This window comes from Macrobrachium nipponense, chromosome 4 (genome assembly GCF_015104395.2).
Source record: "Macrobrachium nipponense isolate FS-2020 chromosome 4, ASM1510439v2, whole genome shotgun sequence".
NCBI classification, from domain to species: domain Eukaryota; kingdom Metazoa; phylum Arthropoda; class Malacostraca; order Decapoda; family Palaemonidae; genus Macrobrachium; species Macrobrachium nipponense.
Genome location: NC_061100.1, coordinates 48,176,022 through 48,240,076, shown reverse-complemented (window position 1 = coordinate 48,240,076; position 64,055 = coordinate 48,176,022). Strand labels below are relative to the sequence as shown.

General features: G+C 37.2%; 2 protein-coding genes across 4 annotated transcripts; one reads left to right on the top strand and one right to left on the bottom strand.

Annotated features, from left to right (window-relative positions):
- Positions 1-16,128: 16,128 nt before the first annotated feature.
- LOC135211354 (putative nuclease HARBI1) lies at positions 16,129-16,680 on the bottom strand. The gene has a single exon (XM_064244668.1). The coding sequence runs from the start codon at positions 16,678-16,680 to the stop codon at positions 16,129-16,131; it is 552 nt and encodes a 183-aa protein (XP_064100738.1).
- A 6,894-nt stretch (positions 16,681-23,574) lies between these two features.
- LOC135210915 (large ribosomal subunit protein eL13-like) lies at positions 23,575-34,148 on the top strand. Of its 3 annotated transcripts, none has more exons than XM_064243870.1 (6): positions 23,575-23,721; positions 32,814-33,011; positions 33,235-33,286; positions 33,403-33,576; positions 33,752-33,883; positions 34,033-34,148. In XM_064243870.1, the coding sequence occupies exons 2-6, from the start codon at positions 32,821-32,823 to the stop codon at positions 34,123-34,125; spliced, it is 642 nt and encodes a 213-aa protein (XP_064099940.1). In that variant the 5' UTR covers positions 23,575-23,721; positions 32,814-32,820; the 3' UTR covers positions 34,126-34,148. The 3 variants fall into 3 exon arrangements, with proteins under 3 accessions (XP_064099940.1, XP_064099942.1, XP_064099941.1); XM_064243872.1 differs by having other exon boundaries at positions 23,649-23,715; XM_064243871.1 differs by having other exon boundaries at positions 23,689-23,771.
- The last annotated feature ends 29,907 nt before the right edge of the window (positions 34,149-64,055 follow it).

Below are 64,055 nucleotides of genomic sequence, written 5' to 3'. Positions count from 1 at the left end.
TAAGCTGGAAACTGGTACCGGACACACACACACACACACAGGGGTGATTATATTGAGACTCCGTGATACTCATATTGGATATAAGGCGCACCAGGTCTCCGCTCCTTTCTCGGTATTCATAACAGGAAGTTCATGGTCAGTTCACGTGAGCGGTTTAATGAATCTTGAGTCTACTTTTCCTAGTATGCATTTAGCGTCCGCCTTCAGTGAGAGGGACATGGCTTTCACGCAGGTAAGCAGCGTCGTTCTTTTCTAAAAACAGCAACGAAAGTGACGTGAGTCACAGGCGCAGTTCCAGAATAAAGTGTTAGATTACTCTCTGGAAGAAAACGATTCCTACAGTAGACCATACTGCCTCCTGGAACGAAACCTACATTTGGAAAGAAATGACTGACCAATTTTCAAAGCAGTCGTTGTAGATGATTGATAGGACTAGGCCCCCGTGGGGTGGTGGTACCGTCAGTGCACCTCATTCGGTGTAATGTAGGCATTACTTAAGGTTCTTTGCAGCGTCCCTTCGGCCCCTAGCTGCAACTACTTTCACTCCTTTTACTGTACCTCCATTCTTATTCTTTCTTCAATCTTACTGTCCACCCTCGCCTAACAATTGTTTCATAGTGCAACTGCTTTGAGGTTTTCTTCCTGTTACACCTTTGTAACCTTTTACTGTCAATTTCCGTTTCGGCGCTGAATGACCTTACGTGTCTCAGTGCTTGTCATAATTCTAAAAATCTATATAAATCAAATCAAAGATAGGACTAGGCGAGCAATGCGGGGAGGTCATTTTATATCAATTAAGGAATAATTTCTTAACGGCATAGAAAAAAAAACTTGCATGACAAAGTTACAGGTCCCAAATCCATGGCAAAGTTACAGGACCACCATCACATTATCAGGTTGTAATGGGAAAAATATTACTTTAATTATTAGTGATTTATTTAGGAATTGATTCATCATCCTCCTCTAATATCTTTACACTGCTATTGTAAGTGATTGGAACTGTGAAATGTTTTAGTTTTTGTTGTGAACACGAGTGCGTGGCAGTGTAGCCAGTCCCTTGTTTTGTTAATCTTTCGCTCTGAGTATGGGAGCGCTGCCCTGAATCTTTCGTCTGCATTTGGTAACACTAGCAACACATGTAAGAATCACGAATGCTCTCGAGTGTGAGGACGTCAATCGGTCCACCCTTTCATTTTGGCTATTTTACTAAATTATTAATACAAATGATTATCTACCCCTTGCAAGGTAAGCTTTTAAAGTGGTAATATTACCGTTAGTTCATTAGTTAGAACAGATCACTATCCTGGAAGAACAGTAGCAGACGAGAAATTCAAGTGCAGAGTTTCCTGCCCAGTCAAACATGTTGCTATGCCTTAACGAGGAAAATTTTCATTGTCGTGAAAGATACTTCACGTTCATTAGTTGTCATGAAGTTTTGCTGTGTTAGTTTGAGTTGTAACTTAGCGTTTGACAGGGTTGAAAACATTAAAAAAGCAGTTATAAGTGTTTTGTTTGTATAAAAGTTTTTGCAAATACCAGTGCCAAAGGGTACCACAACATGGCCATCCTGCAGGGCAATCTTGGGTCTACCCTACTTCTTCTCATTGGAAGATTCCACTGCCGATCATGATCTTAGACTAGGCTATACAGTAATTTAAGAAGGCCTACCCTAGACTATCCTGTTAAAAGGCACCTTAGCCTAATTTTACCTCATTTTGGTTTTAAGTTTTTCTCAGAAACCTTTCAGGTAGCCTTACCCATTGACGTATATTGTGTACAAATATTTACTACTGTGTGGAGTAGGGTATCAAGTGATTTACACCTTATTGTAAATTAATTGATTCCAGGGTTGCTCCACGTTTGATACTTATCCTATTATGAAGGAAAAGCAATTCCCATAATCTGTAATTGATATATTTTTTTGAAGTCTCTCAATATAAAGAGTTATTTTTGTCGTAGTTTTAAACTACACACTTGTATTGATTTCTGGAAATAAAAAATTAAATAAAATGAATATTTCCAGGGATCTAATCTAGTCCAGGAATCTAGTCCAGGGATCTAGTCCAGGAGTTCTGAAGACTAGGTAATTAATCAAGTCCAGGAGACTAGGCCTGGGAGAAATTTGGCATGATGTAATGAGTAATAAAGAAACAAGCTGAATACCAGGAATTTTCTTCAATACCCCTAAAATGGAAATCAGCACTTCAACTGCCTCCCAGTGGGAAGACATCACCTGGCCTCATCAGTAGTAAGACCCATACACACAAGGAATATCATGTAATAGCAGGTAGGACAGGCCTACCCTATTTTCCAGGCAGCGTAAACGTTAGTCTTCATACCCACCGTGTCAACTATGACACAGTACTATTCTCCGACCTGTGTCTCCAGGCAAGAAGGCTGACAAAAGTGTATATGTATACAAATAGTATTCTTATTCTCGTATCTTAATGTCATGGTGAGGGAAAATCCGCCCGCGACATTTGGTGGCAGCTGTGTTGGATCTGTAGCCCAGTGCTATTGATCCAGCCCCACTGTGCCTATATAGTATGTAGGTCACTTATAATGTTTTGTCGTATTGTATGCATTTCTTTATACAATATTGTTGATTTTTGTCTGATTAAGGTCATGACTTATTTACATGCATATTCATTATTTCTATAGTGACAGATTGTATGGTATTGTCTCTTAATGTAGTGTGCATTTTATTATTTGATCATATACAAGTGTTTGAAGTATTGTAACAATGACGACTGGTAATGATGAATCATATATTGATCTAATTCAGTTAGAGCAAGAAACACAACAAACATTACAGACAGGTAAGAGCTTCACTCAATCCTACCAGGACGTTTGGTCTCAAGTGGGAGATTTAACAAATCAAATCAAGGACTTGGACCAGAAGTTGGTTGAAATACAGGGGACAATACAACACTTAACACCCAAACATAATAACACTCAACCATCCATAATGTCTACACCACATATGTCTCACATTTCAAGTACTGAACAAAGGAATGATGTAAAACATTTTGTACAAGAATTCACATAGTGCCCTGGTTGGGAATGCGATTGTGGTCTTATGGGTCTTGTCTTCTAGGAAATTGTCAGAGTTTTGCTCTTGTAGTACTGGTTTGGTACATCTTAGAGGATAGAGTACACCACTTTCCAAACCCCTTTGAGATTCAAGTTTAGAGTCTTTTCTAGCCAATAGCTCTGGTGCGTTTGATAATCATTAGGACGCCTCCCTAGGGGATCATGGGCCTTTTTCCGGGGGTCATGGAGGATCCAAGATTTTGAGGACATTTCTAATCATATTTAAGGATTTTTGTTAGTCAAAATACATGATTAAATCAGTTCTTGTTAATATTCATTAACAAGCATTTTTGTTTGCTGTTATTGTTTCTTCTGCTGTGATTAATCTTTCATGTAATATTCAAAATGTATCTACGCCATTTACGGGTGATGGGTGGCACCTAAACGCATTAAAAGACAGAACGCATTGGATAAACAGACAAAAACCACTATCAAATGACCAACCAGCAGGCTGTATATATTAATCGGACCAAAAGTGCCCTACAAGAGCTTGGCAGTAGAAAAGTGAAAGTAAAGGAAACAGGAGAGTAATTGGTCAAGACTGTGAGGAAGTTAAAAGTATTTATTGATGGACATGTGAATAGGAGTTTTAATATTGAATGTAGGGAAAATAGCCAGTATCACATAGATTATTCGACTGGGTTGCGTCCTGCATCCTTAGGAGTCCATCACTTTTCTTACTATGTTCGCCGTTTCTAGGATCACAGTCTTCTGCATGAGTCCTGGAGCTACTTCAGCCTCTAGTTTTTCCAGATTCCTTCTCAGGGATCTTAGGATCGTGCCTAGTGTTCCTATGATTATGGGTACAATTTCCACTGGCGTATCCCATATCCTTCTTATTTCTGTTTTTAGGTCTAGATACTTATCCATTTTTTCCCTTTCTTTCTCTTCAACTCTGGTGTCCCATGGTACTGCGACGTCAATGAGTGATACTTTCTTCTTGATTTTGTCAATCAACGTCACGTCTGGTCTATTTGCACGTATCACCCTATCTCTTCTTCTTCTTCTTCTTCTTCTTCTTCTTCTTCTTATTATTATTATTATTATTATTATTATTTATTATTATTTTATTATATTATTATTATTATTATTATTAATTATTATTATTAACCCTGTTCAAATGGAACAAGCCCACCACAACGGCCATTGACTTGAAATGAGCTTCGAAAGAATATTTAGATGTTCATTAGAAAGAATTAAGAAAAAGTAAAGGGAACGACAGAAAGTAGAAATCCCACTTATTAAAAAAGAGAAAAAAATAAATTACCAAATTAATACATTAGATAAAAATGAAAGTAAATAATTAAACTTCAAGGAAAATCGTACTAGGGTAGTAATGCACTGCATCCTCGCTTGAACTTCTGATGTTCCAGTTGCAAAACATCCTCTGGGAGGCTGTGCCACAGTCCAGCGGTGTGAGGAATACTGGATCTCCGGAACTGAGAAGTTCGACAGCGACGCACATCAACAGAACATTGGTGCTGATTTCCAGCAAATCTGGTTGCTTTCGGCAGGGCAGAAGAAGAAGATCGAGTATGAGCTGTGAATGGGAAAGATTTCAGTTAAAATACAACTTATGACACATTGACAAACGAGACCATCTGTGGATGGTCCCAGTCATAACAGCTTTTATTAGGAGACCGAAACCTACCACCAAAACTACTCTATCTAAAAAGAGATAAATCTCTGGAAGAAACAGACATCCATATCGGAGAGCAGTATCTTTCTATAATGGGCGTTATGTCGGTCGGTCCGTCTGTCATTCAATCACGTCTAAACGGCTGGTCCGATGGGCTTGAAACTTGGCAGGGTTATAGTGGGGACCCATGTATAATGTATTATATACACATGTACAATGTATATATATATATACACATACACACACATATATATATATATGTGTGTGTGTGTGTATCTATTTTCAATTCCGCCAGAAGCAAGTCAGCATGACAGGCTCCTTTTTCTAAAGACTTCCTCACGATCTCTATTTCTTTTTCTTATCCCTCCTCGAGTGCATTAAAATAGCCAAGTAAATACAGAGGCTACTGCACCGACAAGCATTCTGCTGACAACTGAGGTCTGGACAGGAAACATTATTTGCAAACTGTTTGCAAACAATGTTTCCTGTTGTGGAAAGGCTATAACAGGTTCCTGCTATGCCTTCTTCACAATCGTGACTGTCTTATGACCTCCGTAATCTTCTTATCTCATCATTTTTGTATCTCTCAAGTAGCAATATTCCCATAATCCACCTCAGCATTCTCATGTCTGTTCTCCCAAACTTGACCTCCTCTTTCCTTCTGAGCGCGCATGTTTCCGCTCCATACATTAACACTGATCCACTGCAAGAACACGAAGTTTATAAAATAAGTGCCTATATAGTGATAGACTAAATCAAAAGCAGCACTAAAATAAATTTTGATTATTCCGAACTCAAAACCCTTGTCACGTTCTCTTGCAAATGGTATGTCAAGTCTAAAAGAGCATCGCAGGTACTACCTAGCTGCTTCCTACTCGTGTATGCATATTGACTTTCAGCAAACAATTCTTTAGATTCCACATACTTATATAGAAGGATGAAAATAAGTTTTTCCATTTCAAGTGTGACGTAGTTTTTTAAGGATAAATCCGCAAACCTGTAGAATGGCTAAAATAATTATCTTGCAGAAGAACAAAAGAGTTTGTTCTGATTTCATGACTGACTCTGCAGTCAATTGCGTGTTGTGCTCGAAGGTGACTAGGGAAGATATTTCCTGTAATATAATAAAGACTTTCAGGTCTATTCTCTGAAGTTATCACTCAGACGGACCAACATCTTTGGATATTGAGACGGACCTGGAAAACCCCAGAAATACCTCGAGAATCCATGGCGGTCTTTAAGGTCAAGTGATGAGCAATACATTGAGGGACTAGTTTTACTTACTTCACAGTTTGAACAAACAATTAATGGGTAATTACGTAAAATGTACTGATGAGATTCAGGAGACATGGGACTCTGCATGAAAGATAGCGGAGCCTTTTTTTGTTTGCTGAGACGCAGATCGTTCCGTCTGCAGGGAGTTTCTTTTCGAGGAACCTCGACATCAATGCACTTCATTATAAAAAACAAGTTTTTTTCTGATGGCTTATATATATAAGCTCTCTCTCTCTCTCTCTCTCTCTCTCTCTCTCTCTCTCTCTCTCTCTCTCATTAGGAAAAAGAATGCCAAAAAAAAGCATGCAAACTGTGTAAGGTTTGGTATAGCATAGTCAATCCACAAAAACCTAATCAGAAAATGTGCTGCATGCAACATTCCGACCCATCCACAGTGTGCTGAGGTAATACAAGATTTGAGAAAAGATACAAAATTTTTAATTTTTTGTTCAACATGTCTATCATGGATAGACAATGTTATTAAATCAAGATTGAATGTACAAATAGATGAGGATGAAGAAGAAAGAGGAAGAGGAAGACGAAGAAGAAAAAGAAGAAGAGGAAAACGGAAGAGAAGTAACAAAATGAAATGACAGAAAAAAACAAAAAAAATAAGGAAAAACAAAGAACAAGATAAAAGTATGGATGCAGAGATACTCATTGATACTACATATGAGGCAATAAAGCAGCATACCTACGAAGAAATAATTACGATATGACAACAGAAAAGTAAATCCCGAAGAGGCTCTACCCAGATCTATACAATGACGGGAAGGGGGAGGAAAATATAGACAAGAAGACAAAATCTGCAACCTTTTGAAAAGAGGGAATTGCAGATTTGGAGAAAGATGTTACTACAAACATCCTAAGATATGTCAAAACTATGAAATATATGGTAAATGTGCATACTTAGATGGATATGGGGATGATTGCAGAGATCTGCATCCAAAAATATGTAAAAACCTAAAAGAAGGAAAAGGATGTAAGTTTCGACAAAAAATGCAAATATATGCACCCTGTAGCCATGAATCATAATCAAATAAATAACCAACCAAGTAATAAAATCCAAAATAAGAAAGAAACAAATAAAGAGAGAATCAAAGAATATCAGGTAAAAGAGAAAAGCAAACCACCAATGAGATATGGCAGAGGTGTCAGCAAAAAATTTCAAAGCATCAGCTCCGAAATTCTACTCAAGAGATAATAACTGTATTTATTATGCAAGAGGATATTGCAGAAACGGAGGAAAATTGCAGATTCAGACACAAATGAATAATTATGATGAAGGAAGATCAAATATTATGGAAAAGTTGGATTTTTTAATGTCAGAATTTCTGGAAATGAAAAAAGAACAACATACCAGAACAGGAAAGAGACATGGGAAAATCCTTATTACTACCAGTATTAAATGAAGGAGAAAACACGCAAACCATCATAGTGATGAATGCGCAGGGTTTAGTTACGAGTAACTCAAAAAGAAAAATAGAGTACTTAGAAGAACTAACCCAAAATGAAAAGAAAATAGATATAATGAATATAAGTGAAACCTGGTATTCCCAAGAGACTGGGAATGATGATCAAATAAAGGGTTCCAAACTTATAGATCAGATAGAAAAAATAGGAATCAAGGGGAACCGCAATATATGGGAAAGACAAAAAACAAGGAAAAAATATATGAGAAATATAGTAACTCAGAATGTGAACTAATAGCGGTAGAATTTGAATCTGAAAAATTGATGAACATAGTAATATATAGACCTCCTAATACTAAAGAGTTTGACTTAATAATTGAAAAAATTGGATGATATATGTAGAAATCACAAGGACTGGACTATTCTCCTATCTGGTGACTTCACTTTCCTTTCGTAGAATGGAAAGAACGAATAGGAGATTGTGGTTGTACTTATACATATAAAAAAAGAGAGTAATAGTAGTGCAGAAGATAAGAGGCAATTTGAAAAGCTATTAGATATGCTACTAGAATACACAACATTCAACAAATAAATCACCTGCCAACAAAAAGAAAGGAAAATACTTTAGACTAGTATTTGTGAACGAGATGAATTATGTTAAAGAAATAATAGTTTATAATGCGAATATTTCAGACCATAATGTCATAGAATTAACAGTTCATTCCCAAAAGCAAGTGAAAATAGAGATAAGCAAGAAATGAAAAAGTGGGAAGGATATGGAAAATTACAACTTCTACAGTAAAAATAAAAAGGTAAAACGGTCCAGAAATTAATGAAGAATTAAACAAAGATTGGGATAACATTTTCGTAAGTGATGACATAAGGGTAAATACGGAGATATTATATAAAATATTGGAGAAAATAGTGGAAAAAATATATACCGAAGAAGAAAAGTAAACATCATTCATGCATACCAAGAGACAGAAGGATCTTGTTCCAGAAAATCAGAAAGTGGAAAAAAGGTCTTGCAAAAGAAAAAAATGCATGGAAAGTTATAGAACTAAAAAGTAAGATAGAAAATGCAGAACAAAAGATTATACAATCAAAAGAAAATGAAAAACGGGACTTGGAAGAAAAAACCCTATTAAATATCAAGCAAACCCCAAGCTATTATACTCATATGCGAAGAAGATGAATAAAAGAAGAATAGAAATAGGCCCTCTGAGAATTGAAGGGAGATTAACGAATGAAAAAAAGGAAATTTGCAACATACTGGCAGAACGATATAAGAGAGAATTCACCCCTAGAATAGATAATGAAGATAATGATATAGAAGTAAGGGATGAAAATAGTGAATATTTAGCTGACATAGATATTAATGAAGCTGATATTGTGCAGGCTATTAATGAAATTAAAAATGGAGCTGCTGCAGGGCCTGATGGAATTCCTGCTATTTTGTTAAAGAAAGTAGTTCATTCTATCGCAAAGCCACTTGCAATATTATTAAGACAAAGTGTAGATACAGGCAAGATTTATGAGGAGCACAAATTAGCATATATTACCCCTACTTTCAAAAGTGGATCAAGACTAGAGGCAAGTAATATAGGCCTGTGAGTCTAACATCACATATTATGAAAGTGTATGAAAGGGTAATGAAGAAAAATATTATGAAACATTTAATAAAAAATAATTTGTTTAATAAAGGACACATGGGTTTCGTACCCGGAAAAAGTACACAAACCCAACTGTTAGTCCACCGTGAGAACATATTCAAAAATATGAAAAGCGGAAAATGAAACAGATGTGGTTTATTTAGACTTTGCAAAAGCTTTTGATAAAGTAGACCATAAAATATTAGCGAAGAAAATTAGAAAACACAATATCGTGGATAAAGTAGGAAGATGGTTAAAAGAATTTTTACACAACAGAAAACAGATAGTTATTGCAAACGACGAGAAATCGGATGAAGTCAAGGTAATATCCGGTGTGCCGCAAGGTACGGTGTTAGCTGCAATACTGTTTGTTATTATGATTGAAGACATAGACAATAATGTGAAGGATTCGGTAGTGAGTAGTTTCGCAGATGACACAAGAATAAGTAGAGAAATTACTTGTGATGAAGATAGGAACGCTCTACAAAGAGACCTTAACAAAGTATATGATTGGGCAGAGGTAAATAGGATGGTATTTAACTCTGATAAATTTGAATCAATAAATTATGGAGACAGAGAAGAAAGCTATATGCATATAAGGGACCTAATAATGAGACAATCACAAATAAGGAAGCAGTTAAAGACCTTGGTGTGATGATGAATAGGAACATGTTATGCAATGATCAATAGCAACTCTGTTGGCAAAATGTAAAGCAAAAAATGGGAATGTTGTTACGGCACTTCAAAACAAGAAAAGCTGAACACATGATTATGCTTTATAAAACATATGTTCGTAGTCCACTTGAATATGCAATATGATATGGTACCCACACTATCAAAAGGATATTGCACAAATAGAGAGTGTACAAAGGTCCTTTACAGCTAGAATAGAAGAAGTTAAGGACCTAGACTACTGGGAAAGACTACAATTCTTAAAATTATATAGTCTAGAAAGGAGAAGAGAACGCTACATGATAATTCAGGCATGGAAACAGATAGAAGGAATAGCAGAAAATATCATGGAACTAAAAATATCAGAAAGAGCAAGAGAGGTAGATTAATAGTGCCCAAAACTATACCAGGAAAATAAGGAAAGCACACAGGACATTAATCCACTACGCACCAGCATCGATAATGCAGCGTCTATTCAATGCGTTGCCAGCTCATCTGAGGAATATATCAGGAGTGAGCGTAGATGTGTTTAAGAATAAGCTCGACAAATATCTAAACTGCATCCCAGACCATCCAAGAGGATTGGAAGATGCAAAATATACCGGAAGATGTACTAGCAACTCTCTGGTAGACATTAGAGGTGCCTCACACTGAGGGACCTGGGGCAACCCGAACAAGATGTAAGGTCTGTAAGGTAAGGTCTCTCTCTCTCTCTCTCTCTCTCATGAAACGATTTTCCATGAAGCAAAAGAAACGCGGCGAAATATTTCAGTGTTGCTACACATCATCATAGTCATGGAATACGAAATTGCTTTAAACATTTAGAGTTCGTGTCCCTGTTCGGGCGGCATTTACTGAATTTTGAGAAAATATTTAAAAAACTGGAGTAATAATTTCAATTAAGGTTTCAATCAAAGTTATAAATAAAATGATTGTCTCCTGGGCTCGCTTACCTTTAGTCCATTGGATCTCGTGGCACCCTTATTGGGCAGTGAATTCCTATTATTATTATTATTATTATTATTATTATTATTATTATTATTATTATTATTATTATTATTATACTGAGAATTAAAAACCAGTAGTGCAGTGACTCTACACCTTTTTATGACCACGCCCCCTCTAAGAGTTGGTGCTTCCTTTCACGGGCCCCTCGCATCTATGAATAAAATGCCCTCCCAGATTTAAAGGAAAATGAAAAAAGAGAAGAGGTTTCGAGGATAGGAAGGGAGGTCAATCATTACAAAACATGGGAAGCCCAATGAGCCTAACTAGAGTAGTAGACTCTAGGAAACTAACGTTACAAGGCAATACTTTTGGATTTTTTCATAAACTTCTGAATATTAGTTCCTCGCTCTTGTTAAGAGAATAACGAATATAATTGGAGTTTTGTTTTTTATTTTTCCCTAGGGCTCGCGCCTCCCCTGGAAATTGCTGATGCCCCCATAGCTGGATCGCGCCGCCCCCCAGGTTAAGAACCACTGCACTAGTGTTAAGAATATATATGTACTACAGAGTTCAAAATGATAAAGAGAGACTTTCAGATAGGTATCGCGAATCAGTCCTACTGAAGTTCCAGTGGTTTTCAACCTTTTTCACTCCATTCCCCCTTCATGAATTAACAACAGTCATTTGGCTCCCCTTCATTTTTCTCCCAAATCCCACCCCGCCTAAAAGGTAAAAAAAAAAAAAAATTAAATAAAATGTTGATGAAGAGAAAACCCTTGATTTATTACGAAGTTTACAGTCATAATTATCTTATACTTGATAAATTTCTGTGTTATGCTTAACTTACATCACTAGACTACAAAAGACTAGCGGACAATAGCAAATTTGAATTTGGTTGTTAAAAAGTTCAATTTAACCTCTGCATGTTTTTTCACACATCAGTGGTTACAAATTGCATCACTGTCCTGGCAAAGAAAATTTTCTTTGCCAGGACAATGATGCAAGTTTTATTTTTTTTTCTATTCAGATACCTAACATCATTTAGAAATGTATAATTTGCATCAGCCCACCATGGCCCCCCTAAATTCTTGCCATGGCCCCCAGGTTGAGAACGGTAAAGACTGCACCGCAGGAAACTGGTACAAAGCGGATTCTTCAAAGAGCGTTGGCCAGGTAACCCTTCTCCGTGTCGGTGTTTTCCTGTTGGTGAGTAGGAGGCTGCAACGACGAAGAAGTCACACGGGTGAGATTCCAGCTCAGCAGACTCCATCGGTGCCTTGACTTTCAGGTGTAGCAACATAGGTCATCTGGGATAAAAGAGAAGCGGGGGCAGCATCACGGGTCTCGCAATCACCAGAAACATGAATCAAAGTCGTCGACAAAGAGGGGTCCCCGTGGCGGGGTAGCGCCGTCATTGCACCTAAATCGGTGCAATGTAGGCATTATTTAAAGTTATTGGCAGCGTCCCGTCGGCCCCTAGCTGCAACTACTTTCATTCCTTTTACTGTACCTCCGTTCATATTCTCTTTCTTCCATCTTACTGGCCACCCTCTCCTAACATTGTTTCATAGTGCAACTACTAGGTTTTCTTCCTGTAACACCTCTCTAACCTTTTACTGTCAATTTCCGTTTCAGCGCTGTATGGCCTTACTTGCCCCAGTGTTTGGCATAATACCAAAAATCTATATAAATGAAAGAGATAAATAAGAGACAAAGAGGCCCATTGTTAACGAATGAACAAAATGATCCTCATGAGTGAAGGTTTTGTTTCCTTCAAAGGCACACCCATTTCTTTTTGTAGCCATTTCCACTAAGCGACAAACACCAACATCTCCACTCTTAGATAATTATGACCGAGGCACCATTCCAATTGATTTCGTGACCTAGAACGAACTAATGGGAGACAAGGCCTTTCCTTATGCGTTGCTGGAGTTCGTGGCCCCTACGATGTTCAGAAAGTCTTCCATCCAAGCTCCGCCCACACTCTCCCAAGTATTGTTAAGGGCATTTGGCACACGGGGGGATTTCGTAATCACCAGCTGTTTTCCTATTATTACTTTTCTTTCTTTTTATCTATCTCCGTCTTCCTATTCGATTGGATAGTTTTTATAGTGTGAAGATCCGGGTTGCACATGCTTCCTTAAGAGTCCATCATTTTTTTTCACTATGTGCGCTCTTTCTCGAAGCACACCCTTCTGCATGAGTCCTGGAGCTACTTCGGCATCTAGTTTTTTCCGGTTCCTTTTCTGGGATCTTGGGATGTTGCCTAGTCTCCTTATGATTATGAGCACAATTTCCACTGGCATCCCATATCCTTCTTATTTCTGTTTTCAGGTCTTGATACTTGTCAGTTTTTCTCTATCTTTCTCTGATACTTGTCAGTTTTTTCCTCTTGTTTGTTATTATTATTATTACACACTAACCTATTTCTGATTGTATTTTTAAAACTAAAAGCAATTTGAATATCCTCTTGATAACTATTTGCGAGATAACAGGTATTTTCTAATTTCGAATTATAAACAATACGTCCTATATTTCTATCATATTAGGATGAGCTGTTGCATTCGTACCGTGATATACGGAGTATTCTGAGAGTCTCTCTTTATCATTTTTAACTTTGTACGTACTCGTAAATATTTTTAATACTACTGTCGCTTTTCATTCTCGATATCATAGCCTCGTTACAAGGATTTATTGGTTCACTATTATTATTATTATTATTATTATTATTATTATTATTATTATTATTATTATTGATCTTGACCAGCTCAGAGAGTGGGGCGGTTTTCAGGGTAAAATATGTGCTGAAATGTGGTGTAAAATGGTTAAAATCATCAGAGTTATAAGGGATTTATAGGAAAGCAACTTTATCATCTATTTGCCTCTGAGACTTTCAAATCTCGCTGTGCCACGATTTATTGTGCGCGAGCACAAGACTCGCACCTCACTGGGCGTTCACAGTTTGATGATCCTTTCTTAGCGTAAATAAGACAAGTACGTCAGTGCTGTACGATTTTGTACGATTATTTTTTTGTGCTATACTTCAGGATGTTGGTAGTCCTGCCGGTTGCATCAAATGGTGAAGTCAACCACGCAAAAGATCCCGAAAGGATGCTCGTTAGCTCACAAATTCGTAGTATTAACTAAACCACTGCTTAAGTTTCATTTATAACCCAGGTGACGTAAAATCGCGATGATCACTGGTTGCTTGAAGAAATCTTCGTGGTCGTCACATTTCTCCCAAAAAACAAGCCATCCTGATACCCACGAGTTCCTGTACCTTCAACATTTGCGCAAAAAATTGGTCATCCTTTAACCCCTATCTTACATTTCATTGTCTGGCGCAGAGATTATATTTTCAGCGATTTTGGAATCATTTTCCAGTAAGGAACACCATGAATATCTTACAAAATGTTATTCATACCGTAGTGTCACCTTCCATATGCAAGTAGATAGAAGCTGATCTTCAGATTTCATATAAAACGTATTTTCAGAAATTTTATGTCTATCTCTTACTCGGGGAGTAAGCCTACAAACTGCTTTGTTGTTGTTCTCGTTAGGGGGTTTAGGAAAGGTCTATGGAAGAGCCTAAAAATGTCTAAAAAGGTGTTTCGTATTGAGTTTAAGATGCAGAAATTTTAGTTAATCTGTGTCCTTTTTATTTGATCCTTGTTGTTAGTTTGAGTAGCACCAAGTATGAGTATTAATTACAAGGGCCACTTCACCTTAAGTTAGGAATATCATGTTTACAACTTATGTGTGAGGGGAAAATCTTGCACGTGTCCCGAGTATGCTGGCGATCGCATCACGCCTTGTTTCTTTCATTTCTTATGTAATCACTCTTTCTATGAAAAGACGAATTACCTCTAACTAAGATATGAAGATGGAGGCACAACCTTATCAAACATACTTCTACATCAAACTATCTAGCCATTTTCCGATTCTCTTGTTTATGCGCCTACCGTATGTGAGGATATTTTCAAATCGGTATTAAGCACCCACTTTGGAATAGTACAGTGACATTGTCAGGAGTCAAACTCTAATTTTAGATACTTTTCCCCTAAGGACAGTTAGTTCCACTGTGTATACAGCCAAAAGGATGGTACTAATATTACCAAAATTTCCCGCTGACCACACACTCGGGGGAAGAAACACACAAGATGTAGTATATATATATTTATATATATATATATATATATATATATATCTATATATATATATATATATATATATATATATATATATATATATATATATATATATATAATATTGAGCACACGATCAAATGAACATGAATACATACAAATGATAATGAAACAATAATTAACATTGACTGTACATGATTATTAACAGGAGAACACTGAAAAATCAGTAACAGACTAAAGACTTATTGACTTCAGTTGATAATATATGATATTTGCAGTTGAAAATGTTATGATATAAAACAAGCCACAACTTCATTTTCTTACAATTTATGCTTTTCATGTTCATTTTCTAATATTCTATGCTTTTCATGTTTGTTTTCTTACATTCTGTGCTTTTCATGTTCATTTTCTTACATTCTATGCTTTTCATGTACATTTTCTTACATTCTGTGCTTTTCATGTTTGTTTTCTTACATGCTATGCGTTTCATGTTCATTTTCTTACATTCTATGCATTACATGTTTGTTTAGTAAGTATTTTTGTTATGTCCATCATTTGCTTCTCATTTGTCTCATTATTATAAATTATGTTATTATTACTTTCAGTTCATTATTTTCCAACATCATTTTTTATATGTACTAATCATCATTCCAGTATTGTTTATTATATTATATTGTTATTAGTTCTTAGGACAATACAAAAGTATGGGAGTATAAAACAATAAATACATCATGATCTTTATTCATAACATTGGTTGGATTAGGTTTTACATAGTTCTTTGGGTGCTCTAGTCGTCAGCAGCTAGTCGTCTTCGAGGACACACCATTTGCTCTTGCCATTCCACTGCGCCTGCATCCGATGAGTAGTACTGGGCCAGGTAATCTCCGACAGCCTTCGCTCGACGTGTGTAGTTCGGTCCCCTTCTTGCCATGAGTCGTTCCATGAGGCTCAGCGACTCCTGCCTCCAAGTACCTGGTACGACGTTATGGTGTTGGTCCTCATGGTCGACGTCGGTGCCAGCACATGGGTAGCGTTGCAGTGCCAGGTTGTGCATGACACATGCGCACAAAGTTATCTTCTTGCAAACCTGTACATCCTGTTGCATCGTCGTCCTAAAGACTCGCCATCTCATCTGCAGCAGGCTGAATGCGTTTTCCACCACTTGACAAGCGCGAGATAATCTGTAGCTGTATAGTGGTTCGGTGGGATCTTGTGATTGGTGGGAGTAGGGCTTCATCATCCACGACTTGAGAGCAAAGGCATTGTCGCAAATATATGTGGAAAGGGATGGGTTAGTCATCGTTGGGCAGATTTCTGTATTGTGGGAGTCCTGCTCGATTGTATGTGATCGCCCTGGCCAGGTAGCACTTCTGCCAGGTTCCCCCATCCCCAGCACCTCCTTCTGCACCGACGTCGACGAACAGGAACCTGTATTTTGCATCAGAGAGAGCCATGGGGATGATGCTGTGGAACTTCTTGTAATTGAAGGACAGTGATCCTCCACCTTTGGGTTTCTTGATTGCGACATGCTTCCCATCCAGGGCTCCCACACAATTGAAGTAGTTCCACTTTGAGGCGAATCGTTTTGCTATGTCGTTCCATTCTTCTGCTGTCTTGGGGCACTTCATCACTTCTGGTATGTATGTGTCGATAATGGCTTGGCAGACTAATGAGATAAACAAGCATATGGAACTCTTGGAGACTCTGAAGCTGTATTGGAGACTTGTATAGTCGTTCCCACTTGCCAGGTAGCGGAGAGTGACCACCAACTTGAGTCCTACCTCTTGTGCAATCTGCATTTTTGTGTCATTCTTCTTCAAAATGGGCGTCAGCCTTTCAACCATCTCCTTGAACAATTCAGGGTAGATGCGTAGGAAGTTCTTGTGTCCTTTGCGGTCCTCCTTTTTCAGTTCTTGTAGCAGCTGGTCTTAGTCTCCATGTAGTTGTTGCCGTGTCAGCCACTCCCGAGCCCAAATCTGCCCTGCCCTACCGTCCTTTCTGCATATCTGTGCAGGTGGGTGTGGCACTGTAGTACGTCTTCTCAACCCATCAATGAACTGGACTGTACAGAGACACAGGACAGCTACCAAAAATCTCTGGGCCTCCTGGGGTGAGAGGCTGTTGAGGTCCATAATGCATGCTAGCTGGACGTGGAATGAAGGATGTGCTTGGCAGGCCTCTATATATACCCCTGGTTCATATCTGAAACGGTGTGGCACGGTGCATGTGCAACAATCATGCACCGTTCCAAGTCGTGTCTCATGCACGTGTGCGCACTCTGCAACAACACCAAAAGCCACCTGTAACACACCGCTACACAGAGTAACAAAGCCGCAAGAGGGCATGCCATGGCATAGCAACACGCACCGTAAAACCACACCAACTCCGTAACACTGCGCTAGACACCGCAATGTCACCATAACAAGCTGTAACATGCCTGTAACACACCGCACGGGTCCATGGCACACCGCCCAATAACAGTCATTTTTACTCACACCACGTCAATTTTCTGGCGGCTTCTTGCAGACCCATGCCATAACTGCCCATAACACAAAAGTGCGTAGGTGTAAACCTACCTTTATACTCAAATTTTGATTACCTTTTGCCGCTAAACGAAGGTTTGGGCTGTTTTTTTTTTTTTTTTCACCACTGGGCATTTCGCTTGTTACTGGTAATACACCCATGGGGCATGGGGGATAATTTTCTCTTTTATTTTCATATATTTGAGTCATTGGGTGATTCAGCGACGGTTTGGTATTTGGAATTTTTGCCTCTACAAAGAGTTCCACCACAGTCTGTTTGAGCGAGAGGTCTGCTGCATGTTTGAGCCTTGCCGTTGCCTGCCCTTTGGACTGCCTTGCAGCAGGTTTATTATTATATATATAAAGCATCAAAACTGGACTCTGCTTTTCTACTGGCCTGTGTCTGTCCTTTTGAGTCCAGTAGTGTATGAGGGCACTCTCATCATTTATTGTGCAAGTTTTTGATTTCGACGTTCACCCCTGTAGCAGCTTTCTTCGGACCTCTTCGCTGTTGTGGAGCGTTACGTCACACGTAGAGAGACTTGCCTCCGGCAAACGTAAATATTACATGAAAGTTGTTTAGTGTGAATATGGACGCTGTCGTGCCACTGACACTGCGGGGATTTGTTGACAGTATTCAACGGAGTTGACTTAAACTGTGGTCTGTGATGGACATAGGGAGATTTATCTCCAGTAAGCATATATAAGGAACAGTATTTTATCGACCTATAACACTTAGGTGTATTGGAGGCTTCAAGTTGCTGATGATAATCGACAGAATAATCTTCAAGATACACTCTACAGTTTTGGATTTATGTATAAGCGTGTTAGTTAGAGATTTGTGTTATTATGTAAGTTAGGTTTAGGAATTTGATTGTTATGAGTAGAATTAAGGGTTATTTTTCTTATCTTTGCCTTCTACTGTCGTATGCTTGTGTTTTTTGCCACCGTGAGTTTGTTTTCTTCCTCCCTCTTTGACTTTCTCTCCTTCTGTCAGTATACCTGTTATGCTGGTATCACACTAGTCATTTCTTGCTCGCGGTTTTGGCCAGCATCCAGCCAGCATCACACTAGGACCTCGTGGTTTAGAGGAGCAGTAGGAAAAAGTAATCAAAACTGATCAGCTGATATCATCATGGTGCCCAGAAATTGTCGGACTGTTGCAAGATGTGCTGCAGTGATGTGTTTCCTCGGAATCTTACGTGGATGCAAGAGTAACAAAAAACTTTTGTGGGTTCGAGAGTGGCTCAGGAGAAGAGAAGACAAAGGTCTGAGAGTACGTCCTATCAGCAGCAGCCATCTTGCATGTTTACACTACGCAGTCGCTCGCGGTTTGTGCTCGGTGCTTCCCATCCAGTCGGGAAGCCAAAATCTCGAGCTAAAAGCTCCTGGATTTCCATTTTCGGCAGCAACGGCTCGCTGCTGGAGAAAAAAAGGCTTAATGTGAGGCCACCTTTAGGTGGGAGAATGGGGAATGCTTGTGTTGTGTTGTAGCTGAATGCGGTTTCTAGCCCCCAACCATCATTTACGGCTAACTTTAATTCGTAAATAAATAGTTATTTTTATAAAGTTTGGTCTTTTCCTAATTCCTCTTTAAGTGTATATTGTTTTGCTGAGGATCCTAACTCCTTGGGTTTAATAGCCCTTTTTGAAGTCATATTTGGTACCTTTTGAAAAGCTGCTATTAGAAGAGTATGTGTAAGGGAAGAGTAATTCTCTTTGCCTTTTCATGTAAAAAAAAAAAAAATAAAAAAAAAAATTGGGTATTCATACAACCTGGATCTAGATTTTGGTTTCACACGAGAATTGTGTAAGAGGGAATACCCTATGGATGGTCTACTCTAATGCTCTGAGAATAGTCCTTTATTGAAGGTTTGAAGAGCATATTAGTTCTGTTTATGTATAGTGAGCAGGAGGCCGCCATAACAATATATATATATATATATATATATATATATATATATATATATATATATATATATATATATATATATTATATATATATATATATATATGTGTGTGTGTGTGTGTGTGTGTGTGTGCGTGCATGCGTGGTGTATTACGACACAACATCAGGGATTGTTTATGGAAATAAGAAAAAACCACAATCCAAATCTCTGTAAGGGATTTATTGCTGTTACCAATGACCTGAAGAATTATGAAGAATTATATTTAATATATATATATATAATATATATATATATATATATATATATATATATATATATATATATATATAGCAGGTGAAAAGGCAAAACAGCTCAATACATTGGGTTGCTTTATTGTTGCCAACGTTTCAAGACTATGGTCTCATTTTCAAGGCTATAAAAAACAAAAATACATAAATTACAAACTTGTCCAGCAAGATTAATATAAATTGTTACATACAAATAAGCACGAGAAAAAATATATAAAATTTAAATAAAAATCAAATAACTAAAAACACACAATGTATTAAACACTAAGTAAAAATTGTTAACAAAATTTTAAAATATGTAAAACAAACCTTACAACCCGAGGTTCGGTTGCTGAAAGGCCTGCCAGAGCGAGAAGGAGTAGAGATAACCAAGGAAAGAAGATAAAAGTGGGCGGTCAAGCAATGTATAATGGAACTGCTGTAGTGTTGTTATTCAATTTTGGAACAAGGTGCTTAATGGCCAAGGACTCGAGTATAGGGAGTTGGTTTTCAAAAGGGCTGGATAAAATTATCTTAAAATCATCGTAGTTGATTCTGCATTTGCATATTTGTGCATGGTTTCTTATATTTGAAAGCTCTGGACTAGAAAGCTTCATCCCTGTACGGTAACTAATTCCTATGTGTGAGTCACATCGTACTTTTCAATATATTGAACTGTTTTGCCTTTTCACCTGCTACATGATGGGGACTAGCCTCGACCTCTTATTGGATATATATATATATATATATATATATATATATATATATATATATATATATATATATATATAGATATGAGACGAAAGCTGACAAATTTGGTACAAGGAACTAAATGAAGATCCTATAGATGGAGTGAACAGCAAATCCAATGGTAAAGTTAAACTGTCTGAAAAGGAAATATTTTGCTTGAGTTTTATCGAATACGGTAGAGAAGACAGCCGGATATATCACTTTCCTGGAACATTAATCGAATTCATTGAAATGTGTAAAAAAAAAAAAAAAAAAATCAACTCTGACATCAGTTGGAAATTTCACCCCCCAATATTTTGGTATGCAACCAGGCAATTGGTAAATCTATATCTCCATAATTTGTATTTGGAATTTTTGGGAAGCAGAATACCATACAAAATCATTTCACGAAATGTGGTCTGATTAAGGTATGTTGAAGACATGAATTTGACAGGGAACGAAAATGTAAATAACTTTTTTGTCAGGTTCAATGAATTCGTACCTTCAACCGAATCCACCATGGAAAAGGAAAAGGCTGGTGGCCTACCTACCGCTGGGTAGGCCAAGAACGAGGTGGATAGGACATAATTATCACAGATCTTGAAGATGAAATCCAGAACCTAGAGGAAGCGAGGGAAATGGTTCGGGACAGAGACAGATGGAGAGAAACTGTATCAGCCTTATGCCACTGGCCAGTGGCGGGAAGACAAAGTAAAGTAAGTAATACGTAGATAGACCTAGTAATTGGGTTGAAGTGGTGTTTGCAGAAAGCCTGTCGATATTTCTGTCTATTTTCATTTTTATTCCGGTCGACGCAGTAATCTCAACAAATCAGTATTCACGTCCATGATTTCAAGAGCTGAACGGAAACGTAGACATGAATACATTGATGATGAAATAGATAAGATTAGGAACAGCTACAAATATCCTGACTCTGTATTAGAATATTCATTAGAAGCGGGAAAAAAATAAGAAAACTTTGAATGGAAACAAAAAAGAAATTTACAAAACAAAACCCCAGCTTGTACCGTCATATGAACTATTATTAATGACAGATATTCCCCCCCTCTACTTAGGAACTTTCGAGTTAATGTAGTATTTAGAACAATGAAACATGTAGCTACTTATAAAGTACCCTCCAGACAATACTAAAGGAAGTGTATATAAAATTCCATCCAGTTCTTGTGATAACTATTATATTGGTCAAACAGGAAAGCAGTGGAAGATTGAGAACAGAACAGCCTAAGAAATGTGTAAGTATATCTTAGTTTTACCAGACCACTGAGCTGATTAACAGCTCTCACAGGGTTGGCCCGAAGGATTAGATATTTTTACGTGGCTAGGAACCATTTGGTTGCTTAGCGACGGGACCTACAGCTTATTGTGGGATCCGAACCACATCGAGAAATTAATTTCTATCACCAGAAATAAATTCCTCTGATTGCTGGTTGGTAGAGTGGGGCATCGAACGAGAAATCTGTAAGATAATTACAGGTGAACAGTGGCATTTCTGCAATCTAGTGAAAACAATCGAACGAGCACAATCAACTGAGCTGGTGTGAAAACGATTATATATCTACGAGTATTCTAATAATGCACTGAAAGGAAACAACACTGACTCTTGTTTCGCTAATATATATATATATATATATATATATATATATATATATATATATGTATGTATGTATATCAGCAAAGGCAAGCATAAACTTGATCACTTCATTTAGGAAAAGAATGTAAAATTCTTGAAATCTAAGGAAGTTAGTAGATATACGCGGGGAAAAGGAAAAAGATTTATAAACAAAGCATCTGACCTCGGTTAAAAATGAGTAAATGGCTCTATCCCCCGCACCTGTCAGGTCTGGATTTTTCCAGTGGTATGTTTGTTGTTTGTACTGTCCACCTAGCATATATTATGTGAATTCCTACCCCTCCGTATCAGTCATTCTGTAATAGTTCCGAAACAAAGGATTTAATTAAATTCATTTCTTTAATTTTCTTAGAGGTAATTTGATATATATAATATATATATATATATATATATATATATATATATATATAAATATATGTATGGGGATACTATCCACAATGATGTAAAATCCTTATGCAGTTTTATACCATTCGACCATCAGCTGATGGTCGAAAGCTATAATTTGCTGTACAAGGATATATATTTGATAATACTGCAGAATGATTTTACATCATTGCGGTTTGTATCCCCATTGACTTAGAGGTACGACATAGTACCTAGCTTTTACACACGCACACACACACACACACACATATATATAATATATATATATATATATATATATATATATCTATATATATATATATATATTATATAATATATATATATATAAATAAAGGTTTTTTTGCCACGAAGGAAAAATGAAAAAGCGAGATAGCCGAGTACTTTCGGTCCTGTTCAGACCCTTTACTGAAGTTTGCCTTCAGTAAAGGGTCCGAACAGGACCGAAAGTACTCGGCTATCTCGCTTTTTCATTTTTTCCTTCATGGCAAAAAAACCTTTATTTATACATAGCATCACGTTTTATATACTTTCGTTGATCAAGGTTATTTTCAATATATAATATATTATTTTTATATATAATATTATATATAATATAATTATAATATATATATATGTGTGTGTGTGTGTGTGTGTGTGTGTGTGTGTGTGTGTGATAACTGAATCACGAAAGTTAGGAACGTGATAAATCCATAAAATAAAGATATATGCCACGAAGGAAAATAAATGACGGAGTATCCGACGTTAAATGTCCTTTACTGTGTGTGTGTGTGTAGCATGTATGTATTTGTATTGAGAATTTGAAATAGATTTATTATTATTATTATTATTTTTTTATTATTATTATTATTATTATTATTATTATTATTATTATTGTTGTTGTTGTTGTTGTTGTTGTTTGGTCTACAAACGTCCCCCAGACTGTTCAGTAAGTTGCCCCAAGAACTGAAGAAATGTGAAAAAGAAATTCAAGATCTCTGTTAAGAACTACTAAACCATTGAACGCTATAGGAAAGTTTATGAATTAAAAAAAAAACAGAATTACAGCAACGACTTTAACTGAAGATAGAATAAGGATACTACAAATTCTATATTTCCTTAGAATACTAAAAACATTGGCAGTCGTTAAGAATTCTGAAATATGGCTGCTCAGAATCGCTCCTTCATGCTCAGCCTCTCTAGTTTGAATAATCTCGTATACAGACATTGAGTAAATTTTTCTCTCTCATTATAAATAAATAGAAAATAAAATTTTATTACAATTTTTCATAGATAAGTATAAAAATAGGAAAATTATCTGTGACAAGAATTTATTTTTTACTGATAAATTCGAGAAAGAACCAAAATCATCTCTGCAGGTTTGTTTTCATCCGAGCACTCGCTACCAATCTCTTCTTGAGTGTGTCCTGCTCGCAGGACGGTCAGTGTTAGTATACATTTCTGTTTTTCATCATAATGTCTGTATACGTCGTAGTAGTATGTACCAACATCTCAGTTTTGTTTATTATACTATGAAGCTTTAAGGTGATCGAAGGTTGATTCAGATTAGTTAACGGATTTTTGTGATATTAAACGATAAAATTTAACATTCCGACATGGAGATAGTGTGAGCGGAAGGTGATCGGGACGATTTTTGGGGTATGAGTTGACATGTGCTCGAGTTTTGTTTTAGCCGCAAAACATTTTAGAAATTGAAGCCTTTTGCTCAAATATCCATATCGGCATCTGGGCAGTGTGATGTAGATAGTTTAGTTTAGGCTCTAAGGCTAACGTTAGACTACTAGGCCGTCGAAAGTGTTATATAGCTAGGTGAACAGTTGTTTTGACGTATAGCAGCAACGCGTCTGAGATAAAATAGGGTAAAATAGGTTCCTAGAGCGAGAATAACGTAAGGTTAGTGGCTAACGCACGAATTGTTAAACTATGAAATTTGTTTCTCTTCGAAAGAGGTGGTGTTTAAGCATTGTCGGTCAGCTGTTAGTAACCTCACATCTTTGCAAGAGACCTTTGAAAAATAGGGGTTTTGGTCAGGTTAAACACCGGGGGAGAGGTTAAGCACTGGGAGAAGGCCACTCTGGAAGTATTAGAGAGCCATAGGGTAAGCACCAAGGTTCCGACAGGCGGACACGTGTGCCGTTGCGTGGTCATTCCCAAAAAATAACTAGCACTTCCAGTATCTGCAATTAGGGTAAAACTGCATGGACTGGCCAACTCACCGACTCGTGGCTGGCCATCTTCCGACAAAGTATTTAGGGCAAAAAACCGCATGGTACAGGGGTGGACCATGTACAATCGATGTGTACAACCCCAAAAAAAGTACATTAGCTAGGGTAAAAAACCGCATGGTACAGGGGTGGACCATGTACGATCAATGTGTACAACCCCAAAAAAAGTACATTATAACGCGTCCTGACATCGGAGATGGGCATCAGACGCGACTTGCTGTTGGTGAGAAACGGAGCTAAAGACCTCTACTCCGGTGTCAGGATGCGTTATAGTGTACTTTTCTTGGGGTTGTACACATTGATTGTACATGGTCCACCCCTGTACCATGCGGTTTTTTACCCTATAATGCGTCCTGACACTGGAGCTGGTCATCGGTCACAAGTTGTTGGTGAGAGAAGGAGCTAAAGACCTCCACTCTCCTTTTGAAGTAAGTATTTTCTCCAAAGTTAGAAATTAAGGTCATAGGGTAAAACACCACGGCAGGCCAAACAGGCCACCTACAATCAACGCTTGCCACCCTCCGAAAAAGTACATTATAACGCGTCCTGACACCGGAGATGGGCATCAGTCGCGACTTGTTGTTGGTGAGAAACGGAGCTAAAGACCTCTACTCTCCTTTTGAAGTAAGTATTTTCTCCAAAGTTAGAAATTAAGGCCAAATTTTAAGATTTAAACAGAGGGTACTGAGAACGGTCTAAAACGTAGTGCAAATCTCACCAAAACGCGTTCAACATTTTTACTTACAACTCGAGTTATTTAGAAGATTGACGCCATCTTGATGTTTACGGAGTCGCTTGTGTCAATAAACTAGCCATTTCCTGTGATAAATCCGCACACCACTTGTGCCCACAGACGCTGGGGCACTTTTATCACAACAAACGGAAAACTTTTCATCACCGAGTAAACAACTGTTTTGTAGAAGACTACGACGAAGCGTGCACTTCGATAATTTTTTAAATAAATAGTAAAACATCAATATTTTACATAGTATTTATGATGATTAATTTGTAAATATTCGTTATTGAAAAAGTAACTCTATTCTGACTCAAATTTAAGTAATTATTTTTTGGAATTCGAACGTTCTTTCAAGTCCTGTATTATGACTGTCACGACATCTTGACTTTCATACCTATTGTAAATAATTGCTTTACTCAACTTTCTTGCAGAACAGTTTACCAGTTATTCATGCAAATTATCAGCTCTTCATGTAATTGGTATAATTGTAATGCTCATATACCTATATCTTCATTATTTACTTTTTGGATATATGAAGATGTTTTACTGCCGGATTATCGCCGTAGTGTGACGCAATCGATTTCGGTCGATGCGCCTCTGTTTTCGCACCATAAGAAATTATGGGGCCGAATTTGCAATGACCAGAAAGTCGTTAAAAGAGGAAAGTTAGCATTGAGGGGCATATGTTTTGATTGAGAAAAATACAAATTTATTCAATAGCTTTTTTGCAAAAAATACTTTATTACAAAAAACTTTATTGACAACTAAGCAGCATACCTACTATGGGTTTCAGAGACAGTGCAAGCACGTTTTTGGGCAATACCTATTTCTGTAACGAACACTCTTATCAGAACGAGATTTTGCTTTAGTGCATTACACCCAGTGCCGTAATTTATAAGGGTATCGTGAATCACTAATCGTAAAGAATAACGACACTTGTCCTTGTACCAAGAGACAAAAACTCCATTATGCAGAAATGGATACGAACACGCGTATAAAGCTCCACCTACCCTCTCCCCCCCCTCCACCGCCACCCCTTTCCTTCGTTCTCTCTTCCTCTCTCTCTCTCTCTCTCTCTCTCTCTCTCTCTCTCTCTGTGTGTGTGTGTGTGTTGCCATTTGGTATGTGTTGACCCTCCAACCTGGGCCCAGATGTACGAAAACGTTAGAAACATTTGATCGTATCCAATATCTAATTTTTCGGGGTAATTTGGTTGCAAAAAAGGGATAATATACATGAATTAAATTAAAATGTTTAAATAACAAAGTAAATTTAAACTAAATAACGAGTAAAGTAAACAATTTAGGGAATAAAACTTTGCAGTTTCGTCGTCTGCTGTTCGTAACTGTGTTTGTGGCGCACGCTTAGGAACCAGCAACAGTAACGGGTTTAAAGTGCAATGTGGAGTGAACTGAGACCAAAATGTGTATAATAACAATCAAATAAGCACTGTGGAGTTTCAGTTGTGATGGCAGTAAGGATAAAAACCGCCGATTACAAGCTAAGAATGAATTCAGTTCAAACCATAACCCCGGGAATAAAAAGTTTCATACTTTCACTAATATAGGCAACAAAATGTTGTTTTATTGTGCTGATTACAACTGCAATCTTGAGTAAGATCAATAAACGTTACATATATACGCTAACATTGTTCAAATGAGTGCTGGGAAGGCTGGGGAAAGATGGTGGCCGTCACTGATCAGAACCTTCCATGCAAAACGTAGCTGCCATATTGGATTTCAAAACTGCCTTGAAAACATATTTTACGAAGAGCTCACATGCTTATTTTAGTTCGTATGGGGCTTTCATATATCACACTGTGGGATCTTCTTTATGAAGCAAAATATTAATATAATAATTGTCTCAAGAGACAAACGCGACTTTCCAAAAAAGGATCCGTGCCGAACTGATACCTTCTTACCACACTTGCTGTTTGTACATCGCCACGTATATCGCTTGGCCGTGGCCTCGCTGGTCCCATGTTTCATGAATCGACGGTTCGCTGTGTTGCATGTTGTGCATAACCCCGAATAGTCCCCAAGTAACCCTTCCCTATATAACCACTTCATAAATTCGTCCGTGTTTCTTAAAAACTTGAGAAGGATACCAATATACAAATGCGTATATTGATCGAACTGATCAGCAGTAACACTTTTCGGAAACAATACGGAATGAGTTCTATCCATGGCGGCGGTGTAGAATGGGAAGGGCAAATTTTGTGACTGCAGGTATGATTGTCTGATTCATATTCATGGGACACGTTTTTATTGGTTGGGAGGAAGTTAATGTCCCTTGGGAATGACCTGGGTCAACCTGATACAGGATTGGTTTGGTTTAAAATTTCCCGCGTTGGGGGCGGGCCGACGTACAGCGCCTGTCCGCGGCCAACTCAAGAACTACGGGAGCTCCGACCGCCGTGTCAGCCTTCACATCAAGTGGGTACTTGGAAAAATTTAAGTTTCACGGGAAATATCGGCGGACGGTATTTTGGTGTGGACAACTTTTATTCTATGCATTTTGTTAATTGGGGTATTGGTTCTGGAATTTTAGGATCTGTCCCCGGATCTGCGAACTACCCAGTAACTCGATTCTGATTCAAATTTAGGTAATTCATTTTTGGAATTAGAACGTTCTTTCAAGTCCCGTATTATGACGTCACGACATCTTGACTTTCGTACCTATTGTAAATAATTGCTTTACTCAACTTTCTTGCAGAACAGTTTACCGGTTATTCATGCAGATTATCAGCTCTTCATGTAATTGGTATAACCGTAATGTGCATGTATATCTTTATTATTTACTTTTTGGATATACTATGATGTTTTACGGCCGGATTACCGCCGTAGTGTGACGCAATCGATTTCGGTCGATGCGCCTCTGTTTTAGCACCATAAGAAATTATGGGGCCGAATTTGCAATGACCAGAAAGTCGTTACAAGTGGAAAGTTATCATTGGGGGCCATATGTTTTGATTGAGAAAAATACAAATTTATTCAATAGCTAGCTTGTAAAAACTACTTGATTACCAAAAACTTGATTGACAACTAAGCAGCATACCCACTATGGGTTTCAGAGACAGTGCAAGCACGTTTTTGGGCAATACTTATTTCTGTAACGAACACACTTATCAGAACGAGATTTTGCTTTAGTGCATTACACCCAGTGCCGTAATTTATAAGGGTATCGTGAATCACTAAACGTACAGAATAACGACACTTGTCCTTGTACCAAGAGACAAACTCCATTATGCAGAAATGGATACGAACACGCGTATGAAGCTCCACCTACCCCCCCTCTCTCTCTCTCTCTCTCTCTCTCTCTCTACTGCCACCCCTTTCCTTCTTCGTTCTTCGCCTTCCTCTTCTCTCTCTCTCTCTCTCTCTCTCTCTCTCTCTCTTCTCTTCTTCTCTTCTCTTCTTCTTCTCTCTCTCTTCTTCTATCTCTTCTCTCTCTCTCCCCCCCCCCTCCACTGCACACCTTCTTTCTCGTTCCTTCGCTTCCTCTTCTCTCTCTCTCTCTACTCTCTCTCGCTCCTCTCTCTCTCTCTCTCTCTACCTCTCTTCTCTCTTTCTCTTCTTCTTCTTCTCTTCTTTTCTTTTCTTTTCTTCTTCTTTTTCTTCTTCTTCCGTCTCTCTGCTCTTCTTCTTTTCTTCTTCTTTTCTTTTCTTGTCTTCTTTTCATTTTTCTCTTCTTTCTTCTTCTTTGTTGCCATTCGGTATGTGTTGACCCTCCAAACTGGGTATAAGACTACACACAAAACGTTGATTGGTGAAATTAGGCTATGTATTGGAAGTATATATACATAAATATTAAAGCAATTTTATCCTTATTGCATTACTATGACAACTAGAATTCATGGAAACACTTTATAATAATGAAACAGTGTATGTGTGAAGCCTCCACTAATGTGGCAACGATGATTTTGCCATTCTTAGCATGCAAACATTAAAGGTTACATTTATTTCTGGCATACGGTTATTAAAGAAATTCAAAATACTAATATAGACTGAAATCTATGAAGAGTGCTATCAAAAACAAAAAAGCAAAAAAAAAAAAATTATATAATTCAATTATCCATAGTCGTTCCTCTATGGTTTTCGGCAGCCAGATGTTCGAAAACATTAGAAACATTTGATTGTATCTACTTTAGAAATATCTGTAATTTTTCGGGTAATTTGGTTACAAAAAAGGGATAATATACATGAATTAAATTAAAAATTTTAAGTAAAGTAAATTTAAACTAAACTAGTAAAGTAAACAATTTAGGGAATAAAACTTTGCAGTTTCGTCGTCTGCTGTTCGTAACTGTGTTTGTGGCGCGCGCGCTTAGGAACCAGCAACAGCAACGGGTTTAAAGTGCAATGTGGAGTGAACCAAGACCAAAATGTGTATAATAACAATCAAATAAGCGCACGAGTTTCAGTTGTGATGGCAGTAAGGATAAAAACCACCGATTACAAGATAAGATTCAGTTCAAACCATGACCCCGGGAATAAAAAGTTTCATACTTTCAGTAATATAGGCAACAAAATGTTGTTTTATTGTGCTGATTACAACTGCAATCTTGAGTAAGATCAATAAACGTTGCATACATATGCTAACATTGTTCAAATGAGTGCTGGGAAAGATGATTTTCGTCACTGTTCAAAACCGGTACATCCCACGGTAGCCGCCATATTGGATTTCAAAACTGCCTTGAATAAATATTCTACGAAGAGCGTCACATGCTTATTTTAGTTCGTATGGGGCTTTCATATATCACATTATGTTGACGAAACTTCAATCTTTTGAATGGTATGCTTGGAGTTGTAATTGTATTCTTGTTTCACCATTTAAATATAGAGTGAATAAGACCTGTACACAGTGATAAGGGTTGGTAGTCGCTGGTGTTTTACCCTATGTACAAAATGCGGCATCATGTATGTTCCTATGTGCCCACAGTGAATTAGCCACAGCACATACAAAAAAACACGACAGCCTAGGCTATAAATCCTCCCATATAACTAACATTAAACAATTAAACACCTGGAGCTTCGCCACGGCCTTACTGTTCGAACACGTGCTTCGGTACTGGCTTTGAACTAACCAAAACACTAGTTTACATACAAAATGCTGCATCATGTATGTTCCTACGTGACCACTATCGGGTCGATAGATCTGTTCGAACACGTGCTTCGTTACTGGGTTCGAGGTAACCGAAACGTACCCACCGCCGGGCCGGTAGATCTGTTCGAACACGTGCTTCGGTACTGGCTTCGAAATAACCGAAACACTAGTTTTAAGGCTAACAAAAATTGATATACAACTTACTGTATATACTCGAGTAACGTGCAATCTTGCATATCGTTACGCACTAAAAAGTAGCTGTGACATCTCGGAAATTATTTCGTCACTGACATAATTTTTTTACCATTGTAAATTAGCCGTTACATGAAGTATTATATATGAAAATGTGCGCATTTTTATGTAGAATACAACAAAATACTCATGATTGTAGCTTTTATCAGTTTTGAGATTTTCATATAAATAACGATAATTGCCAAAATTTCAACCTTCGGTCAACTTTGACTAGCGAAATGGTCGAAAAACGCGATTGTAAGCTAAAATTCGTATATTTTAGTAATATTCAATCATTTACCTTAATTTTGCAACTAATTGGAAGTCTCTAGCACAATATTTCGATTTATGGTGAATTTATGAAAAAACTTTTTCCTTACGTCCGCGCGGTAACTCTTCCGAAAACAATCATACATGCGATTGTGGTAATGTTTGCACCATTATAAAAATAGCCGTTATATAAAGTTTTATATATGGAAATGTGCGCAATTTCATGCACAATACAACTAAAAACAACCCATGGTTGTAGCTTTTATCAGTTTTGAGATATTTTCATATAAATAACGATAATTGCCAAAATTTCAACCTTCGGTCAACTTTGACTCTACCGAAATGGTCGAAAGACGCAATTGTAAGCTAAAACGCGTATATTCTAGTAATATTCAAGCATTTACCTTCATTCTGCAACAAGTTGGAAGTCTCTAGCACAATATTTCGATTTATAGTGAATTTATGAATAAAATAACATTTTCTTTACGTCCGCGCGGTAACTTCCGAAAAAATCATACGTGCGGTTGTGGTAATGTTTGCACCATTTTAAATTAGCCGTTACATAAAGTTTTATATATGACAATGTGCGCAATTTTATGTAGAATACAGCAAAAAATAATTGAAGGTTGTAGCTTTTCTCATTTTTGAAATATTTGCATATAAATCACGATAAATAGAATAAAAACCACGTTCGGTCAACTTTGACTACCGAAATGGTCGAAAAACGCAATTGTAAGCTAAAATTCTTAGTCTAGTAATATTCAGTCATTCATCTTCATCTTGAAACAAATTCGAAGTCTCTAGCAAAATATTTCAATTTATGGTGAATTTAAAAAAAAAAATCTTTCCTTCCCTCCGCGCGCGGATTCTCCGCCACAAATCTCTGAAATGCGTACGTACCATTCTCGGAATATTTGCTCAGTTTCATATTAGGCATTTCATAGAGTTTTATATATGAAAATGTGTGCAATTTCATGTAGAATAAAACTAAAAATATTTGAAGGTTGTAGCTTTTCTTATTTGCTAAATAATTGCATATAAATATATACGTATATAAAAAAATTCGACATTCGGTCAACTTTAACTCGTCAGATATGGTCGGAAACTGCAATTGTAAGCTAATACTCTTACAGTATAGTAATATTCAATCATTTGTCTTCATTTTGAAATAAATTGGAAGTCTCTAGGACAATATTTAGATTTATGGTGAATTTTTGAAAAATATATTTGTTTACGTCCGCGTTACGAATTCATGCATTATTTTGTGATAATATTTTCTCTGTGTTGCTTTAATTGTTTTACAATGTATTATATACCAAAATGATAGCAATTTAGTGTACATTACAACGAAAAAAAAGTAACTTGTTACCTTGAACTGTTTTGCGCACAGCAAGATTTGAATACAATTATATGAATTTTTTTTTGCGCTATCATATATCGCATTATTTATATATGATAATGATAATTTTTTTCATTTCTGATGGTTGCATACTAAACTTCAGGCAATGACAAAAAAAGGAGCCAAAAATGAACTCAATCTTGAAAACTAAGCGTGCTGTGATTTTTTGAAAAAAAAAAAATTTCCGCTTCCTCGCTCACTCTGAAACACCTCCGGCACACGGGAGACAATTTTTTTTTACCGCTTCGGCGTAAGGGGGTTATGTGGCAATGCACTTCCAAAGCAATTGCCTTTTATTTTATATTTTTGCTGGCAGTCTGGGTACTACAGCTCCTGAAGTCTATTACTGTAGGTAACAGTTGAAGGATTTTAAAAACTCCATTGATCGTTATGTAGACAAAACAGAGATTTATGGTAATTGTCAGCATAGAATGTTTGCTTGCTTGTATATTTTATTACTACTACTACTACTACTACTTCTACTTCTACTTCTACTTCTTCTTTTTCTACTACTTCTTCTTCTTTGTGAAACCTTTTATTTTATTTTGCAGAGTGACCATGGCACCTAAAAGGAACAATATTATTCCGAATGCCCACTTTCATAAGGATTGGCAGCGTTATGTACGCTGCTGGTTCACACAGCCCGCGAGGAAACTACGCAGGCGAAATAAGAGGCAGAAGAAAGCAAGATTAGTGGCCCCAAGACCTTTGGGAAAACTGAAGCCCATCATCACCTGCCCATCCAATAGGTAAGATCTTCAGTTGTAGGCTAATGATATTGAATTGATGATTTTTCTCCATGCTGGGATGGGAACACCATTGATGATTTTTCTCCTTGCCATTATGGGAACACTCGGAAATATTTATTAGTGATTTTAGTGTAAATATGTAAACTCATTTGGTTATTGGTGAATTTGGAGTAAATTTGTTAACAATTGGTTTTTAATATTCAGAAGCACATTTATCTTTCAGATACCACATCAAGAAACGTTTGGGGAAGGGCTTCACTTTGGAAGAACTTAAGGTATTATAAGTTTAAAGTTGATAGATATTTTTAATTTTAGTCTGAATTTATTTTTTATTTTATTTTTTCAATTTCATACCTTGTCCCTGTTGTGATGTTTATTATATATTTTACAGGGAGCAGGTCTGAATAAACGTTATGCCATGACAATTGGTATTGCTGTAGACCATCGCCGAACTAATAAAAGCATGCAAAGCCTACAGAGAAATGTCAGGAGACTAAAGGAATACAAGAGCAAGTTGATCCTCTTCCCATTGAAGGTCAACAAGCCCAGGAAAGCAGATTCCTCTGTAAGTCAATCACACATGTTTTACAAGGGAATGTTTTGACATTGGGGTGGTATGTGTGTATATATATATATATATATATATATATATAGATATATAGATATATATATATATATTGGGTTGGTATGTATATTATATATATATTTTCTTCCTTTCTTATGCAATATATCTTTTGCAGCCCCAGGAACTTTCTATGGCACAGCAGTTGGTGGGAGAAGTCTTACCTCTTCATCCACAGTCTATTAAGGAAACCTCCAGAAAAATCAGCAAGAGAGACAAGGCTTACAGCTGCTTCAATGCCCTCAAGAGTGTAAGATCTTATAACCCTGTTCATATTTGTTTTGAGAGAATTAAATCGGTCTCAAAATGTGGTATGGATGTTGTATATTGCCTTTTTTTGTGGCACTTCAACTTTAAATGAGTAATTTTTATTTTTTCCCTCTATCTCGACTCCTTTAGGAAAGGTCAACTGCTCGCAACTGGGGAAAGCGCGCCAAGAAGGCACAGGAAGCTGCAGAAAGTGCTGCTGTTATTGGTGGAGCCAAAAAATAATATTAAAGTGGCAAAAAGAGAAATGTGATTTTTTTGTCCTTTCTTGAATGTTTATATCAAATTTATATGAAAATTTAAATTGAGTGCTCTACTGAATTGGTAAGTGAAACTTTTCTTAGTATGGTTTGAAATATTTTTAAGTATTTTCTTAGCATTTTATTTAGTTTTTCTTTTTCAAGTCATCAGGGTAGTCATAGGTGGTTGCCTCGTCTTTAGATGTCAATGTTTCAGGCAAAAGGGTCATCTAGGGATGTTGCCTTATGTAGGATGTTAGACCATTTGGTAGTTGATGAGCATTTGAGTGTGATTTATGCTTCCTGAAATTTCCTTGTTTTTGACCTTTTCTTTTTGAATGCAGTGGCTGTTGGGGATTATTTATGACTGTCGTACGGTTCCCTTGGAATTAGCTGCCTTGTATTTCCATTTTACTTTCATTGAGAACTTTGCCTTTTTATCTGTTGAGGCACTTTCAAATTGTTTAAGTGGTTAATTTTCACCATTTAAGAATAAATACTTATGAGATGGTTGTTGATGGTGGTTACTTCTGTATGTGCGCAAACAATTTTTTTTTTTTCTCCATTCAATGCAAGTAGGGAAGTGCTTCTGTTACATAATGAGTAGCTTTAAAATAACCACTATCCGGATCTCTGGTTTTCATAAGTTTTTATCATAAATTGCGTTTAAGTATTTTCATTGTACAACCTGTTCAGATATTATGATAGGGATTGATGATAAAACTGGTGGACTTGAAGTAGGGTAGTAGTGGACCAAATAGATTAAGTTTTACATAGGCTCTTCTCCCAAACACTGGTTGTGTTTAGACTGCATAAGTTTGTTTAATGAATTTGGTGTATTGATTTTACTTAGTTTCATGTTTGGTTGAGCAAATGTAGCTTATTTCAATAAAATATACTTGAAAGTTTACTGTTGTATACTAAAAACCTGTACTTCACTTGATATGCAGTACTATGGGTTCAGAGAATGTATAGTACACTAGTAACAGTTGCTGAAAATGTTATTTCTAGTAATTGCCAACAGATGAAGGGGGGTTTAATTTCATTGTTGACAGATTGGGACAACGTAGTAGTTGTAGTGGTTGTTAATGTAGAATATTTACCTTCAATAAAACCTAGCCTTTCTGAAATGTATGATCTATGTACTTGAAATAGTTTGATAGGACTCTATTCCCATCTACCTAGTTTTTCACCTCTCGCCTTAACAGGTAATTGTGCAGGTTAATATTTGAGTACTTATGAGATCATCTGTACATGAGTGGAATATTTAAATTATGATATAAAACTAGATGACTTGATATGCACAGTTTTTGATTAAATATTTTGTTGGAGTCTTTCTGAATACATGTAAATAATTTGTTAGTCTTGTTAATCAGTTGGTTTTGTTTTGAAGTATAATTGCAGGCTTTTAGGGAACAGCTGGGGCAACCATAGGAGATTACTTAGTATGCAGTTGGAAAATATAAGCAGGTGAGTTTTAATCATACATAAACATGTTTTAATGGAAATACAAACCCTTGCCTTTTATATAGGAGATTCCTTCGGTGTAAGCTCAATGAATCGAACTTGGTTTAAGCTGAGTGAAGTAGATGTAGTTGAGAATATCCCTCACTTTGTCCCTACTCAAACATGATTGTTGCCATAAAGTCAAAAGTAAGTGGCCATGGTGCTGGCTTGAAAGCTTTTTGTTTGAAAAATGTTTTGGCTTTCATGATTCATTAACATGTTAAAGGAGTTATTTTGTTCAATATGGAAAATTGGGAGTTGAATTTTTAAAATATGTAAAACCTGGAACATTTTAAACCAAGGCTGGCTGAGATAGGAAAAAGGTTTTATAATTGGCCTCAAGTTTTACTAATCTCTTGAAAACGTGCAAATGTGAAAGAAGTTAGTGACACAGGAGGAGATAGCAACGAAACAGTTGCCAAATTCAGTTGAAAATTCGTTGCCTGAAACAGTTGCCAAATTCAGTTGAAAATTTGTGGTTATATTTTATAGTAATGTAGCAAAAATTATATAGTACTCTTATGATGAAATTGTAGTCCGGGCTTCAGATAGTCAAATAATTACCATGACGAATGACTTTGCTGAGTATTGTTTTTGTTTTAGTGTGTTTTTTCATGTATAAGAGTATTTATTGGATACTATTTTTACAGTGGACTCTGCTGTACCTGATCGGTTGTGCATTCGTGGGAATATTTTCAGGTGAGTACGTAGTCTTATCACCAATAAAATCTTTGTTAGTCTTCTAGTACTCTTATGATGATATTGTAGTCCGGGCTTCTGATTGAGTCAAATAATTTGCATGACGAGTGACTTTGCTGATTATGTTTTTGTTGCTGTCTTCGTCCATTTATGTATATGAATATTCATCAAGTACAATTTTTACAGGGGACTTGGCTGTACCAGATTGGTTGTGCATTCACAGGAATATTTTCAGGTGAGTGTACCTTTATTGAAATCTACTTAGTGTACTAAAATTCTCTTGTGAAACGGTTACGGTTTTCTGTAAATTGGCAAGTTAAAAAGAAAGTATGGCACAAGTTGTTTCATGATTTTATGGGTATGAAAGGAAGATAGCTAACAAGCAACCAGTAGACAATGACTGACCAAATCAAGAATACCCATTCCACTGATGACCATTCAACATCTGATTACCTTGAAACCTAACAAATTATTTTCCTGTAAGTGGAATATTGGTAGGAAATAGCTTTTTTTTTTTTTTTTTTTTTTTTTTTTTTTTTTTTTATGATGAAATTTTAGTCCGGGCTTCTGATTGAGTCAAATAATTTGCATGACGAATGACTATGCTGATTAGTTTTTGTTGTTGCTATGTTCGTCCATTTATGTATAGGAATATTCATGAATACAATTTTTACAGTGGACTGCTGTAGCAGATGGTTGTGCTTTTGCAGGGAAATTTTCAGGTGAGTGGTTTAATCAGTGGGTAATATATATAAATAGAAGTAATTTGTTAAATGGTCTTGTGAATAAGTTTAACATTTAATTGATCCTTTATGGAAATCTACTGCCCTAAGGTTTTTTTATTTTTTTTTATTTTATTTTTTTTTTTTATTATACATCGGATAAGGTTTTCCATACATATACGACTGGATCGTACAAATTAAGTGAAATCGCAAAGGCTAGATTAAGGAGATTAAGGATTTAGGAGTGGTGTGATTAGAAACACTGGTCGAAGGCAATTTCATTAGTCACATAATTTCATTGAATAGGTTGTGTATTTGTGATTGCAGATCTACTTTTAATGGAGAATATTACCACCAATAAATTTGAAATTGCCATGGGTAACCCTTTATCACTTCCTTCAAACTTGAATATGGAAATTTTTAGACCACCTCCCAACTGTCACACTTGTCCCCTTAAAATGGTTCAGATATGTAGATGACATTATAGTATAGTCTAACCTGTTGGTAATCGATGTAAAAGATTTGTCTAAATTGAATAATGTAGTGCCATCCATAAGATTCAATTAAGAAATGAACTCTGCTACCCACCTCGTGTAATTGATTTGTTAGCAAAAAGCTCAAAGTTTATAGTGTTAATAATGAAAAAGAAACTCCTAGAAATGTACTTAGCTTGCCTTACTTTCATGGATTTGAATCCATAAAATCAATATTTTAATCTTTTAATGTTAATGTTGTCTTCTTATAACAATACCAATTAAAGTTTGCTAATTAAGAATATTCCCGTAACAAATAACAGCATTTGCAAAATTCCTTGTAAGGATTGCCCGTCTTTTTGTCTTGAATAAAAATTTAGATGTATGAATTAAGCTGCATGTGTGTTCAGTTGGAACATCCCAGTACAAATCCAGCAAACTGAAAGCATTTGGTTTAAAAACAGTACACCTATAAATGTTGAATACGAGAAGTGTAGGTTTTTTGATCTTGTGGAATTGAAAATAATTTGGTACTATGATGAATGAAAAATCTATGAAATTAGATGATGTTTGTCTAAAGGATACTGACCAACTTACTGCAACATGAATCTCCATTATTTTTATCTTTTATTTATGCTTTTTTTTTCTCTCCCTCAGGGCTGTGAAGACCAACAAATAGATGGTGATTATCAGATACAGTAAGTGTTTGAATTGTAATTGTTAATAACCTAAAAATAACCTTATGTGATGAGTAAACTTCCTTGGATGTCTGAAAAAAAATATTTGAAGATAATTTTGTTGACTGAAACAGTGCTTCCAGGCAGAAATAATGACTTAATAGCAAGAAATTAATTAATTTGTTTTATGTTGCAGGAGCAAGTGAATGATCATTGAATATAAAGATGATCCCTCTTTTAATGGTTAGATTGGTCTGCTTAACGATCTGTGTGATGGTTCCATGGTATTTTGAGGATGGTTGGTATTTGGCATTTCATCTTAGTGTAAAAAAAATTCAGAATTTCAATTTTCACGATGAAAGTTTATATCCCCGTTATCAAGGAGTCAAGTAGACATGACAAATGGCATTTCTGATGGAAAATATTAGAAATATTTTTCTTCAATTTCTCAATTATAAAATATTACTTTCACAGTGGCTCGTGCTGCAGACTAATTTCATTGGCTGTTTTATGGTCAGGTAAGTTTTTTTTTTTTTTTATAAGTAACATGAATTTGTTTCAAGATTTTATTAAATGGGAAGTTGCAATCATGATGAATAACCTACCTAGATATAAAATGATGGTTATCAAAAGGATGCTGAATGATATACGAGAAGCTCAACCTTTTGTATTTATTACTTTCATTAAAAACTGCTTTTTGTCTGCAGGACATAGTTACTTGGACGTGTTAAGCTCAGTGCTTCAGCATATATATATAAAGTAAGTAGCAGCAAGATTATTTCTACTTTTTATCAGTAATAGTGGATGTTATATAAAAGCTTTGTTGGAAATCTGAAAATTATGCAAGTCATCCAGTAACTGAAGTTGCCCTCTCTCTCTCTCTCTCTCTCTCTCTCTCTCTCTCTCTCTCTCTCTCTCTCTCTCTCTCTCTCTCTCTCTCTCTCTCTCTCTCTCTCTCTCTCTCTCTCTCTCTCTCTCTCAAATATTTAGGGAGGAGAGATGTAATTGCAGAACTTCAATTTCTGGCAACTAGAGGTGCTATAGAAACCATTCAAAATTAGGTCCCAAAAATGCCTATGCACTGCAAAATGAATTTTTATTTTAAAATTATATGAGGATTGTGAAAATATAGAAATGTTAGATTCCTAACCATACAGGCACTAAAAGGCAGTGAAGCTGTTAAGCCAAAGCTGCAACTATAACAAGATCACATTAGATATTTGTTAATGATTATATATTACACAAAAATCATTGAACGAGAGATTGTTTAATGAACATTGTGGGAGTATAGAATTCTATCAAAAGTGAGAAAAGTAATTTTAACTAGAATTGGTCACTTATTTAACCTATGCTTGTGTGAATGTCCAAATTATATGAAACACCAATATAAAATTCAGGAAAAATGTTAGAAAAAATCACCATTTTCAGTTAACCTAGTTGTGAAATATTTGAGAAGTGGGTAATTTAATACAAATTTGAAACTATTTGATAAAATTTAAAGCTTCTAACTAATAACGTGAGTTGTCTGGTTGATCTGCAAGTAACAGTTATACAAAAGGAAAGAGATGCTTGCAAGTGTGCAAAATATGCTATGATATGTACTTTAAAGAATTTGTTAGTCATGTGCCCACATTTATGTGCAGGTTGATATAAGTCAATAACTATATATTGTAAGGCTGAAATCCCCATTTTATAGAAGTAACTAGCCAAGTAATTAACGAATGGCCTTGCACGGCATCCTGAAGTAAAAAAATTAGTGCAAGTGATTGCTGCAATGTCTGGTGACATCTGCAACGGGAGCGGGCAAGCAACAGAAGCCTACATCATCATTCTTATTGATGCCGTGCAACTGAGTTCATGTTTGCCGAAAAAGTTTGCTTGCTGAAGTCGGTGATGTACCTGCTTTAGTTGGTTTTTTCGTCTGTTGCATTGCATTGGTGTGCTCTACTTAGATTGGTATTTTCTCGTCTGTTAGCTTCGATTATTAGTATGCCTGATTTAATACTTCCAAGTCTTCATTATTGTAGCGAAGGCTGCAAGACTAGACTGGCCAGATGTGCTACGATGCACATACAAGGTGCATTAAATGCAGAGGTCAATTGTGTGAGCAAGTTTACATGTGATTTGTGGACAAAGCAGAAAAAGTGAAGAGTGATAAAGTGCAAAGGGAAGTGTCAGTGGAGGAGGTGGTTACCCATCCTGTCGGCTCTCCTAAACAAAGACCACTTTCCTGCTCCCCTACACCTGGCGAAGGCATGCCAGAAGTCCAAGGGAGGCTGATGGGGTTTGCCCAAGGGCTACCACCCCTTCTGCTGGTCCTTTTGTAAAGTCCCAGGATATGACTGACTGCCATTGGAAAGGCATGTCAGTGGATGTGCGTCGCTTATCATCCAGTTCTGACTTGGAATCTGAACCTGGGAGATAGATGCTACGGGAATACGTCCAGGCCAATGAATAGGCATGTGTGTAATTCGGCTCCCGAGTCTCCGGTGCCAATCATACGACATAAGAACACAGATGACCTTGCTTTTCCTTCATGTAGCCACAGGGTTGACCCTTCAGTGTTTGCTCCAATTCAATTACCTTCACATCCATGGGACTCGCTTGTACTGCCATCTCCCATGGACTCCAGACATCTGCAGCTCGGGGCTAGACACACGTCACCTGAACATTTGGATAGGCGTGCTCCCACTCCGAGGGCCCAGTCCTGAGTGCACTCCTTTCTCCGGGGATCACCCATGTGCCACTGGCTCCCGTACCACCGGCTCTTGCTCAGGTTCAGACTGCTCTTGCTCCTGCTCCCACACCTGCCCCTTCCTTGGAGCTGCAACTCATGATCCCATCTACTTCAGGACTTGTATCCAAGCGGCAACAGCAGCCCATTGTTGCGGATTCAGATGACCCTTCTATTGCTCCACTTTAATCAGGAAAGCTCCGCTGTCGGGAGTTCTCTCCAAGACTGCCGATGATCTTTCACAGGTTTCTTTGGAAAACGAGGACAGTGAGGGCCAAGACTGCTCAGTTATCGGCTTACAATGCCTTACTGCATTTCCTGTTGGAGAGCTATCCGGAGTGCTTTACTTCTACTCTGGCGTCTCCTGCCTCCTTGTTCTTGATGTTGGAGTCAGTGGGAACTCCCTTTCCTTCCCAAGATGGTTCTTTCCACCTCCTCCAGGAAGGCTCAAAGGTGGTCAAGGAGTGGATGTCGATGAAGACGAACAAGGGAAGGCGATGTTTGCTTGTCCTCCCTCGCACCGTATCAAAAGGTATCATAGGCCATATGACACTGGAGAAAACCCCTTCCTGGGAGTTGCTGCCTCCTCCCAAGAGGACTTCTCTAGTCTCAGACTTTTCATGCTGTGCAGCCTTTGCCTCAGCCAGAGTTTCCTTTTTGGCAATGCTGGGCCACCTTGTCAAGTGCTTGTTTGAGGTGTTCAGCTTCCTCAACTGGACAGTGGGTGCTCTTGCCAAGAAGATGGAGGATGCCACAGAGATGGTTGACTCAGTTTCTTCAGACCTTTTGAGTGTGTTTTTGTGCACGGACAAGGCTTTCTGAGATGGTGCGGTGGAACTTGTTGCCCTTTACCTTAAGACTGCTGAAGAAGAGGGACCTTAGGTGTTCTTTTGTGTCAAAGGGAGTTACGGCCTCACAGAAGGTGTCTTGCTTTTCGCTTCTCTGGATCCCTCCCATCTATTCCCACATGCCATGGTAGAGCAGATAGCTCCAGACCTGCAGAAGTAGACTTGGGGCTTCCTCACTCAATTGTCATTTGCCAAGTCTTCTTCGTTGGCCCCCTTACTTCTGAAGTTCATCTCCGCTCCAACAGCACCCCTTTAGTGCGTAGAGACCCCAGTCTCTTTTGAACCCCCTCTAACCTGCATTTCCACCTGGAGTCCATCAAGAAACGCCCTATCGCCAAGTCTTGGCCGAAGAAGTGAACAGGAAGTACTTTGTGCTCCGGTGGGAGCCGTGGATTGTCAGGGTATAAAAGGACTGCTACTGCATCTATTTTTCGAAGACCCCTCCTTTTGTCTCCTTGCCCATTGCATTGATGACATACTCAAAAGGTGCAGATGCCAGTCTGCTAGCAACGCCTACCATTTTTAAGTGGGCTGTCTTCCGTAGATGGTGCTTCAGATATCACATCTCGTCTTTTAAGACACATGTAACCCAGATTGCCGATTTCCTCCACGTTTTAAGATCCTCTCAAAACTTTCATCCTTTACGATAAAAGGTTACTGAGCCATGCTTTCCATCGTGTTTAAGCATCAAAATTTGCATCTTTCTATGAATCAAGATCTTCATGACCTACTGAAATCTTTCAACACTTCCAAGCAAAAGTTGACAGGTGGTCCTGGAACCTGGACGCAGTATTGAAGTGACTTACTGGCCCTCCCTTCGAGCCCCTCAAGAATTTTTTACGAAAAATACTTTTTTAGTAGTTTTAGTTACGGCCAAATACGTGAACGCCCTACACGCGATTGATAGGAGAGTGTGATTCTTGCAAGTTGACACTGCTCCTTCACCTTGGAGCACTGAGGTGTTAACCTGGAGAGAATGGAGGAGCTCAGGAGATCTTAGAGTAACCTCTGGTGTTTGGTCAGGAATCCCTCCCATCTGCTTTCCAAGAACGGCCTCTCGTTCTTTATTAGAGATCTGATATCCGAAGCTCTTTCCCAGATACTGGAGGAATCGCTTCCATTGTTTAAAGTGAGCACGCATGAGGTCAGCAGTGGCCATCTCTCTCTCCTTTAAACAACTTTCTTTGCGATACTTCAATCAACCTTTTGTAGGTGTAAGTTGGAGTAAGTCTATATTTTCGTTACATTATTTGAAGGAAGTAGGAATGGTGTTAGAAAATTGCAGTACCCTTGGCACTGGCTGTCATGGTATTGGGTGAGGAAGCATAGGAGAGAGACGATCTCTCTCCCATCTCTTCCTTGTATCAAGGATGTCAAGTTATGGGGAGTCTGGGGTTACCTAGTACCTGAAGGACCCACCAGTTGTTTGGTTGGATAATGTGTTTTTACTGTTTGTGTAATGATGTAAGGTGACCGGTTGATTCTCTGGTCCTATTTGGTACTGTGCCTAGGGCAAGGGCGTGAATATTTTCTAGATTCTTGTCAGCGGTCAAGCAGATCCCCTGCTGCAAGACTTCCACCGACGAGCACCACCGAAGAGCATCACCAGAGGCAGCATTTCCTGCCCATTGCTCTAGTTCAATGTAACACAATGGAACTAGACACTAAATAAAGATTTGGTGTTAATCCTAGACACTCGACTGGTAATGGCATTGGGTTCAGAAGCATGGGAGCTGAGCACTGGAGTGGGAGGAAGGAGAGGAGGGCTGAGGATAGGTGAAATATTATTACCAGTACTCGGAATAGGCATACTGGCGTCTGTCTTAGGCTTGGAGGAAGAATCCTTACAAGATGCCCTACTTTCGGCTTTAGCAGCCGCCTTCCTGTTCCTATTCTTTTTCCAACCTTTTAGGGCGAGACTCCCAAAATCTTCCACCTACTATCATCGCACTCCTTACCCTCAAATCACATGTAAGCTTGCTCACACAATTGATCTCTGCATTTAATGCACCTTGTATGTGCATCGTAGCACATCTGGCCAGTCTAGTCTTGCAGCCTTCGCTACAATAATGAAGACTTGGAAGCATTAAATCAGGCATGCTAATAATCGAAGCTAACAGAAGAGAAAATACCAATCTAAGTAGAGCTCACCCAATACAAAGCAACAAACGAAAAAAACAACTAAAGCAGGTACATCACCGACTTAAGGGGACCGTCCGCTATGGCGGATGACATGTCAATTTGAAAAAATAAAAAATAGAGTTATTACTTGAATCTATGCAGAAACATGCCGTGCATGCTTTCCAGAAGTTTCAGCCAATTATTTTCACAAATAATGAAGATATAGCGGTTTTTAAATGATGACGTCATCGTAACTGCGTCGTCTGTATGACTTGAGTTTGACAGAATCGTTTTTGCGTGTTTATTTTTGCATATATACAGCGATTTTTTAAGATTTTTTTCGAAATTCTCATACATCTGGTAGCAATGAAAGGTAGTGTGACACTGGGCGAGAAGCGAGCTGCTCAGAGCGGTTATTTATAGGCGAGACTCGGAGAATGACTCAGTTACGCCACAGACGTCAAAGCGGTTACATGCGCGTAGGCACTTGCGTTTGGTTACTAGCTATTTACGTTGTTTTTATAACTTCTTAGTGAACTTATAGCAATGCCGAAGTTACCTAAGATCAAGAAGGCTACTCAGCAACTATGGCTAGCAAAATTAGCGAAGGCCAGGAGTGTGCTGAAAGAAAAACACGAAAATTAATTGTTTTCAGCTGCCCTCATTGTCTCATGTCTTGCCGTCAACATCATTATCTGGTGTCACGCTGAGGATACTAACACCACTTTTAGGGGTAGGACCACGATCCTTGATGTAGAAATCAACAATAAAAGTACAAATAAAGTAATTATAATAATGTTGTTTTGACTTTTATAAGAAAAAAGCGAAAATTTACATAGCAAATCTTTGGGAGCTCATAACTCAAAAACATACTTATGCGCATGTCGGTAACCATTACTCGGTTATTTATTATCCAATTTTAGAGAGAAAGATATCATTGGAAAGAGGAATAAAAATACCATAATTTTGTGTGACAGAATTTTGATATCTTTTTTTTTTTTTCTTTTTTTTTAGAATTTTTTGAGTGTAGACATCATAAAAAATAAAAAAATTAAAAAATAAAAATTCTGCCACACAGAATTGTTCCGTATATAAAGAAGTTTTTATGGTATGATTTTCAATACAACTGATGTCATATTAGCGGAGAAAACTCTACCAATTTTTTTTTTTTTAATCATGATTTTTGCAAATAAAATGAAAAGTTTTTGTTCAAATGACTTGAAATTTTTATATGATGAAGGTATTATATATATCTAAAACATGTATGAAAATTATGTATTTTGCGTAATAAATAAAAAAAATAGACATCATAGCGGATGCTCTCGGCAAACGTGATTCAGCCAAGTAATTACTTTGTAAGTTATATAAAAACTTTTTTTTATAGAATTAACTTTTATACTTGCCCTGTAATGGTTATCGGAGCCCGCCCTCCTCCCCTCTTGATGTTCATTGACTTAGTGGTAATAAATAAAAATGACGCCGCCTTTTTTTATCGCTCCCACCTACCTTTGCGTTGGGCAGGACCTGTCACCACGCATTGCAGCAGTCACTTGCGCGCAATTTTTAAAACTGGATGCCGTGCGAGGCTAATCGTTAGTTAAGTAATTTTGGTAAGTATAGTATAAAATTTAATATTTAACAAAATATATAATTGTCAGACCTTACATTAGTACTTATTTTCCAACAGGTGTTCAATTTGAGATTTTGACTTGACAAGCTGCCGTTCATGGCCCCTTAATGTATCAGAGTGCAAGGTTTATATGTAAGTACAAATTCTGTCAATTTTAAAATTGTAAAAAGTTTTTTTGAGCATTATGATGACTTATGGACAAATGAAATTTGAGTAAATAGAATTTATTTTTTTTATTTTTTAGAAATTAACCTAATGGTGTTTAGGGTCAACGAGTTAATTTCCAAGGAGTGAAAGATTCAACTTGAGGAACATTTACTTTCTGTAGTTTTGCTCTTTAATGAATTACCATTTTATATATTTTAGAAATTGAGTCGAGTATTGTCACTTCAGTAGTTTTGTTAAGGTAACCATTTTAAACTTCTAAAGTGGGGATATTAAAGGTTTGGATTATTTTTGATAAAGAATTACCCACTTCTATTGTGAATGTGTCATATCAGAATTAAGTCAAGTCCCTGATTGTAGTAAACCTCTCATGATTAAAATTTTCCAATAGGTCCACATCCAAGATTTTCATGTCTCCAAGAATGCTGGTAACTTTTCTCACCCCTGCAATTTCTTAGGATGCTAACCTTACAGTAAGTATGAATATGGAGGGCTGGAGAAGGTTGTAATGTACCAGCTCATACAACATGAAATTTGATGAATCTCTGAAATACTTTATACTTTAAATTGCTGATAAAGGCATTTTTGTCTTGATGATGACTTTGGTATGGACAAATGAATTTTGTGATTAAACTCATTTGTGGGAATCTCTCTGAGTAATTTAAACTTTGTCAAAATTTTTGTTGTTGTTGGGTAGTTGTTAAAAATTTAATCCAATGTTTCAGGGTCAGCTTGTCTGTATTTCCTTGGAGGGAGACATTCAGCTTTGTATTCAGTGATGCCTTTGTTGGGTAAGAATTGTATGTTTAATATTGGTCTCTTAAAAAGTAAAATTTTGTATATATTGGAATTTGCTTCGAATGTGATTTTGTTTACCCAAAATTAGTGTATAGTAAAAAGATGTATTGGTTAAAGTTTTTTTGAATAAATGTTATTTTCTAATAAGTGATCCACGTTATTTTCTAATAAGTGATCCACATGTATAGAGAGTCAATGCCTCGCTCATTATGATTGATTATGATTATATCTTAGTCCCTGCAGATAGAAGTCAGCTCCCTTAGTATAGTGGGCTGTGAAATTTTATTATTGCAGCAGTCACACCTTACAAAAGTATAAATTTTTCAACAGGTGTTGGTGTATTATATTTTGATATAGCAAGACATCCTATTTCCAGACCACTGTAGTTTCCCTTGGATGATAAGCCTGCTGGTAAGTACAACTATGGGATAGCCTTAACCCTTAATGGACGGATTGATCCTCTGGCTCAATCTGGCAGGAAAGAGGTGCCAATACTTTTATAGCCCATAAATTCACGTAGGGCAACTTATATACTGACTAAGATCACAAGTGTGGACGTCTCAGGTTTCAGTAGTTCTTGTGACTTGAAGGGGGAATGTTCTGTATCTCTCGCATGACTTTTTTTTTGTTGTTGTTGTTGTTGTTGTTGTTGTTGTTGTTGTTGTTGTTGTTGTTAATATACCAAATGGTTGCTGTTGTTTTTTGTTCTTTTCTTTTACGATAGTATGTCAGTTGTGAATGTAATTTTACAAAGACAGTTGCAAAGAAATATTTAAAAAAGAACTTGTAAAAGTGAAGAAAAGTTACTGAATTTTCGTTCTCTGTAAATTTACGTAAATATTTTTCAATAAACATGCTAAGAATTTGTTAATGCTCGCATTTCTTTATCTGTTTAGATATTGTGTGAGAAGTAATTATAATTTTACAAAACAGAATGAATTTATTTATTAGAAAAAACATATACAAGTTGGTAAAATTTACGGTTGTCTTGGATAGGAGGCCCAACAAGTCATTGTAAGTAGTCCTTTTCAGCTTCTCGTGGAAGGTAGGGAAATTTTTTTTATAATTTTCTTCTTTCACTGTGTACATTTGCATTTCTTCCTCTTAACATTGATTCCCCCCCCCCCCCCCCCCCCCCCCCCCCCCCCCCCCCCCCCCACCCCCCCCCCCCCCCCCCCCACCCCCCCCCCCCCCCCCCCCCCTCCCTCCATAAGTTTGCTGACCTCAAAGTTTACCCAGCTCGAGGAGCTGCATTATTATAGTACCCGTCCAGTAAGGGTTAAGGCTTGAGAATTTTTTTATCATAACTTACCTCTCGGTATGTAAATGAGAAAAACTGGATTGTCAGAATCAGTGGTAGTTTTAAATTTCAGATTGTGAATTATGGCAGTTTCTTGCCATTATGATGACTTTGGTATGGACAAATGAATATTGTGATTAAAATCATTTGTGGGAATCTCTCTGAGTAATTTGAGCTATCTCAAAAGATTTATTGTTGTTTGGTAGTTGTTGAAAATGTGATCCAATATGTTTCAGGGTTAGCTGGTCTTCATTTCCATAAAGGGAGACAGCTGGGGAGTCAGTGAACCTTTGTTGGGTAAGAATTACATTGTATTGTTTCTTAAATTAAGAGTAGAATATCATGTTTCTTTGAATATGCTTAAGTGTAATTTTGTTTATATACCCTAAATTGTTGTACAGTGAATATGTATTAGTTAAAAGTATAGCTTCTGATGAGTGGTCCGCTTTTATGAGAGAGCCTTGCTCACTCGTATAAGTGATTTTGGTTATATCATAGTCACTGCTGTTTATAATATTCAAATCCCTGGGTATATCATAGTCACTGCTGTTTAATTATGACAATTTTTGCAATTATGATGACTTTGGTATGGACAAATGAAATTTGTGATTAAAATCATTTGTGGGAATCTCTCTGAGTAGTTTGAGCAATGTCAAAAGGTTCGTTGTTGGTGGAAGTTGTTGAAAATAGATACAATATGTTTCAGGGTAAGCTGATTCATTTCTGTGGAGGGAGACATTCAGCTGTGTGTCGGTGAACTGTTTTTGGTAAGAATTACATAGAATTGTACTCTTTAAAAGTTTAATAATATATATTTTGGAGTTTCCCTTGAGTGTAATTTTTTTTTTGTATACCCTAAATTAGTGTATAGAGAAGAATTTTATATCGATGTTAGTTTCTAAAGAGTGAACCACATTTATGATGAGTTTTTGTCTCGTTCGTATGAGTGATTATGATTATATAGTCACTGCTGATTAAGTCAAATCCCTGAGTTTAGTAGGCTTTGAAATTGTATTCTGTTCAAGCAGTCACACCTTTCAAAAGTATAAATTTTTTAACAGGTCTTGGCGTTTTACACTTTGATGTAGCAAGACGTCCTGTTTCCAGACGTATGTAGTTTCCCCTGGCTGATAAGTCTGCTGGTAAGTACAACTATGGGATAGGCTTAAGGCTTGATAATGTTTTTATTATAACTTGCCTCTCAGTATGGAAAAATGAAAACAATAGATTGTTGGAATCAGTGGTAATTTTAAAATTCAGATTGTGAAGCATGGCCTTTTTTTTTTGGCCATTATGATGACTTTGGTATGGACAAATGACTTGTTGTGTGATTAAAATCATTTGTGGGAATCTCTCTGAGTAATTTGAACTATGTCAAAAGGTTTGTTGTTGTTGGGTAGTTGTTGAAGATGTGATCCAATATGTTTCAGGGTCAGTTGGTCCTGATTTCCCTAGAGGGAGTCATTCAGCTGTGTAGTCAGATCAGCCTTTGTTGGGTAAGAATTACATACTAGTGTTTTTTAAATTAAGAGTAGAATATTGTGTATTTTGGAATATGCTTAAGAGTGTATTCTTTGCTGGTATGAGTGATTATGATTATATCAGTCACTGCTGTTTAATGGTCAAATCCCTGGGTATAGCAGGCTTTGAAATTTATTAATGTTAGAGCAATCACACCTTTCTAAAGTATAAATTCTTTAACAGGTGTTTGTGTATTATATTTTGATTTAGCAAGATGGCCTGTTTCCTGACCCATGTAGTTTCTCCTGGATGAAAAGTCTGCTGGTAAGTGTACAATTATGGGATAGAGTGAGACTTGAGAGTTTTTTTTTATTATAACTAATTCTCAATATGGAAAAATAAAAACTGGATTGTCAGAATCAATTGTGAATTTATATTTTATATTGATGATTATGCAATTTATGCTATTACGAAGATTGTGAATTAGGCAATTTTTGCCATTATGATGACTTTGGTATGGACAAATGAAATTTGTGATTAAAATCATTTGTGGGAATCTCTCTGAGTAGTTGAGCTATGTCAAAAGGTTTGTTGTTGGTGGGTGTTGTTTAAAATAGATACAATATGTTTCAGGGTAAGCTGGTCTTCATTTCTATGGAGGGAGACATTCAGCTGTTTGTCAGCGAAGTGGTTTGGGTAAGAATGAAGTATTGTTCTTTCTAAAAGTATTATTACATATTCTTAAATTTCTCTTTGGTAATTTTTTTGTAAACCCTAAATTAGTGTACAGTAAAGATCTCTTGGTAAAGTTTTTTATATCGGTGTTCTAGTTTATAATGAGTGATCCACATTCATGATGAGTTATTGTCTCGTTCGTATGAGTGATTATGATTATATCATAGTCACTGCTGATTAAAGTCAAATCCCTGAGTATATTGGGCTTTGAAGTTGTATTATGTTGAAGCAGTCACACTGTTCATAAGTATAAATTTTTAACAGGGGTTGGTGTTTTCTGTTATGATGTAGCAAGACAGCCTGTTTCCAGACGTATGTAGTTTCCCCTGGATAATAAGTCTGCTGGTAAGTACAACAGTGGAATAGCTTAAGGCTGAGAATTTTATATTAAAGCTAAATGCTCAAGAGCTAGATAAGATATTAAAGTAGGGATTTTGAGTTATTTCTCTCTCTCATCATTTTGATTTCTCTAATGTCATTTTTAACTGTCTGTTAGAAAACTTTAATTGTTCATATACGAAAGAAACCTTCGGTCTTAACATAGGATTTACTAGCGCCAAGCTGGAAACCGGTAGAATTAAAATTAAAAAATTAAAGTGCGATCCAGGGACTATTGGCATCTACCACGTCACGGGGCATGTGTTACCCAGAATGCCCTTGGCGTCTTGTGACTCACCAGTTATCTTTCTACAGCCTTTAAGATAGGACGTGTTCACTGTCTATCTGTTTAAAGCCGGCTTTAGTTTGCCCGTTTTTATCCATTTCACTTTCATTTTTTGTTTATTAATTCCCTTTCTCTGAGTGTGAGCTGTAAATGTGTGTAAGTGGTGAAATGGAGTTTTTTGCATCGCCATTGGGATGTTCTGCCATTTCGAAGGCAAAACAAAGGAAATGCCCTGGATTCCGAGATTTTCCGTGTTCAAGATTCCTAATTTCGGTGTCGACGGATCCTCATCCAACGTGTAGTAGTTGCAGAGAAAATGTATGTACAATTACTAATCCTTGTTCTGTTTGTCGCGGTTGGTCGGTGGAACAGTGGAGGAAGTTTTATGAGAAAGAAAGGCCAGTACAAGAGTCAACACCATCTTTGGATGACCAAGCGTTGCCGGCTTCTTTTGTATCGGCAGTACACCAGACTTACTCCATGTGTTTCGCTGTCTGCCTTTGATTTGTCCCATACTCTTTTGGTAGTGGTTCGTTATTGGGAACTCTAGGAGGGGTTTTGGGTAATTTTATGCATAATATTTATGCTTCGTTGTTCCCAAGAGAGAGAGAGAGGGGGAGCATCGCCATATTTGTTCCAGGTGCCGATATCCCAACGCGAACCAGATGGAATGTACTTGGGCGGCGCTAGACCTACCAGGCGTACCAACCTTGGAAGGTTAGCTGTCGCATTATGTGGCGTCACGATTTCAGCAGAGTCCTGCAGCGCTGAATATTCCTCATCCCCCTAGATTGTCCTTTATGGGAAATAATGCCGTGGCTACGCCAACAACTGCAATGTTTACGGCGATGCAAAACATGGGAGGTAGTTTTGCTGCAAACGCAGGGATGCAGCAGCAGCTGCACAGTCTCCCTAAAAGATTGGTGATGTCACAACGTCACACACCGACATGGCAGACGCGATGACGTCACAGCCTACTGCTTCTCAGTCTTCTTCACTGCCTCTGGACCCAAATACGCTTTCTGACTCGGTAGTATACACTGTAATGAAGAAATTACAGGATCTAGAGAAGAAAATTAATAAGACAAAAAGAAAAGGCGTGATTAGTCTTCGTCTTAGTCTTCCTCTAGCTCGGCATCATCGCTAAGTTCGATGACATCACGGCGTGTACCACTCAAGCGTTGGAGGATGTGGGATTTCGTGACTGATCCTCAGGCCAAGAGGAGAAGAGTAAATTCTTCTTCATCTTCGGGCCAGGACTGGCTCCTCTCAGTCAGCAAGAATGGCACGAAGTCAATGGCTGGTAAGCTCAAAGCTGTTTACAAGTCTGAACGAGCGAGTGAGTCGACGGTCACGGGGCTAGCGGCCGATGCGTAGTTGCCGGTAGAGACGACAAAAGAGTCTAAGGAAGACTACAATGTCATTGGCGAAATCGACGTTCGGGGCGAAAAGTGCAGCAAAGGGCAAAGGATAGAGCACAGATATGGGTTTCGCCTGTAAGACTGTTTAAAATACGGAGAAAAGATGAAAAGGCTCCTATTAAAAGAACTAGGAATAGCGAGTTGGCAACCTTGTCTGATACATTGGTGGAAGGAGTTGTCCGCCTAGGTAAAGAATCGGGGCCGAATTCTCAGACGGTCGTTGGAGACTATATCAGTCGTCATGGAGAAGAAGTGAACTCAGTTTCGAGAGCCTTCATCTTGGAGGTATAGGCGAGACTCGCTCTAGATCCATGAGCAGAGAAAGACGGTCTTGTTCTCCTGCTGACTGGGATCGAGCCGTTGGCAGTCAGCAGAGATCAAAGGGACCGCGGCCGTAGGGGCAGATGGCCACGCAGCACCCAGACGTTTGTTAGGGGATAGGAGTGAGATAGCGTCTCCTGTGGCTGAGCACAGTACGCTAGAACCGGAGGAAGGAGAAAACCGAGTTTCTGGCTTCGTATGCCGAGGTGATTGATTTGGTTCGTCAATTCAATAACCTTTCGGGGAGAACAGAAATACCTGCCAGTATGCTTCCTCCGGGGATTGACATGGCATTTTGGGGTGAAAAAGGATACCAAGGTGTCATATGAATTGCCTTGTTCAAGTCTGCAGAGTCAGTTTTACAGCACGGATTGCACGAAGGGATAATTCCTTAAGATCAAATAGATCATTTTAAGTTTATCCCTCCTCCAATGATGAAACAGGAAATATTCGACATCGATGGTTCTTTTGCTATCTAGACAAATTTACCCGAATGTGGTAAGGTTAAGACCTGTATTAACCTTAGATCAAGTAAAAATGGAATGCCCTTTGCTTTGATGACTTGCCAAGGGTGCTACGTTATAAGCAACAGCTTCTTCAGTCTTTCAGACTGCTTCTTAGTTGGATCTTTGGTCAACAGCAGTGGCGAAGGTTGCATCCTCAGAAGTGACAAGAAAAGTAGTGGATGAATCAATGTTCATTAGATTACTACAATCAGCTGCCAAAGCAATTGCTTAAGTGCCAATGTTTGGGCAAATATCTTATTAATGAGGGATGGATGCAGCTTTGGCTAGGCTAAGCCGCACGGTTGATTTGGATTCCCTGTAGCAATGAGGAATGGGAGTATCTTAGTCGCAATTGCTGTTGCCAGAAGCCATACTAGAAGAGGTTATAGATAGAAGAACGATGGATTGGTACAGCAGGCAGTTAGAAAAACATCTAACAGTCAAGCTAACCCTATGGAAGTAAGGCAGCAGCAAATATCTCGAAAGAAGCCAGTGAGGCATAACATCCCTAATAAAGCAACAATACCCTCTTCCTCAAAGAAGTTAGCTCATTGGCCCTTTCACAATAGAAATAACAGAGGAAGGGGGATTAGGGGAAGAGGGTGAGGCTCAAGGTGATAGGATGGGTGCCTCTCATAACTCAGCCACACCAGTGGGGGTTGCCTGGCAAATCACTGGAAGGTGTGGCAAGAACTGGGAGCAGAGCAGTGGGTGGTGGATGTTCTCAGAGTCGGGTGTTTGGTTCCGTTCGAAGTATCCCCACCCCTGACAAGACAGCCATTACCTCACCTCACTTATACTCTAGAACCGCAGAAGGCATTTATTCTGCAAGAGGAAGTGAAGAAGATGGTGGAAAAAGGGGCTGTGGAACAAGTATCCATTCTGTCACAGGGGTTTTACAGTGGGATTTTCCTTGTACCCAAAGCCAGTGGGGACTGGAGGACAGTAATAGACCTGTCAACATTGAATCGGTGTATAAGAAAAACCAGATTCAAAGTGGAAACTCCAAAGACTGTTCTACAAGCAGTCAGGATCAAGGACTTTATGCTGACAATCGACTTGAAGGATGCATACTTTCAGATCCCAGTCAATCAGTCTTCCAGGAAATTTCTCCGCTTCAGTCTTGCAGAGAAAGTTTTCGAGTTCAAAGTTCTGTGCTTAGGATTGACGTCGTCTCAAGTTTCTACAAGTGTGTTCACTCTCGTGTCGACATGGGCACATGCTCAGGGGATCAGGCTAATTAGATATGTAGACGATTGCTGGTGATAGCTAAGTCCATAGAGATATTACTGCGGGACAGGCCGACCCTTCTACAGTTGGATCCAAGTCAACGGCTGGTGTATCAGGGAATGGTTATAGACAATAAAAGCCAAAGTATTCCCGACAGACCAGAGAGTAGAGAAATGCAAACAGGTGGTGAATGCTATTCTGGAAAAACGAACACAGCCAGCAAAACAGTGGCAGGTTGTACTGGGAGTTGTAACTTCCCTGGAGAAACTAGCACCACAAGGGAGGAGGCTACACCTTCGATCTCGACAATAGAGTTGGAGGAGGTTTGGTCACCAATAGTAGGTCACCCGTACGAGCAAATTCCCTTGTCGGCAGAAGTGAGGAAAGACTTGCTTTGGTTGGTGAACGACAACAATCTGAGTGGGTGTCCCCCTTCAACAACCCTCCCTGGACCTCTTGCTGTTCTCAGATGCGTCGCTAGAAGGTTTGGGGACCCCATATGGAGGAGCTAATGGTTTCAGCAAAATGGAGTGGCGAGGACAGAGAACTCCATATAAACGTGCTGGAGTTGAAGGCAGCGTTTCTAGCACTACAGGAATTCAGGGAGAGGGTGAAGGGGCAATCAGTGGTATTGATGTCAGACAACACCACAGTAGTAGCTTACATAAACAAACAAGGTCTATTGTCTCGACATTTACGTGATGACAGTTCAACTTCATCAGTGGGCTGTTGAGAACCAAGTGGACATCAGAGCCGGATATATTCCGGGAAAAAGAAATGGCCGACAAGTCGAGCCGCAGAGATCAGATCCTGGGTATGGAGTGGTCCTTGCACCAACAGCTAGTGGACAGGATACTCATGTTGTGGGAAAGACCGATCATATACCTATTCGCAACCAGGTATAACAAAAAGTTGGAAGTGTATTGTTCGGTAGTCCCAGACGTAGAGGCAGTAGCAGAAGATGCTCTACAACACCCATGGGACAATCTGGACGTTTACGCATTTCCTCCATTTTGTCTAATCAGTCTGGTTCTGAACAGGGTAATGCGGTCTCAGAACCTCAGAATGACTGGTAGCTCCTTTATGGCCAAAGGCAGAATGGTTTCTGGACCTCTTGGAACTCCTAATAGACTTGCCGAGTTTCCTCCATGGAACAACCTACTATGTCAGCCACACGTGGAGAGGTACCACTGGTCGGTGAAGTCCCTACCACTTCACGGGTGGACTCTGTCAAGTATCTCCTGCGAGCGAGAGGTTTTTTGCAGAAAGCAGCAGCGCAGATGGCAGGAAATATCAGAAAGTAATCGGCAGTAGTATACCAAGGAAAATGATCAGCATGCTGTGATGGGTGTCGTAGAGCGTAGAGGGAACTTGTCTCCACTCGGTACCACTATTCACCAATTTGCAGACTTCCTGATATATCTCAGGACAGAAAGGCATATGTGTCTATCTTCAGTGAAGGGGTACAGGGCTGCTCTAGCCTCGGTCTTACACATGGAAGGTGTGGACATTTCATTTTCATGGGAGTTGGCCCTATTGATGAAGAGCTTTGAGCAGTCATGTTCGCCAAAGGAACTAAATGCCCCAGATTGGGATTTGACCATGGTACTGAGTAGTCTGACAAAACCTCCCTACGAACCACTAAGGCAGTCCACAGATAAGAGCCTGACCCTGAAAACAGTCTTCTTATTGGCCCTAGCTTCAACCAAAAGGGTGGGGGAACTACATGGCCCGTCATATATCGTAAAGCACTCAAGAGGTTGGAAGTCAATGGTATTTGAGTCACTTCCAACAAGTCTCAATTGATGACTTCCAGAATCAATTGATTCTTGTTGGAAGTGACAGTTAGTTTGCTTGTTGTCTTTGTTTATACACGGAACAAACCTTCAGTCTTAACAATAGGATGTAATCTTTTAGTGCCATCTGGAAACCGGTTAAAAACAATCAGATTGTAAGGCAAGGAATCTGTGGCATCTGGCAACTCATGCGTGTACAAGTTGAATCCTTTCATTCTTTAAGTAAAGTTTATTTACTTATCAGGAAAATTTATTTAGCACATCACGTTTGTTTGGAGTTTTATTGTTAAAAAGGATTAGTTTATTAGACCTCTGAGCCTAACAACAGCTCTTCGTAGGCTTGTTGTTTGGAGTAAGAAGTCCAATACAATAACTTCAGTGTGAGGAAATTGAAGGGCATAGCTGTTAATTATACATTTACTTTTATGTGGTTTGAACATCGTACTGTTAGGTTTATATATATATATATATGGAGTTTTTTCTCACTTATTTGTCTCACGACTTACGAATTATTTTACTTTCACTTATTTGTCTTGCAACTTGCGAGTTATTTTAAACTTGCTGACAATCAGTAGTGTGCTGATGAATAAAACTACGGTCCGTGTTTATGATAATCATGATTGTTGTAGTTCTGAAAGATATTTTGTCCATGAAGAATGGTTTGTAAGAATTGTCAGTGATGTAATATTTAAAATTATTCATCTTTCAGGTTCCAAGTTAGCAAAAGCATATGTTGCTTGCAGCAAGGTTTTAGCAGATATGGCAATCAAGAAAAGAACTGTATCCAAGGTTAGTAATTTGCTTTCGAAGTTGTTAAAACATGCTAGAGGTGTAATTTATCTGATGTTGGTATTTAGCATATAGGGACAAGATTGGCCATAGCACAGTAATACCTCAATCTTACGAATGAGTTGTGCGAATTCACAAAAGCACAAACTTTTCATTGGAACCTAACTATCATAAGCAAGTATTTCAAAGACAAGCATATTTCTTCATCTCATTATTTAGTGTGCAAAGAATGCTTAAAATTTAATTATAATTGTGCAAAGAACCCTTATAATTTAACTGCCAAATTCTTAACCCAAAAATATTGTTGCTGATGGAAATAAACTACTGTCTATATTTATGATGGTCATGATTTTTTGTAGTTCTGAAATAAAGATTTATTGACACATTGTTGTATTTACTTCTACTTATACATGAAAATTTACCATTCAGTCTCTTCAGTCTTGCAAGATGCATGAAGCTGCTTAACCAAGCAAAAGACGTAGTTTCTATATACAAGGTTGGTAGTATTTAGTAGTAGCTTTGTGTATATATCTACTGGAAGTAGTATTGGAACTTGGAACATGTTTGTTAACAAAACATTATTTGAGCTGACTTTGATGATCACATTAATGCTTGTTTTGCAGGGCATACTGCTGGTAATGTACAAAGCAGGAATACCATCACAATGTAGAAGATTTTCTTGTAATTTTATACATGAGGCAGGAGTGTCATTGGTATCTACAAAATTATTGCTTGGTAATTAGACATGTTTTTTGTGGTTTTGAACATATTGTTAGGTTTCCACATACTGAGTGTGTTTTTCACTCTTACATGTCTTGCTACTTATGAATTATTTTAAACTTACTAACAATCAATGGTGTGCTGATGAATAAAACTACGGTCCGTGTTTATGATAATCATATGATTGGTGTAGTTCTGAATGATATTTTGTTCATGCAGAGTGGTTTGTAAGAATTGTCAGTGATGTAATATTTAAAATAATTCATCTTCCAGGTTGTAAGTCTTAGCAAAAGCATATGTTGCTTGCAGCGAGGTTTTGGCAGTTATGGCATTAAAGAAAAGAACTAGATTTAAGGTTGGTATTTTGCTTTTGAAGTTGTTAAAACATGCTAGAGAGGTCATTTATGTAATCAGTGTTGGTATTTGGCTTTTAGGGACAAGATTGGCTATAGCACAGTAATACCTCAATCTTACGCAACTCAAGTTGTGCGAGTTCACAATAGGATGAACTTTTCATTGGATCCTAACTTAACTATCATACGCAAGTATTTCACAGAAGCATATTGCTTCATTTGATAATGTGCAAAGACTGCTTAAAATTTTATGTGCAAAGAACCCTTTAAATTTAATTGCCAAATTCTTAACCCCAAAAAATTGTTGCTGATGAAGATAAACTACGGTCCGTGTTTATGATGGTCATGATTTTTTTGTAGTTCTGAAAGAAAGATATTTTTATTGGTGCTTTGATGATAGTTACATGTACTTATACATGAAAATTTACCTTTCAGTCTCTTCAGTCTTGCAAGTTGCATGAAGCTGCTTAACCATACAAAAGATGAAGTTTCCATGTACAAGGTTGGTATTGTTTAGTATTAGTTTTGTATATATGTACTGGAAGTAATACTGGAACTTTGAACATTTTTGTTAACAAAAGATTATTTGATCTACATACTGAGTTTCTTTTTCACTCTTACTTGTCTCGCAACTTAAGAATTATTTTAAACATACTAACAATCAATAGTGTGCTGATGAATAAAACTACGGTCCGTGTTTATGATAATCATATGATTGGTGTAGTTCTGAATGATATTTTGTTTATGCAGTGGTTTTTTAAGAAATGTCAGTGATGTAATATTTAAAATTATTCATCTTCCAGGTTGTAAGTCTTAGCAAAAGCATATGTTGCCTGCAGCGAGGTTTTGGCAGTTATGGCATTAAAGAGAAGAACTAGATTCAAGGTTGGTATTTTGCTTTCGAAGTTGATGAAATATGCTAGAGAGGTAATTTATCTAATCAGTGTTGGCATTTGGCTTTTAGGGACAAGATTGGCTATAGCACAGTAATACCTCAATACGAGATTCAAGTTGTGAGAGTTCACAATAGGATGAACCTTTCATTGGAACCTAACTTAACTATCATACGCAAGTATTTCACAGACAAGCATATTGCTTCATTTGATAATTTAGTGTTTAAAGAATGCTTAAAATTTTATGTGCAAAGAACCCTTAAAATTTAATTGTATATATATACTGGAAGTAATACTGGAACTTTGAACATTTTTGTTAACAAAACATTTTTTGATCTACATACTGAGTGTTTCGTTTTCAATCTTTCTTTTCTCGTAACTTAGGAATTATTTTAAACATACTAACAATCAATAGTGTGCTGATGAATAAAACTACGGTCCGTGTTTATGAAAATCATATGATTGTTGTAGTTCTGAAAGATATTTTGTTAATGCAGTGTTTTGTAAGAATTGTCAGTGATGTAATATTTAAAATTATTCATCTTTCAGGTTGTAAGTCTTGGCAAAAGCATATGTTGCTTGCAGCGAGGTTTTGGCAGTTATGGCATTAAAGAAAAGAACTAGATTCAAGGTTGGTATTTTGCTTTCGAAGTTGTTAAAACATGCTAGAGAGGTCATTTATGTAATCAGTGTTGGTATTTGGCTTTTAGGGACAAGATTGGCTATAGCACAGTAATACCTCTATCTTAACGCGATTCAAGTTGTGAGAGTTCACAATAGGATGAACCTTTCATTGGATCCTAACTTAACTATCATACGCAAGTATTTCACAGACAAGCATATTGCTTCATTTGATAATTTAGTGTTTAAAGAATGCTTAAAATTTTATGTGCAAAGAACCCTTAAAATTTAATTGTATATATATACTGGAAGTAATACTGGAACTTTGAACATTTTTGTTAACAAAAGATTATTTGATCTACATACAGAGTTTCTTTTTCACTCTTGTCTCGCAACTTAAGAATTATTTTAAACATACTAACAATCAATAGTGTGCTGATGAATAAAACTACGGTCCGTGTTTATGATAATCATATGATTGGTGTAGTTCTGAAAGATATTTTGTTGATGTAGTGTTTTGTAAGAATTGTCAGTGATGTAATATTTAAAATTATTCATCTTTCAGGTTGTAAGTCTTGGCAAAAGCATATGTTGCTTGCAGCGAGGTTTTGGCAGTTATGGCATTAAAGAAAAGAACTAGATTCAAGGTTGGTATTTTGCTTTCGAAGTTGTTAAAACATGCTAGAGAGGTCATTTATGTAATCAGTGTTGGTATTTGGCTTTTAGGGACAAGATTGGCTATAGCACAGTAATACCTCCTCTCACGCGATTAAAGTTGTGCAGATTCATAATAGGATGAACTTTTCATTGGATCCTAACTTAACTATCATACGCAAGTATTTCACAGACATGCATATTGCTTCATTTGATGATGTGCAAAGAATGCTTAAAATTTTATTATGTTCAAAGAACCCTTAAAATTTAATTGCCAAATTCTTAACCCCAAAAATTGTTGCTGATGAAGATAAACTATGGTCCGTGTTTATGATGGTCATGATTTTTTTGTAGTTCTGAACGAAAGATAATTTTATTGATGCTTTGATGATAGTTACCTGTACTTATACATGAAAATTTACCTTTCAGTCTCTTCATTCTTGCAAGTTGCATGAAGCTGCTTAACCATACAAAAGATGAAGTTTCCATGTACAAGGTTGGTATTGTTTAGTATTAGTTTTGTATATATATACTGGAAGTAATACTGGAACTTTGAACATTTTTGTTAACAAAAGATTATTTGATCTACACACCGAGTTTCTTTTTCACTCTTACTTGTCTCGCAACTTAAGAATTATTTTAAACATACTAACAATCAATAGTGTGCTGATGAATAAAACTACGGTCCGTGTTTATGATAATCATATGATTGGTGTAGTTCTGAATGATATTTTGTTCATGCAGTGTTTTTTTTAAGAATTGTCAGTGATGTAATATTTAACATTATTCATCTTCCAGGTTGTAAGTCTTAGCAAAAGCATATGTTGCTTGCAGCGAGGTTTTGGCAGTTATGGCATTAAAGAAAAGAACTAGATTCAAGGTTGGTATTTTGCTTTCGAAGTTGTTAAAATATGCTAGAGAGGTCATTTATGTAATCAGTGTTGGCATTTGGCTTTTAGGGACAAGATTGGCTATAGCACAGTAATACCTCAATCTTAACGCGATTCAAGTTGTGAGAGTTCACAATAGGATGAACCTTTCATTGGATCCTAACTTAACTATCATATGCAAGTATTTCACAGATAAGCATATTGCTTCATTTGATAATTTAGTGTTTAAAGAATGCTTAAAATTTTATGTGCAAAGAACCCTTAAAATTTAATTGTATATATATACTGGAAGTAATACTGGAACTTTGAACATTTTTGTTAACAAAACATTATTTGATCTACATACTGAGTGTTTCGTTTTCAATCTTTCTTGTCTCGTAACTTAGGAATTATTTTAAACATACTAACAATCAATAGTGTGCTGATGAATAAAACTACGGTCCGTGTTTATGATAATCATATGATTGTTGTAGTTCTGAAAGATATTTTGTTAATGCAGTGTTTTGTAAGAATTGTCAGTGATGTAATATTTAAAATTATTCATCTTTCAGGTTGTAATTCTTAGCAAAAGCATATGTTGCTTGCACCGAGGTTTTGGCAGTTATGGCATTAAAGAAAAGAACTGGATTCAAGGTTGGTATTTTGCTTTCGAAGTTGTTAAAACATGCTAGAGAGGTCATTTATGTAATCAGTGTTGGTATTTGGCTTTTAGGGACAAGGCGGTTAAAGTTGTGCGGATTCATAATAGGATGAACTTTTCATTGGGTCCTAACTTAACTATCATACGCAAGTATTACACAGACAAGCATATTGCTTCATTTGATAATGTGCAAAGAATGCTTAAAATTTTATTAAGTGCAAAGAACCCTTAAAATTTAATTGCCAAATTCTTAACCCCAAAAAATTGTTGCTGATGAAGATAAACTACGGTCCGTGTTTATGATGGTCATGATTTTTTTGTAGTTCTGAAAGAAAGATATTTTTATTGATGCTTTGATGATAGTTACCTGTACTTATACATGAAAATTTACCTTTCAGTCTTGCAAGTTGCATGAAGCTGCTTAACCATACAAAAGATGAAGTTTCCATGTACAAGGTTGGTATTGTTTAGTATTAGTTTTGTATATATATACTGGAAGTAATACTGGAACTTTGAAGATTTTTGTTAACAAAAGATTATTTGATCTACATACAGAGTTTCTTTTTCACTCTTACTTGTCTCGCAACTTAAGAATTATTTTAAACATACTAACAATCAATAGTGTGCTGATGAATAAAACTACGGTCCGTGTTTATGATAATCATATGATTGGTGTAGTTCTGAATGATATTTTGTTCATGCAGTGTTTTTGTAAGAATTGTCAGTGATGTAATATTCAAAATGATTCATCTTCCAGGTTGTAAGTCTTAGCAAAAGCATATGTTGCTTGCAGCGAGGTTTTGGCAGTTATGGCATTAAAGAAAAGAACTAGATTCAAGGTTGGTATTTTGCTTTCGAAGTTGTTGAAATGTGCTAGAGAGGTAATTTATCTAATCAGTGTTGGCATTTGGCTTTTAGGGACAAGATTGGCTATAGGCACAGTAATACCTCAATCTTAACGCGATTAAAGTTGTGCGGGTTCATAATAGGATGAACTTTTCATTGGATCCTAACTTAACTATCATACACAAGTATTTCACAGAAAAGCATATTGCTTCATTTGATTATAGTGTGCAAAGAATGCTTAAAACTATTATAATTGTGCATAGAACCCTTGAAATTTAATTGCCAAATTCTTAACCCTAAAATATTGTTGATGATGAAGATGAACTACGGTCCGTGTTTATGATGGTCATGATTTTTTGTAGTTCTGAAAGAAAGATATTTTTATTGACTTTTGTTGTAGTTAGTTCTACTTATACATGAAAATTTACCTTTCAGCTGCTTTGAGTCAACCAAGTTGCATGAAGCTGCTTAACCATACAAAAGATGTAGTTTTTATATACAAGGTTGGTAGTATTTAGTAGTAGTTTTGTGTATATTTACTGTAAGTAATACTGGAACTTGGAACATGTTTGTTAACAAAACATTATTTTAGCTGACTTTGATGATCACATTAATGCTTGTTTTGCAGGGCATGCTGCTGGTACTGTATAAAGAAGGAATACCATCAGGGTGTAGAAGATTTTCTTGTAATTATACACATGAAGCATGAGTGTCATTGGTATGTACAAAATTATTGCTTGGTAATTATACAAGTAATTGTTTTTTGTGGTTTTGAACATCTTATGGTTAGGTTTCTACATACTGAGTGTTTCTTTTTCACTCTTACTTGTCTCGCAACTTATGAATTATTTTAAACATACTAACAATCAATAGTGTGCTGATGAATAAAACTACGGTCCGTGTTTATGATAATCATATGATTGGTGTAGTTCTGAATGATATTTTGTTCATGCAGTGTTTTTTGTAAGAATTGTCAGTGATGTAATATTTAAAGTAATTCATCTTCCAGGTTGTAAGTCTTGGCAAAAGCATATGTTGCTTGCAGCGAGGTTTTGGCAGTTATGGCATTAAAGAAAAGAACTAGATTCAAGGTTGGTATTTTGCTTTTGAAGTTGTTAAAACATGCTAGAGAGGTCATTTATATAATCAGTGTTGGTATTTGGCTTTTAGGGACAAGATTGGCTATAGCACAGTAATACCTCAATCTTACGCAATTCGCAATAGGACAAACTTTTCATTGGAACCTAACTTAACTATCATACGCAAGTATTTCACAGAAAACCATACTGCTTCATTTGATTATTTAGTGTGCAAAGAATGCTTAAAACTTTATTATAATTGTGCAAAGAACCCTTAAAATTTAACTGCCAAATTCTTAACCCAAAAATATTGTTGCTGATGAAGATAACTTAATGTCTGTGGTTATGATGGTCATGATTTTTTACCTCTCTCCTCGAGTCTTCCAAGTTGCATGAAGCTGCTTAACCTTACAAAAGATGTGGTTTCTATATACAAAGTTGTTAGTATTTAGTAGTAGTTTTGTGTATATTTACTGGAAGTAATACTGGAACTTGGAACATGTTTGTTAACAAAACATTATTTTAGCTGACTTTGATGATCACGTTAATGCTTGTTTTGCAGGGCATACCGCTGGTGCTGTATAAAGCAGGAATACCATCGAGGTGTAGAAGATTTTCTTGTAA

Bases quoted from the DNA above. Each gene is read 5' to 3' on its own strand.
- LOC135211354 (XM_064244668.1), bottom strand. From the start codon at position 16,680: ATGGTTGAAAGGCTGACGCCCATTTTGAAGAAGAATGACACAAAAATG.
- LOC135210915 (XM_064243870.1), top strand. From the start codon at position 32,821: ATGGCACCTAAAAGGAACAATATTATTCCGAATGCCCACTTTCATAAG. The intron at 33,012-33,234 runs GTAAGATCTTCA...TTTATCTTTCAG, and splicing joins ATCACCTGCCCATCCAATAG to ATACCACATCAAGAAACGTT. The intron at 33,884-34,032 runs GTAAGATCTTAT...CGACTCCTTTAG, and splicing joins GCTTCAATGCCCTCAAGAGT to GAAAGGTCAACTGCTCGCAA.